Source organism: Ceratotherium simum, chromosome 25, assembly GCF_057802395.1.
Source record: "Ceratotherium simum simum isolate JZ-2026a chromosome 25, ASM5780239v1, whole genome shotgun sequence".
Lineage (NCBI taxonomy): Eukaryota > Metazoa > Chordata > Mammalia > Perissodactyla > Rhinocerotidae > Ceratotherium > Ceratotherium simum.
In genome coordinates this window covers 32,130,912-32,203,000 of record NC_141924.1, presented here as the reverse complement: position 1 = coordinate 32,203,000, position 72,089 = coordinate 32,130,912, and positions in this window count along the sequence as shown.

Below are 72,089 nucleotides of genomic sequence, written 5' to 3'. Positions count from 1 at the left end.
GGAGATATGAAAAATAGGCATAAATCTACAAGGAAAATGAGGACACAGAAGGAAACAACAGCATCAAAATTTTGGAATCTATAAAGCCAACAAATGGGGTGACTAACTTATTAAAAACGAGAAAAGTTAAACATACGCCAACAATGGAGTAAGACCAAGAATAAACGTATTTACATCAAAGAATCCTGGAAAGTTTCAAAATTGAAGACATTTATTACCTCTCACAGAGATGTAAAGATGTGGCCAAAACAGATACATATTTGAAAGTAACTTCTGAATCAGAAGCCAAAAGACCCACTCCCTGCCCAGATTCTCTTCTCCCAACCTGCTCAGCCAGAGAACTTTCTCTTCCCCACCCAACAAAAAACTACTCATTGGAGAGATTGAAGCAGAGGGATCTTATACTGTGAACAGCTGAAGTCAGAGGTGACATACTGAAAATAAAGCATTTACGTGACTATCGCTATATTGAATAGTGGGATCCCTTCCCTTTTCCTCACTTGGCTCCCAGAATGCAACAGTAGCCAAGATAGATCCCTGGGCAGGAAATCTTAGGATGACCAGACTATGAGAAAAGATCTACAGATACTGGTGGTTGTGGATCTCCCAGTAAAACATCCCAATCCAATCATGCTGGAATAAAGCCTGTCAGAGCTCCCAGATAGCCTTTTCATGCATCAAACTTAAGTATGAGTGGACACCCAGAAAACACAAGACATTTGAAGAAAATCTCGAACAAGAGGGATAGCAACCAAAACAAACAGTTAAAAAAAAAAACTGGGAGGGATGAGACAGGGTAGAGACAGAAAAACACTTCTTCAAATAAATTAATATTCCCAGAGAGATAAAAGAAGATATTGCAGCTATGGAACAAAAAGCAAGATACTATTTTTAACAGAACATTAAGAATACAAGAAAAAGCTTTTGAAATTAAAAGTCTGATTTCAGAAATTTAAAACTCAATAGCAGGATAAGAGGGTAAAGTGGGGACAGCAATCTAGAAAGTAAAACAAAAGACAAAGAGTTAGAAGCCAAGAAAAACAGGCCAGAATGTCCAATATTTAACCAACAGAAGTTCTACATAAAAAGAATAGAGAAAACAAAGGATAAGATTTTGTCAAAGAAATAATCCAAGAAAAGTTTCCAAGAACTGAGTTTGAAAGTGCCCACCAGATTCCCAATACAATGAATACACAAAAGTCCACATCAAGGTGTAAAAACATGAACTTTCAAAATACCAAGAGTGAAAAGATCTCAGATCTTTCCAGATCAGAAAGAAAAGCAGATCAGAAGCCAAGAATCAAAATGACATCATACTTGATTTTCCAGTGGCAATCCTGGTGGTGAAGCAATGCTTGGAAAATTCTAAGAGAAAATGACATTCAATATTGAAGTCTATACCCAGACAAATTATGCGTCAAGAGTGGGAATAGACTAAAAATATTTCACATATGAAAAGTCTCAAAAAATTGTACTTCCCATGCTCCTTTTCCCTGGAACTAGTGAAAAGGGTAAACTAGGAAAAAGGAACCAGGAGATGGGAACCAGGTAACAGAGTCTCCAACAGAGGAGAGAGGTCAAGGGAATCTCCATACCCTCCCTCATGAAGGGAGATCCGAAAGAAACACCAGTGCAGCTGGACTAGAGAGTATCAAATCCACCCATCCAGGAGGCATAACTCCAATGCTTTCAAATAAATTTAAGAGATTATTTGATATGCTTGAATGCACTGAGAGAAGATATATTATTCTGGCAAAAAGGTTGGAGTCGGACTGTGACAGGCACTCAGAAAACTAAACAAAAGAGAAAAAGCTAGACAATGATGACTCCAGGAAAAAGAAAATTTACGTAGAAAAGGAAAAGAAATTAGACTACATCTGTGAATAAAGTCTATATTATTACAAAAATATAAACACTGAATATTGATTTAATTAAAAGAATGACAAGAGTATATCTGGAAAGTGGGGAAGGAAAAGTGTTCCAGTGGAGAGGAGGGAGAGGCATGTATTACAACTTAAATCCTTGACTTCAGAGTAAGAAATTAATAGATGGTATCTAAAGTGGAAAAAAATGTCAGTGTAAGCACGTTATTTAGAAACGTGGAAGCAAATACTAGAAGAAATTAAAATAGAAGTGAAAATTTAGGATAGAGAGGAGTTGGGGAGATGACTTGTTTTTGCAAGTAAGTCTTATTAACTGCTTGCTTTTGAATCTATTTACATGCATAATTTGTACAGAATGAAGAAAACAAAGTCAAAAGAAGAAAACAATTGTAAAACAGGTAAAATAGAATGAAAAGTAAATCTAAGTGCTTTCCTAGATTCAGTTTTACAAAGGTTAAATATTCCAGATGACATTCAAATCGAAAATGAAACTAGCAAAAAAAAAAGAGAGGGAGGCTAAAATGATTTAAAAAAAAAAAAATGGGGCCGGCCCAGTGGCGCAAGCAGTTAAGTGCAGGCGCTCCACAGTGGTGGCCTGGACGCCAGTTCGGATCCTGGGCGTGCACCGACGCACTGCTTGTCACTGTGGTGGCGTCCCATATAAAAAGTAGAGGAAGATGGGCACGGATGTTACCTCAGGGCCAGTCTTCCTCAGAAAAAAAAAAAGGAGGATTGGCATCAGATGTTAGCTCAGGGCTGATCTTCCTCACAAAAAAAAAAGAAAAAAGCCTCATAAAGGGAATTTGCCAGGACTAAAAAACATGAATATTCCCATAAAAATGTTCTATTAAGTGCCTTGAACAATGACACATTGAACTTAGACACATCATTATAAAATTTTAGAACACAAAGGATACAGAAAAATCTTAAAAGTTTCTAGACAGAGAAAAACATAAGTGAGACTAAGGCTGGCATCATATTCCACATGAGCAACACTGACTATTTTTTTCATTCTGTTCTCCTTAGATTTGCTTTGATTTTCCTCCTAACATTGATATAAATGGTTATTTTTTATCTTTCTCTTCAAATAATGAAACCATTGCAAAGTTAGACATGTAAATATATTAAAAAGCCGACAGTTAATAAGATACTTTAAAAAACAGCAGTCACAATGCAAAAAAAATGGCTTTAATGTTAGGGAAAATAATTTTAAACCTATAGTTCTATATCTAACCAAAGTAGTAGTCAGACATAATGTAGAATAAAAGCATTTCAGATATATAAAGACTCAGAATGTTTACTTCCCATACATCCTCTCTTAGGAAATTACTTAAGGATGTTTTCCAGGAAAACAAGAGAGGAAACTAAGAAAGGAGAACTTCAAGCCAAGAAATGGGGGACCCATGCCAAAAAAAAAAAAAAAGGAATTATCAGTCCCTGGATGAAAACTGCAAAAAGTTCAAAAGAGCAATCAGCCCAGATGGAGCAGAGAGACACCCAGGAAAAATAAAGACTTCTTAAAGTTGGCACTTTCTTTAGTAAGTTGAAAGATCTTAAGGATTTAATAAAGGGAGACAATGAAAATTAGAAACTAAAAAAAGCTATTTAAGAATGGAAATTAGCATGCCACGTGATATGCTATGAATGATTTTTTAAAACCATAAAAATGTAAATAGCATTTATTTATTTACAAACTCTAGACACAGCCTATACATAGAAGTCACAAATCGGTGGCCCAATGGGCTTCATTAACTAACAGAAGTGTTTTATTTGACCTGCTGTGTGTATGTGTGTGTGTGCATTTTAATTGAATGAGCTTGCAGTACTTTTAAATCAGAATTATCAGACTTCTCTTAAAACACTAGCATATTTTGCATCACTGGGTCCATATTCACACAGGCAACATTCAGCATACACTCTCCACTTTACCGAATGGATGGGTCAATCCTTTTAACTCATGCTTGCCCGGTCTCCACAGCTTTTGAAATTTCAACACCTCCTATGTACAGAGCACTAAAGGTTCAATTATGGTTACAAAATAATAAAAAAATATTATCAATATTTCTTGACAATATAAAAATTACCAATGACTGAAGCTAGGAGTTGAAGGATGAGGTGAAATGAAGGCAAGAATAGAAATGCTAATTCCTTCATCTTTCAAATTTGAAAATCAAGAATTGATAGAATAAGGTATAAATGTGAAGATACATTATTTACAGTTATAAAAGTCACAAATAGAAGAATTAAAAATAATAGTATAACTATATTGGGATGGGGACAAGGGAAGTGAGAGACTGATTTAAGTGTCATAGCAGATTGTGCATAGACGCCTAAAATTGGTAAACCAAAAGCTAGTCATATAAACATTTTAATCATTGATATTCTACTAACCTCCCAAAAATTAAAAACAGAGTTGTTTAAGAGTTCATAACAATTCCCTCTAGGATTGATACTGTGTGTATATGGTGAGATGTGGCAGAGGATTGTTGCTTTTAGTTAGAAGCCATCTTTTCTCCTATCAACCGTTTGGAACCGGAAGTGAAAATGCCATAAAACTTAGATAATCAAATGATTAATATGTTTATTTAATTCTTTAAATATGTAAGTTTTTATTTAGGTTTTTCACATGTGCATATAATGCTTTGATAATGAATGAAACACGCTCATGCATTAAAGTACATGTGGAAGAATACACAGAACAGTTAGAAATTTTAGAAAAAAATATGGTTGCAACAGTTAAAAAAATGCAGTTGTGCCATATTGACACAAGAATCAACATACAAATCAATGAAACAAAAAACACCAGCATGTATATGAAACAGAATTTTAAAATGCAACTTTTTGTGTGATTCCAGTTTCAACTAAGCAGTACAATACAATTTAATTAGAACAATTCCAATGATCACCACAGCTACGCATGCTAAGGGATTTCCGAAGGTTGTGGTCCCAAACCAGTTCTTCCATCGTTACTATGTAGGAGGTGACTAAGGAATCAGCTGAGGAGATGAGAGAGGGAGAATTTTAGGGGGGACAAAGTTGTTCCTGTGCTATGGCATTAGGCCTGGTGAGCGTGAGTGTATGCATCTTTTTCCTGTTAGATTGTGATATTTATTTTGTTAAATAAGTGTTTTCTTATATATGAAACCTGCTTGTAGTAGGAACTGAAATGGAATTTTGAAGTCCAGTCCTGTGTTATATCAAAGATCTAAACTTTTATCCAAAATAAAAAGTTTGTTCCCTCTTCCCAGCTCCGGCCTGAATTAGGTTGTGAAACCTGTAGAGGAGACCTGGGACACGGTCAGATTCTTCTCTCTCCCTGACTCAGCCTCCCCCACTATTCTTTACCTGATATCTTTGACCTGCTCTAGGACCAAGCTTAGCGCAAAGATTTAAGAGAAAAATTCATAGTCTTAGATGGCTAGGACCCTCTCCTGGAAAAGTTAAAGAAATAAAAGATTAGCTAGAATGGCCTGCTTGGTGATAGGGCAAAGAGAGAAAGCTTTATTTTCAATGACAGGAGGGTCAAAATATGAGTTTCCCAGAGCATTGTGGCAGAGCACAAATGTGGACCCTGTGAGGGAAAACTGGCCATTTGTATCCTGAAATGGACACCACCCAAGAGGATGCCTGAGTGAGTGGAGGCACCCAGCAGAGCGGTGACCTGCAAGAAGCTGAGGTGCCGAGGAGAAGGCAAAAGCAGCCAATTGAAGGGCCTCGCCTAAATCAACAGAAATGGAGTTGAGTTGCCAGTAGTAAAATCTCTGAAGAAACCAATAAAAGTGACCTATAAGAAAACTATTTTATAGATAATATTTTTCTTACATTTTTTATGTGCCAAGCACTGTTCTGAACATATTACATAGATTCATTAATTTAATCTTCACAACAACCCAATATAGTAGAGTCTATTATTATCTCTGCATTACAGATTATAAAACTAAAGCACAGAGGAGTTAAATAATTTGGCCAAGGACCCACAGTTAGCAAGTAGTAAAGTTTTGTTTTGAATCCAGGGACTCTGGCTCCAGGGTCTTGGCTTTTAACGACTGCACTAAAGAATCTATGTGAAAAGTAGACAATTGTTTATCAACCACACAAAGGCCTCAATGCCAAATTACAACTATCCCAGCCACCAAAATTCTTACGAAGTTCCACTTACTTGCTACACATTTTCTATACAATGAAAACAGACCTAGCATAGCCTGCTAGAGAATGAAAGTGGCCCAGTTGCCCAATCACCCCCAGCTAACAAGCAGCCAGCTGCCACATGTGAGCAAGTTTAACACAGACCAGAATAACCAGTCATATTAAATCACTGGCCCACGAACTCATGAGTTAAATAAATGCTTATTGTTTCAAGCCACTGAGTTTTGGGATAATCCATAGCAATAGATAATTGATTCTATCTTAAGTCAAGATTTCCTTCTGCAGTCACCAAGGAAATAATCAAGGACTCAGCTAGTGAATGGGAGTGATGGTAGAGAGGAGCTGTTCAGAGAATGGCCTTCAGTGCTACCTAGAAGCCAGGGACCTGCCTACACGGTAGATACAGGATCCACAGGCTGGCCGAAAAGCCACACGTGCAGAGAGGGCCGCCCCAAGGAAGGAAGCCACATGCTCTATTGTGGATTTTATTTTATTTATTTATTTATTTTATTTTATTTTATTTTATTTTTTTGTGAGGAGATCAGCCCTGTGCTAACATCTGCCAATCCTCCTCTTTTTTTTGCTGAGGAAGACGGCCCTGGGCTAACACCTGTGCCCATCTTCCTCCACTTTATATGGGACGCTGCCACAGCATGGCTTGCCAAGCAGTGCGTCGGTGCGCGCCCGGGATCCGAACCAGCGAACCCCGGGCCGCCGCAGCGGAGCGCGCGCACTTAACCGCTTGCGCCACCGGGCCGGCCCCAATATTGTGGATTTTAGACTAGATCATCCATGAGGGTACTCAGCATATGCTTTTATCCAGACTTAGCAGATGGCCAGTTAAATAATCAGTCTCCAATTCAAGATTGGACTCCAAGGCAAGATTTGCCTTAGATGATGCTCATGGAGAGCTAGGTAAATTGGTACAGATAGCCTATCGGGAAACAATGTGGCAATATATCAAGAACCATAAACAAAATCATAGCCATTGACCTAGAAATCCCAATTCTGAGAATTTATTCTAAGAAAGAAAATTTAAAGTCATTTTAATTTTTTTTAACCATATACATGTTCAAAGTCTCAACTACACACTGCAGTATCTGGATGGCCATGCAAGTACAGTCCATTACCAGAAAAAGAATATTCTCATTCTCTTTGCTGATCATAAACATACCTGTAGTGAGAGTATCGGGCAACGTCTAATGTTAACTTATAATATTATACCATCTTTCAGTCAACAGTCAGCTTCAAATGAGTGAGTGGGAGCCCTATTTCCCACAATCTGCCTCCCTCTTTTTAAGTTTATCATTAAACCACCTGCCAAATCCTCCACATACATCCCACAGTCCCTACTCCACTCTAGTGGCATTCCAGGAGGTCAAGGTCATGAATCCTCTGCCTCAAGCTCCACCCTGGGAGAAAAAAAGTAGAAGTACACTTGTGGTAGCCCTCCAAAAGAACAGGCTTAGGACTTCAGAGAGAAATATCTACAAGAAAACTGAACTGATTCCATGCCAATGCAATCATTCCACATGGCAAAATGATGATGATTTACTAAAAGAAGTCTTTCCCACTATAGATAAGAACAAAGAGAGTGAGGAACATACATAATTGGATATGTTTTTTGCAATATTGTTGATATTAAAATTTTGTGAATAACTTAATTCCCCAGCCATAAGAGAATTTTAAATAAATTCTAAATAATTGTTCTTCCCTGCTAGGTTTCCACATGGCTAGCTACTTCTCAACATTCTTTAGACAGACCTTCAGAGATTATCACCTATCACTATTCTCCAACGGTTTCTCATTATCTCATTTCTATGTTTTATTTTTATCACAGCTCTAATCACCATTTAAATATGTCTTTTTAAGAATTTGTCTCTATGCTTATCATCTGTCTTCTCCCATCAGGATACAGCCTCCATGAGGTCAAAGACCTTATATGTCTTGATCTCTACAGTATTTCCCCTATGTGGACAGAACATGACACATAATAGGTGCTAAATAAATATTTGCTTAATGAATAAATTCCAGATATTAAAATTATAAAAATGTATAGTTTGATGGAAAAAATCTTGTTATAATTGCTTATACACAAACAACACAAACTGTGATTTTAACAGTGTTAAAATATTTTGCATATGAATGAAAGAAACAATTACAAGAGCTTAATTTACTGAGCAGAATAACTATGAATAGCATTTTTTCTTGCTTGTATTATTAGTTACTTCAATGTCATTAAAATAGTGTTTATGAATTTTTAATCATCCAGCCTAATCTTGCTCATATGTATTAAATAACATGAAAGGACATCTTGGCTTTTCTGGGGAAAAAAGCTAGTGGACTGTAATATAAACGTGAACTGGTGAAATGCTCAGACACTAACTTAGACATAAGGCTTAAACTGATGGCCTTAACAATTACATCATAAATCTTGGTTGAAATTAACATGTTTTCCTAAAATGTACATCTTATGGTCTGAATTAATCGGGGAAGAGTTTTTGAGCTCGTAAATAGAGGAAACATAAACATCATCTTGCTTATATGCCTTCAAGCTTTTCCCAAGGAAGTAACGACTATTTGCAAACTATTTCTGCATAGTTGGCCTCACCATGCCAATGAGGAAGATGATGCAACAGCATCATTCCTTAAAAACTCAAGCTCTAGGCTGCATGGTGTATGTACCTCCATTATAACAATTATCTTGTAGCTTTGTCATCACTTGTTTTATATGTCTGTCTCCCCCATCAGACTACAAACTCCTTGAGGGCAGGAGAATACATACTCATAAATTATCTGTTGAATTAAAAGAATTTAATAGTCTATGCTTGAGATTAAAGCACCTTAGATACTGAAAGTTTGCAGGAAATTGGATTTTCATATATAAAAATATATCATTTACTTAATTTGTGTATTTACTCTCAAACATGACCCACAAGAATTTGAGTCAGTTTACAATAAAGAAGCACAAAATACAATAATGGGTTATGATTCAGAATTTTTAAAGTCAGGGAAAATTTAATTTGAATGCATTGTCAAAGGAAGGACAATTCTAAGAAAGAAGGGAATCTTGCTTCTACAGAACATAAATAGCAACATAGTTGCTATAGTTGAAGCTCAGGGTTGGTGTTGATATTCCTGGTAGCAAAAACAAAAAAAGGAGATGGTGAGTTGTAGTCTTTATTGTCATAAAAATCAATTAAGCAAGGGAAGAAACAAATCATTACCTAGACTTTAGCTCTGGAAGAAATACTTAAGGTAGAATACTGATTAATCCTATAAGTAATATTCCTCTGTAGCATCCCCAGAGAAAATGTAATAAAGAATTTCGTACGGTTTTATCTCAACCTCTTCCCCCACGAGAGCTCAGAGCTTACCACCACAACGTAATTCTGCAAAGACAATTAATTAACAATTCATACCAAGACAACGTGATCCAAGGATATATTTCTCTATTCTTTAAGCCAGAGGTGAGCAAACTACAGATCCCAGGCCAAATCCAGCCCAATGCCTATTCTTGTATACAGTCATGTGTCACTTAACGACGGGGATGTGTTCCGAGAAACGCGTCATTAGGCGATTTCCACGTTGTGCAAACATCACAGAGTGTACTTACACAAACCTAAATGGTACAGCTTACCACACACCTGGGCTCTATGGTGCTGATCTTATGGGACCACTGTCATCTACGCAGTCTGTTGTTGACCAAAATGTCCTTGTGTGATGCATAAGTGACTGTATGAAGTTTTATTGGAACGCAACCACAGCCATTCATTTACTTAGAATCTATGGCTGCTTTCATGCCATAGCAATAGAGTTGAGTAGTTGCTACAGACTGTATGGCTCACAAAGCCTAAGATGTTTACTATCTAGCCCTTCCAGAAAAAGTCTGTTGACGTCTGCTTTAAACCAAACCTCCATTATTATCACTTTCATCTGTTGAGCTTTTGATGAGAGTTAGATAGCAAACAACTTGTTGATTTGAATTGGATTTATACAACTAAGCAGAACTATATGAAACAGCTAATTTTCTATGTTTTATTGTCTTATAAAACATCAATTTTACTGGTTCAATGTAACACTTTAGAAGAAAATAAGATTGAAATCTTGTTATGAAAATCAAAGAGCTAAACAAGTCTTTTATTTGGATGGGTAATAACACTTCCATATAGGAATGGGACATGAAATATTGTTAAGCAAAGCCAGGATACTTCTGAAGAAGGAATTTTAACCTCCCCACAACATAAAACCAGACCTAACAATGTTTCAGTTTTAGAATACTACCATTCCAAGGGAGAGAAGGAGAAAATACCAACCATCTCATTAAAAGCTCAATGTATTGACAAACTCAGCAATGATGTCTCATTAAAAGCTCAATGTATTGACAAACTCAGCAATGATGGCTACCCACTTTGACATGATGGTTTCTACTGAATAACTGCTTATATTTATAATATGTGAAATAGTCGCACAGAGGACTTACCTTTGTATTCATGGACTACAATGTTACCCCCAGCATTAGGGCCATAGTGGATATTCAATATATATCCCTTCAATTAATTAACAGTACATAAAATTGTTTTGTGAAGTTTTAAATAAAAATGTGGATAGATTCGTCTATGCACTGAAAATGGCATAGATGGAAGTTGGAAGTATCAACAGAACACATCACACCAAGTAAATTATCAATAATAGATGTTTATATGAGAAAAAGTTCATATATTTCTTAAATGCATAACCAATATGTTATTAATAGCCTACTATGTGCACAGTATGCTAGTGGCTATAGAAATACATATGGCTCGGTTCCTTTAGGCAAGGAACTTTCAATCTAGCTGGGGAAACACATATTAAAAAGATACAGTGGGAGAGCAGAAGTCATATCCTAATCAAGTGCTAAAGGAAAAAAATTGACAGTGAGTGAACCGTTCCCACATTGTGTTGAATTCATTCTCCATGAAAATCAAACAGGAGAGAAGACGCCAGGAGTCCAGTCCCTACTGTGACATTTCCTAACTGGAAAGTCAATTATTGTATTTAACAAGGTTAAGCTTCTTTATTTTGCTGGATTGCATGTGCTTCAGTTCTTGAGAAGCCAGAAAAATCTATCACACCACCACTAACAACTAGTAGTGTTCTCTTGAGCCTGAGGTTTCTGTGGAAGAGCTTCTGTGGAAAGGGTTCAATAGATATTGAACTCAATTTGCATTGTAAGGGTTTTGGAAACATTTTAAATATCATAATATTTAGCACACTCCAAGGAGTTATGTGCCAGATGTTAGCACATTGGAAACTACCAATGCATTAACTTGTGTTTCCAGTTTGACTCAATTTTTTTTTATTGAGGTCATAAGAGCTTATATAACATTGTGACATTTCAGTTGTATATTATTATTTGTCAGTTAGCATATATCCGTGCCTCTTTACCCCTTACACCCACCCCCCAACCACTTTCCCCTCTGGTAACAACTAATCTGTTCTCTTCGTCCATGTATTTGCTTATGAAATCATATCGTATTTGTCTTTCTCTGTCTGGCTTATTTTGCTTAGCATAATACCCTCAAGGTCCATCCATGTTGTTGCAAATGGGACGATTTTGTCTTCTTTTATGGCTGAGTAGTATTCCATTGTATATATATACCACATCTTCTTTTTTTTTTTTTTTTTTTAAAGATTTTATTTATTCATTTTTTTCCCCCCAAAGCCGCAGTAGATAGTTGTATGTCATAGGTTCACATCCTTCTAGTTGCTGTACGTGGGACTCGGCCTCGCGTTGGACGGAGAAGTGGTGCCTCGGGGCGCGCCCGGGATCCGAACCCGGGCCGCCAGCATCAGAGCGCGCGCACTTAACCGCCAAGCCACGGAGCCGGCCCTATACCACATCTTCTTTATCCATTCATAAGTTGATGGGAGCTTGGGTTGCTTCCACATCTTGGCTATTGTTAACAATGCTGCAGTGAACATAGGGGTGCATAAGTCTCTTTGAATTGTTGATTTCAAATTCTTTAGATAAATACCCAGTAGTAGAATAGCTGGGTCGTATGGTTTGACTCAATTTTTGAATGGGCCTCAGAATAAAGGCTTCTCCTCCAAGAGTATCCTGAGATTACAAGGTGATCTGCTAAAAACCTCCCAACTAGTTTTCAGTGTAAATAAGGATTTTTTTGATAGTGTGCAAACACACAAAAATACTAAAATAAATGAGATGCTAAGGATTACATGAAATCACACGTGTCACATGGCAGCTCTGATTCCAAGTTTTTGTATTAATCAAAACAACTACATTAGTTTCATTTATTCGCTTTACAAAGAGTAAATATGTTTGGTTTGAATTTATTTCTTTGCTAATAAAATATCATCTGTTTTTATATAGTAGAGTTCCATTTAAGATTTTGTTTGAAAGGAGTGATTTCTGCTAAGAAAAAAAATCCCTAGAAGAGACGATCTAGAAGTCTTTTCCAAATCAAATCGTGTATGATTCTCTGAGCAAAACTCTGTTTCACAACAGAAATATAAAACCCTTACCTTGTGTCCTGAGATTTTCTAATAACAAACACTATACGCATCATATATAAGGCAACTGCCAGCTGCTTACTAGTTATAAAATATTTGCTCTTCCCACTTGGTTTTGCACAACACCTGCAATTTGATCAGGATGTTTTTGGGTGTGCCCCCATTTCCCTGTCAACATTACAGTTTTGGGCAAATGCCAACCTGTAAGAGATTTTCATCTTGAGACTATTTCCCTTCTTGCAACATCAGTTGTCCTGTTGCCAAAAACATCAACCTACTGAGGGAACATCCCCTTTTATTCACTCCCATCCATTTCTGGACTCAAATAATAAACACTTAGTACCTACATCTGTATTAAGCTTTTTCTATCCTTTTCCTTAATAACGCACCTAAAACAAGGCTTACCAACCTCATGGGTCAATCTTTGTTCACATGTTCTTAACATCCTAAGCACTAAGCTACTCCCTATTCTTAATTTTTGCTTTTGTTTTTTTCTGTCAAAGAGGATTCTCATAAGATTTGGGACTGGCAAAATATCCACTCCATCATCCTGAAAGAACTCAGCTCTCTAATTCTGCGCAGGAGTAGAAAAGTCATTTCTGTTTCTACCGTCTGTGGTATTTTAGAATGTTGACTCCCTCAGTGCCAACAAAGAGCTTTGTCCTGTTGACATGGTGGACATTACTTATTAATTGTGATCAAACCCAGGAGCCAATTTCCTAGTCACATGGAATGCTACGGAGACAGGTCTGATTGCCAAACAATGACTCAATGTAACACGACAAACCCAAACTGAAACAATGCTGTTGAAGACAGGCACAGTTTTCTGAGGAGAAAGAGCTATATTTATGTAGATCTGGGTCTGCATTCTGTTAGAAAGACTTTTTTCCCCTTGCCATTGCATTTTTAATATCAGAACAAACTATGATTGCTCAAATTGCTCAAAGATGTTAAATATTTATACTTTCTCAGAGGTCTTAGGAGGGAAATGCACCTAATAGGAACAATCTGCTGGAGTGGTCAATAGGCCTGATTCGGACTGTGGTGGACGATATTATTCAAATCTGGTAAATTATTTAGACTTGGATGTTTTAAGGAGTAGAAATATTCGATAGCTAAATTCTGTCACACTCAATAATTATCTGTATAGTATTGAGGAAAAAATAGTATGCATTTTTTGGGAAAAACTATCCTACATCTGTTCTCAGGCTCGTTGCACAGACAGAAAACAAATTACAAACAAGTTCACCTTCGAATATCTAAAATATAATTATAGTGAATGAGACAAACAAATCTTAAGACTAAAGAATAAAATCAAAACTCTTTACTGTGGCCTCCAACGCACTTCCCCATATGGATGACCTTTTCTCCCTAGCTCACCCCATGCAAGCCACTCTGGACTTCTTCCCGCTCCTCAACATACCTGGCTTCGTGCCTGCTTAGAGACTTTCTACCTGCCGTTCCTTTTTCTGAAATGGTTTTCTCCAGTTCTTCATAGGACTTAACCACAACAGCAAGGACTTTTCCAAGCAGAAAGTTAGGAGTGTGAATCCCAGGACACAGTGAATTGATGTGTGTAAATGACTAGAATATAATTAAGTGCTCAATAATTACAGATCATTATTGTTTGGTCAATGATCATTATCATTATTGTCATTGTTAGCCTTCTGTTCTCAGCTCAAATATTACTTCCCCACATAGGCTTTCTCTGAACTTTGAATGTAGAGTTTCTCCTGCCTCCCTTCTCCAAACGCCGCTTTCCATCGCATCACCCTTTCATTTTCCTCCCTGCAAATGAGGATTGCCTGATGAGTAGCATTTTATAGAAAAGCCAAAGTCAGGATGGATGGCTTTATTTTTAATGGTCAGAAATGCTCTCTCTAGTTTCTGCAGATTAAAAAAATATGCTACACCTGTCACAGTGATAGGGACAAAATGTCAGCACTTGTTAAATGAGTGGAATGACTGTGTAAGTGGCATTACAGCACGGTGGTTTGTTGTTTATGGGAAAAGGGGCCAGCTTCAGGAAATCCAGGATTATATATAACATGCTCTCTTCCTCCTGAGCAAGTCGAGACAGTACTATCTCCTGGAGACAATGACTAGGGAGGAAATAGGAAGAGTCTTCACTCTTACTTTCAAATCTAAGATACTGAACATTGAGTAATTTATAATAGATCTTTGTGGGGAAGATGAGTAGAGAAGAGAAGAGTCTTGGGAGTGATATTTCAGCCTCCTCTCAGAGACCATTATTCTTCTCTGTCCCTTCTAGAAAATTAAAAAATTACGACTTTATGAAAATCATCACCCAAAACTATGATACTGGTTGAAAACATAAATCCATTCCAGAAGATGTTAGATAAACTCTTGCACAACAGATCTGGTGAATCATTAAATATAATGTTTATCCTTCAACTTTGGAAAATTGTCCTTCTTGGAGACATACCAGTAAGGCAATGGTCTTTGGTGTCCATAAGAGAAAAGTCCTGGGGAGGAATTGACAGTTGCTCTGATCACCCCATCCCCAAAGTGAACACCCTGACATTCTGATATTCATTCTTCCCATCCCTTTCTCAGATCATTCCTTTACTCCACCCATCTTCAGGCCAAACAAGAAAGAGAGAAAACATTGCCAGTATAAGGTGGATTTATGTCAGGATATTCTGGAAGAATCAGTTCTTTCCTCTTCATCCCGCATTTTCATCTCCAACCTAAAATCACTCTGTCAGAGATGTCAAGAGTCCAGATCTCTTGATCTCTCTGACAGTGGTCTTTCCCCCAATCACTTTCCCAGTGCCACACAGCACAACACAGCTCCAGTGATCAGAGGCAACCCAACATTCTCATTTCACAATGGTCTGTTTTACAAACAAGAAAGCTGAAGCCAAGAAACAGTGCACTTGTCGAGTTTATTTCAAATCAGTAAAGAAGATGATATCGTAACTCATGCTCATAAATTTCTTGACTCCTAGATGAAGTGAGAGACAAGTTGCCTCATTTCGTGCTTTGAAATAACCAGGTATTTATTCTCAAGTTTGCTCTTATAAATATATATTCTCAAGAGCAACCTGATTCTTGCATAATCATTTAGAGTAGGAGAAAGGGAAAGTCCTGTGAGGGCGGGTGGGAGGCAATTAGGAGGGAGAGGGAAGGGTGGAGTGGGTGGGAAGCTAAACGGTAGAAGAGAGCTGCACTGGCTGTGAAGAAACACTGGGTCCTTGGGCCAACTGGTCTGACTCAGCCCCAGGAAATAGATCATTATACTCAACCTTGTCTTTGCAAATGAAAGGTTGGAGCCACAAATGAATATGCAAGGCTTGTTAGACAAGTGGAATAGAGCTTTATGTTTATATATGTATATAATTTATTAAGCACTCACTATGTATAATACAAATGCTAGGAGCTTTGAATATATTGTCTCATTTAATTCTTACTACAACCCTAGAATGAAGGTATCACTATCTTCATTTTAGGACTGATGCAAATAAGGGCTTGGAGAAATTAAGTGTCTTGCCCAAGCTCACATAGCTAGAACATGGAGATGTCAAGTTGCCAATCCAGGTCTCCCTGATTCTAAAGCCTTAAACACTGATACCTAACTCTCCCATGGAAAAAAAATCTCTGTTTCCATAGTGTAAAGTTGTATGCCTGTGTACACACTTGAGTTTGCCACAGAAAGCCCCTTAAGATCATAGATGTTTTTGGTTTGTTTTCATATCTATGTCTTCAATAGCCTACTTCACATCCTGACATACATTAGGTGTTCAGTAAATATGTCTTTTGTTTCTATGTAGATACTCACATTAGCAAGGAGCTTTGAACTATTAATAATAGCAGCAGGAGCTGATAGATAAGTGGTAGCAGTGATCTCCTGTTCCCACCCTCACTTAAATGTCTCCAAAGCATCGTGGACAAAGGAAGCTATAAGAGGCCGTAGTCTGAGATGAAGGAGCAATTGGAGAAGGAAGCCATCAAAGAGCCACAAGGTCAGTATGCCCTATCCTGCTTTCACCACTAACCATGTGGCACGGAAGGTAATAGACGTGGATCCTGCCATTATGGGCATCTTTTTTTTTGTGAGGAAGATCAGCCCTGAGCTAACATCCAGGCTAATCCTCCTCTTTTTGCTGAGGAAGACCTGCTCTGAGCTAACATCTATTGCCAATCCTCCTCCTTTTTTTCCCCAAAGCCCCAGCAGATAGTTGTATGTCATAGTTGCACATCCTTCTAGTTGCTGTATGTGGGACGCGGCCTCAGCATGGCCGGAGAAGTGGTGCGTCGGTGCGTGCCCGGGATCCGAACCCGGGCCGCCAGTAGCGGAGCGCGCGCACTTAACGCTAAGCCACGGGGCCGGCCCTATGGGCATCATTTTAAAGAGCTTTTCTGGGCCTCTGAGGTCGCAATACCTTTCATATATTACACATAACCACATTTAGTATGATTTTATCAAGTCCTCTCTCAGCCCCTCCTCTCATCCCCACCATGGCCACGTTCTTCCAAATGCAACCAGCATCTCTAGTTCATGAGAGGAACAGTGAATTCAGAGACTTAAAATCAAATACACTGAATTCCCTCAATCTCTCTATTAAACTTATATACTACAATAAATTGTAGCCACCATAAATTATTCTAAAGTTCTTTATAGACTGTCCTCACAGAGACATTTCAGAAATTAGATTACACACATGATCTGTTTTTTTCCTCTATGAACAGAGTATGAGAGAAGAAATCACTAACAATAACATGTCCTTTTCAAACTTTCTCTCAAAATGATAATATTTCCAATTATTAAGTAGTCAAAAATCTTTATTGAGAACTTGCTATATACAAACTCTATGATTTCGGTAATTCAAATGAATATAAGAAAAGATCCCCTGCCACTGAGTATAAAATCTGGGTGTAGAGAGAAGAAGCATGACATGTCAAGATAAGCAAAATAAGGGACAGCATGTGCAAACTGCAGCCGAGTGACAAGTGCTACAGAAGATGAGAAGAGAGAGCCAACTGACTGGCCTCAGGTGGTCAGAGAAGTTTTCATGAAGACAAGACATGATCTAGAACTTGAAGGACTGCTTAACAGAAAAAAAGTAATTATTTGTTAACTGCTTTTAATAATTATGCTATGCTATGTTTCTTCCCTGACTCAAATCTCTACTTCCTCTCAGTTGCCCCCTAAAATCTAGAAGTCATCCATGACACCTCCCTGTCCCTCACCTCCCCACATCTAATCGGTCAAGGAGTCTGGTTGATTTCCTTCACAAATGAATCTCAAATGCAACCACTTTTCTCCATTTCCACTGCTAACACCCCGGCCTGCAAGACCACTGCATTAGCCCCCTACCTGTTCTCAAGAGGCTGCCCTTGACTCTCTCCAAACATGTCTCCTTACAGTAGCCAATGTAATATTTTATTCAACCTAAATAGAATTATCTCTTGGCTAAGATCATTCAATGGCTCCTCAAAGACCTTAGAATAACATAGAATGTCCATAATATGCTTCTCAAGGCTGTGCATGTTTCCGGTCTTCATTGGCTTCTGCAGACTCATACTCTACCATCCCCTCCTATAACAAACACCACCCCAACAGGACTTTATAGCTGTTGAATTCACCGGGTATTTCCTGCCCAAAGTGTTCTAGAATGTTCTTCCTCTCAATGTTCACATGGATGACTTTTATTCAACCATTATACCTTAGCTTAAATATCCTTTCATAACAAAAGTCTTCTCTTATCTCAATCTAAATTACCAATCCCCTTCCTCCCAATTCCTGAAAATATCTCTCAAATGCCCTACACTTTACAATTACATGTTTAGAATTTTACTTAAAGACTGTTTCCCCATAAGTCTCTAGGCTTAATGACAGCAGGAACCACGTGTATTTGCCACCATATTCCCAGTTTCCAGTCCCCCACCAAAAAAATTAAATGAATAAATTACCTAATTTCAACACAAGTTAGTTTCCATTCTTTTCCATCAGTACTGTTCCACAGTTTACTGTAAGAATCAAAGCAAATATCATGCTTAGAAATTTCAACAAGTTTTCAACGTCCAGGGATTACATATATTTTCTTATTAGTCAGCGCCACAAGCTCTGCCCCTCCTTCCCTCTCACATCTGAAGGGTTAAAAAAAATAAAATTCCCATGCTTCATGTAGCTTGAAAAGCACTTTATTCCACACCTTAACTCACCCAATGCCTTTTTTATTATTATTGTTATTCTTTCTGATTTTATTTCTCAATTTTTTTCCAAACAGGCAAAGCTGAATCACAAACCAGGAAATATCTGCCATTATAAGACTAATCTCCAGAAGAAAGAAAAGTGAAACCTCCCAGAATGCTCAGATGGGAAGAGAGAGAAAGGAGAGCTCATCTCCCTAGAGATATGGGGAGAGCGGAGCATGAGGAGCTCACACTGGGGGCCAGATCAACCTCCAGGCGAGTCTCCTCTTTCCAGGGCTTCAAATAGAGGCTCTTCCCTCCCCTGGCCTAACTCTTAATATTTTATCAAAAACATTCATAGGTTATAACAATTCCATGGAACAAAAAAGCAAGAAAATCCTCACGCCTTCTCTAAAAATGTACCCCAAAATTATTCTTTAAATTAAAGTAATAATAGCAAACTGAGTGCTTATAATGAGCCAGCCACTTTGCTAAGTGCTTTACATATATTAAAGCACTCAAGTCCCCCCCCATCCCGCCCCATAAACCCTACATAGTAGGCATTGTTACTATCACGATTCTGAGAAAACAAGGCCCAAAGAGGGTAAATAACTTGCTTAGCCTCACAGAGCTTTTAAGCAGTAAAGCCATTTTTCTGTGATAAAATTTTACTTCTCCACTCTTGTATCCTTGTACATGTTGCCCTTGTAACCCACACCAGATATTTGCAAGAAAACTATTTGGGTAAATTCTGCAGATATCCATTCATTCAACTCTGTGGTGGGCTTTGGAGATATTCAAGGATGAGTAAATCATTGTCCTTGCCCCCCTAGAGCTTATAGGCCAATGAAAAGAGAAGCAATGGATAACACAGGAGCCTCACCACGAGTGGTGTCAGAGCTCCAAGGATGGATTGCCTCTCTCAGTCTGGGGATGTCTCCTCAACGAAAGTCGCATCTGAATGACAAGTAATGTAATGACTAGTAAACGACATCACAGGTAAATATGAAGCATTGAACATACATACTTACCTCTGAGTAACCCTGTTCGTATTATATAAAGTAAATATTTAACCCCCAAATTTAAAACCCACAGAAGAGAATTGGTGAGAAAGTGAGAGATCAAAATAAGCTGCAGTGGTGACGAGAGGCCAAGCAGACGGAAGAAGATTGAAATCTATTGCCTACGTGGGGGCATGGCAGTGTGAGCTGAGTGGATTGGCTCCATACAACCCCAAAAGGGGGGTTCCAGGCTCAGACACTGGAACCACTAGGCACCTCTAAGAGCCAATGTCCAGATAGCAGCTGAGAACAGGACTGGTTAAAAACCTATACAGAGCTTTTAGTCACCTCCCATCCCTTCTACCAGTCTGTACAGTCAAGTGAAGTATCCCTTCTCAACTCCAGGCAGAAGACAAGAGGTTTACTCCCAGAAAAAGCTGAACCTGAGAGGCTCTTGACTCAAACCCCAAGCACACGTAAGGTCAGAGACAAGGTGTCATACAGAAAATGAGAGATTAAGTGAAAATCTACGTACTGCATGGTGAGGCTCCGTGAGCCCCTTTCCCAAGTCTAGAATTACCCACCTCTTGGCAGGAAACTGCAAGATTCCTCTCTGGGAAAACAGAATAGTCCAAAGAAGAGACCTATAGATATTGACATTTGGAGGTCTACAAGAAGAGAGTTGGGTTCCAGCTCTATTGAAGGCTGGCAGCCAGCCAGCGCTGCCCTGGCACACAAAGCTTCTAATGAGCTTTTTAGGGCCCCACTCTTAACTACGCATAAACAAGCAAGGATCTCCAAATATTTGAGGAAGCCCTCTAACAGGAAAGACAGACCAAAGCAAACAGAAAAAAGGAAGAGAGTAGATTGGATTTAGAAGATATAGAGATCAATGCAGTGAGCAAGAAAAAGCTTTGGGAGAAAAAAACTTTTAATATAAATAACTTCAGAAAAACAACAACAAACAAACACATAGAGACAGAGATTAGATTGGTGGTTACCAGAGCGGAAGCAGGGAGGGAGGAGGGTGAAATGGGTGACTGATCACATGTGACAGAAGATAATTAGTCTTTGGGTGGTGAATATGATGTAGTCTACACAGAAATCGAAATATAATGATGTGCACCTGAAATTCATATAATGTTATAAACCAATGTTGCCTCAAGTAAAAAAAAAAGACCTCACCACTCTGAAAAAAAAAATAGGTAAATAAATAAATAACTTTGGGAAGATGGGATGAGACTTTATTTATAAAACAAAACTGAGAAACTAAAAAACGTTATATTTTAAGCACAACGATTTTGTTGTATTGTCCTTCATACCATTTCGTATATCTTAAATATCCTTCAATAATTTTTTGAAAAAACAAAAGAAAAGCTAACTAGATCAGAATTGAAAGGCTTTATCACTAGTAAACAATACATATTAATTTTCATATACTTCAACAGAACTTATGATAAATGAAGAACAAAGACAAACAGAGCTCACAATTCATATGAAAAATGAACAATCAGAAAATAAAGAAGAGCTCTTGAAATCAAAATGATATCAGAAAAAAAAGTCAACAGATGAGTTTCAAGAGAAAATCGACAACTCTCCCAGCAAGTAGAACGAGACAAAGAATCAGAAAATGGGGAAAAAAAGAAAAGAAGAGAACAAATCCAGAATATTCAACATCAGAGTAATATGAGTTGCCAAAATACAGAATAGAGCTCCAGCTACCATCTCATTTCTCTTCTTCCCTTTTTGGCAAAACTTCTTAAAAGAGTTGTTTATACTCACTGTTTCCAATTCTTCCCTCCCTCTCTCTTAACCCACTCCAATCTGATTTTCACCCCTACCACTCCACTAATACTATTCTTAGCAAGATCACCAGAAAGAAGGTCATTTCTCAGTCTTGCTCTTACTTTGGCTTATCATCAGCCACTGATGGAGCAGATCATTCCCTCCTCGGAAAACTTTCTTTCCTTGGCTCATGGAACTCCACACACCCCTGTTTTTCTCCTACCTTTCTGGCTACTTCCTCTCAGTCTCTCCTGCTGTTTCTTACTCAACTCCCTGATCCCTAAATACGGGCAGTGCCTCCAAACTCAGCCCTTAGATGTCTTCTCTTTATAATCTATGCTCACCCCCTAGATGACCTATATGTTGATGGCTTCCACACCTCTGTCTCCAGCCCACATACCTCTCCTCAACATGCAGACCTAAATGTCAATCAGCCAGTTTACTTACATCTTGATTTGAATGTGTAACAGGCATCTCACACTTTAAAGCCCAATTCCAGACTTTTCACTTACACTTTCCTTCCCTCTTAAAAAAAATAAAGATAAAAACAACCTTCTCCTCCTGTACTTTTTCCCCTTTCAGTTTTTGGCAACATCTTTTTTTAGGCTCATGCCAAAACCCTGAGTCATCTTCCTTCCCTTTTATCTCACACCTCAGATATGGTCTGTCAGCAAATTTTGACACCTCTGCCTTTAAAACATATAAAGAATTCAAGCACATCTCACAACCCTCACTGCCATTACCCTGGGACAAGCTACTATTACTTCTCTCCTGATTTGTTGCAACAGCGTCCTAAATGGTACCCTTGCTTCTACCTTTACTCTCCTTCAGACTATCTCAGTATACCAGCTAAAGTGATCCCATTAAGACATACATCAGCTCATGTTACTCCTCTGCTCAAAACCCTCCAATGGCTCCCTTCCTATCCACAAGGCCTTGACATAATTCAAGCCCCAAGTGCCTTTAACCTCATCCCCTCCCACTCTCTCATTTGCTTCCTTCATCATAGTCACCCTGGCTTCCTTATTGTTTCTTAAATGCATCTGTACTTTGAACTTGATATTTCTTCCACCTGGAATGTTTTTCCCCCAGAGTTCTACCTAACTAACTTTCTTACTTCCTGTAGTATTTACTCAAATCTCACTCTCTCAGTGAAGCCTTTTCTGATCACTGTATCTGAAAGTTTAAAACAGACACACCCCAAATCATAACTCCCTTCCTGGCCTTATATTATTTTCCTTAGCATTTATCACTACCTAACATACGTTCTATTTTACTTATTTAACTTATCTATCTCCATCATTAGAATGTACACTCCACGAGGACAGGATTTTTAGTCTTTGTGTTCACTGCTATATCCCAAGAACTTCACAGAATTTACAAACATAACAAAGATGTTTACTGATAAATGAAATAATCAAGAAAATAGGAAGCATAAAACTATCAAAGAAATAATTCAAGAAAATTCCTTAGAACTTAAGAACCCCAATTTACAAACTGACGTCTGGTACCTTGTTAATAAATAAAATAAGACCCACACCAAGACACAACTTTATAAAATCCAAAATGTTAGGGATTTAGAAAAAGATACTAAAACTTCCTATGAGAAAATAACTAGGGCCGCCCCGTGGCTTAGCGGTTGAGTGTGCGAGCTCCGCTACTGGCGGCGCGGGTGGGATCTCGGGTGCGCACTGACGCACCGCTTGTCAGGCCATCCGGGGGCAGCGTGCCACATACAGCAACTAGCAGGATGTGCAACTATAACATACAACTATCTACTGGGGTTATGGAGAGTAAAAGGGAAAAAAAGGAGGAGGATTAGCAATAGATATTAGCTTAGGGCCTGTCTTCCTCAGCAAAAAGATGAGGATAGGCATGGATGTTAGCTCAGGGCTGATCTTCCTCAAAAAGAAAAACAAAAAGAAAAAGAAAATAACTGGTTGTATACAAAGAGCTGGGAATGAGATTGGCATTAAACTTCTTGGTAGTAATTCAATATACAAAAAAGTGGGATGTTTTTAAAATTCTGATAAAATTTTATTTCCGATCAAAAATTCCACATCCAATAAGTTATCATTTAAACATGATGGCTAAATAAAGACTCTCTCAGGCATTTAAGGTTTAAAAATGAATTACCTCCCGTGTACCTTTCTCAAGAAGCTACTGGAGGATGTGCTTTACCAACATGAGGTTGTAAACCAAGAAAAATGAAGGCATTGGATCCGGAAAATAGAGAATATAAACAGGAAGCACAAAGAGAATTCAGAGAATAGTGTCAAACATCAGGTCTAAGGGACAACCAGTTCAAATTGGAACAAGAGAATACAAGGCTACAGTAGAAATCTCAAAGACAAAAGGAGAACTCTTAGATTACCTAACACGTTTGATCATATTAAGAGAACTTTTATCCTTTGAGAAGATTTCTATATTAGCACAGGAAATTAAGTGAGCAAAAAAAATCCTTGCAATCTTAAACTCCAGGAAAAACAAAAAGCTTTAGGGGAAAAAAAGCATAATCATGCCTGCTGGTTCTGCTGGGATATGTAGCATTTATAGAATCATAACAGTTTAAATTCTGATTATTGAGTTAACCAAAAATTGTCACACACACACACACACACAAAGGAGGGAAAGTTGCCTTAGCCTTGGGTGCTATACAAAAATAGAGTCTGATAAAAGGATTAAACTACTGAGGCCTTATTAGGGAGGTGCAAATCCAGGTCAAGGAGAGATAGGAATAAATAAAGGAAAAAGGATGAGAAGCAATAAAGGCCACGTTACATGCTGTTCTCTCATTGGTCAAAATTCACCCACAGGTATAATTCTCCCTCATTTCTGAATTGGGTCATCTTGCCCCTCTCACAGCCATTACGGATGCTGAATCTCACATTCTGAGGATTGGAGCTCCATCTGAGTCCAGATGTGGTAGCAAGAGCCAGAAATTTTGGACATTAGATTATTTGGCTCAGCAGTGCTGCTGGCAGCCAAGAGGAAGCACCCAACATTCCCAGAGTAAATGACTGGCTATCTCCTGGGAGCAGTAGCACAGTCTGGGAGGTGGACAGAACCAGGGAAACTGAGGAGGCACATAAGACTTATAGAGGATAAACCAACATGGCAGAAAGAGAGGTCAAGGGAGCTAAATTCTAACTTGCCAGAGTAGTATTTTGATATAATTTTTAAATTTTAAAAATCAGAAAAAGTGATGATAGATAGATAGATAGATAGATAGATAGATAGATAGATAGATAGATAAAGAGAAGCATCAGAAATACTAATTGTTGAGTTGTTGCCCCTGGAAAGTATCACAGTTTTCCAGGAGGGGCAAAGCAGGGACAAATTTGTAGTATGGCTTGTGCAATTAATCTTTGTTCCTGTATTTAAAATTACAATTAAGTTTAAAGTAGAATGAGTGAAAATCTTATATGCAAAGAAAAAGAGCACTGGCCTCTTAGCAGAGACGGAAGCTTCCGGAACAGCCCAGCATGTAGAGATTGAGCATGTGGATGGGAATGATTGGTGTTAAGTCTGGGGAAGTGGGTTGAGGGTGATTGTGAGCCATGCTAAAGACTCTGAACTTGATCCTGCAGGACTTAAGGAGTCAGTGAAGAGTTTAAAGCAGGAAAGAGATAAGATCATATTTGTATCTTAGAAAGAGCATTCTGGCTATACTGCAGAGGAGACGTTAAATGGAGAAAGGCCTGGAGGCAGAAATGGAATAAAAAGCTTTAAAAAGCTGATGGAATAGCCAAGTAGCAAGATCAAAGTTCTGAATTAAGTATAGTGGAAACAGGGAGAAGATGGACCCATCAGTTGTTTAGGATCTATAGACCAACTGGCACCAATCTCCCCACGAACCTTAAGGGAGAGGTTAAGGATGAGAGGAGCAGAAAGAAGCCAGTTGTCCCACATAGGAATCAAGCATATGGTGTTACTCTTGGGAACATCATCCTAACTCGCCTTTCTGTGTAATCTAATGTGAAACTCTCCAAAAGAGGCTTCCATTCCATCAATAAGTCCATCAGGCAGTCTACCAACTGCAGGCGCAGCTATTTCCCGAATATTTTAAGTGAACCTTTATGACGATTGCCATCACTCATTTCTAAATTACCAAGTGGGAGTAAGTTCCTGTGAAAAGTGACCTCTTAAAGGAAGAAATATTTTTAAGTGCTAACTCCTCTTCATGTGACATTTCTTCCCTATAAAAAAAGTCTTGCTCTTACCCATACTGAGAGTGTTGTTTACGGCCTACTCATCTCATTCTCGACATCAGTATTTCCCCCTCTTCCACATTCGGCAGTAACAGTTTCTTTTCCTTTCCTTCCGTCATGCACACTGCCAACAAGTTTCTCTTCTAAAATCCCATTTTAATCATGTTATTTATTAATCAAAAATCTTCAGACTTTTTTTCTTCCATGTAAAATAAATATATGCAAGCTGCATAGTGCTCTTTCTGCATCATTATCACTGTTAATCATCTCAACAATCTAGAAAGTATGATCATTGCCCTTATTCTATAGATACAAAGATCAAAGGAGAAAAAGCAATTTCTGAATCAAAACTGAATTATCTTTCTACTTTTTCCCCTTACTTCTGTTTAGTCTTTTATCTGAGGCCCTTCAAAACCTACACATTCCAAAGCTCTCTTCCCGGTAATCTCTCTTGAAATGTGGTTCTTAAGTGGAGTGATTTACAAACCCCACTGGGACCCCTTCTGCTGTCCATGTGTAGGCTACATGTACATAAACCCTAAAAATGTGTATAAAATTTTGCATTTATTTTTATATGGTCATTTTTTGGAGGGGAATTCAAAATATTTATCAAATTCTTAAAAGTATCCATAACCTTAGAAAGTGAAGAACACTATTCTGCAGGAAAATTCCGCTCTAAGAGACCCGACTACTCTCTCCCCACCCTGACCCTTCTCTGTTTCTTCCCTTCCACCTGGGATGACTTTTCCACTAACACAAAGTCAACCTTCTCTCCAATACCAGACTCACGGCTCTCTTCCTCTGCGTAGTGTTTGCCAATCATGCAGGCCTCAATGGCCAATTTCTCCTCCGAACTGTTAGCACTCATGTCCTATACAACAAACCTAGTAATTCATGACAGACCCCCTTGTGGCATTGCATGTATTTTTTATTCGTGGTTATTAGATCGCTCCATTATATTGTTATCTGCCTCATAATTTACATTTTAAGAATCTGGCATCTTAGACCTCCTCATTATCTCTGTAGCTTCTTGCCCAGAGCTCCACACAGCATGGATGTTCAATAAACATATGTTGATTTGGTTCAAGACTAACATCTTACTTTTCACAAAAGTATAAGCATTATTCAGGTGTATATTAAATACCAATAATGTGCCAGGATCTATCATGGGGGTGGGCAGATGGAAGTGCTCCCACCCAAGGTGGTGAGAGAACCACATAGGCAGGGCCCTATACCCCCAATAGGCCTCACAATGAACTAAGGGCAGAGGTCATGTGAGAAAGGTCATACTCCATGAGGTATTTAAGCAGTATAAAAGACACAACTTAGTGACCCATTGGTTGAGGACAGTGAGGGAAGAGGAGTTGAGGATACCAGGAACAGAGAGAAGCTGATTGCCCCTTAAAAGGGTCAATCACGTGGAAGACGTGAGACCAATCAGTCTTCCCTGTATGACATAGAGACAAATCTCCAAATCTGTGCACTGCATTGGCTTGTGATCACTCAACAAATGTCTGTACGAGGTTTATTGTGAGACGTACAGACACACTGAGAGGACTGAAATTTTAAAACATATCACAAATTTAACATGCTGGTAAACTAAACAAATGAACTTCTGAGGGCTCCTTTTCAATCTCCATGAGGCTGTATCAACTTGCTAGTAGCTGTGGGGAAAAATACAGCACACGCCTTACCTTCAAGATATTTTAAATCTAGTTGGTGAAACAAAGTTATATACGTAAACATGGACCAACAAGATAGCAGATAGAATGCAGACAAAAAATACACAAAGATGTTAGTTATCTGAGTGCATTTGCTATTTCTTAAATATTAAAATTCTGGGTTTTTAAGGATACTATGAAAATTTTATTGTAAAAACAAACTCCAAAATATTTATTTGGTAATACTATGATATGTTACTTTCTAGATTATATCAGAGAAGAAAATCATCAGAAACATTTTTGACTATTGATTAGCACCCCTTTTTGCATCACAAATGCTCTAAGACAAAAAACAATGTCAAATCAGCAGAGGACACATTAATTCTGGCGAATACATAACACAGGCTATTATTGAAGTTCACAGAGAATGGTAATATTCGATGAGCTAATTTAATTATATTTCAGGTTACATGAAGTTTTAGAAAATCTCCGGTAGCAATATTTTCATTGTCTTAGAGCCAGGAAGATATTATTAGATAGACTAATTTCACTAGAAATAAGTCTTTCAAATGGCCTTTTATAAATGTTTTTACTTTATTCTTTATCAAAGTTACTTTTTCAGAAAAAGCTTTAATATTCCAAGTAAATTGTTATCAATAGCTTTCCTTTGGATAAAAATATCTTTTTATTCTTCTTGTAAAAAAGATTTTTAAAAGTAATAAATTAGGTCATTGGTTTTATAAATCCTTTACGTCATGCAAAAAATCCTTTAGAGCTTGTTATATAAGTATTTTAAACCATTATAGTATTATTTAGAGAATTAGGATGCACTAGTAGTGCATTATTTTCCCCATTTAAAACAACAAAATATAGGCTCTATTTACCAAAAACTTGCACAACACATCAAAAATGCATTTCATTACCATATGATCCAGCAACCATGCTCCTTGTATTTACTCAAAGGAGTTGAAAACTTTTGTCCACACCAAAACCTGCACATGGATGTTTATAGCAGCTTTATTTATAATTGCCAAAATTTGGAAGCTACCAAGACGTCCTTCAGTAAGTAATGGATAAATAAACTGTGATATAGCCAGACAACGGAATATTATTCAGCACTAAAAAGAAATGAGCTATAAAGCCCTGAAAATACATAAAGAAACTTAAATACATATTACTGAGTAAAAGAAGCCGATCTGAAAATGCTATATACTATATATGTTTCCAACTATATGACATTCTGAAAAAGGCAAAACTGTGGAGACAGTAAAAAAGATCAGTGGTTGTCAGGGGATGGAGAGGGAGGGATGAATAGGTAGAGCACAATGGATTTTTAGGGCAGTGAAAATACTCTGTATGATACCATAATGATGGATACATGTCATTATACATTTGTCCAAACCTATAGCAGGTTCAACACCAAGAGTGAACCCTAATGTAAACTATGGACTTTGGATGATGATAATGTGTCAATGTAGGTTCATGAACTGTAAATGTACCACTCTGGTGGGGGATGTTGATAATGGGGGTGGTTATCCATGTATGGGGGCAGGGGATATATGAGAAATTTATGTACCTTCTCCTCAATTTTGCTGTGAATCTAAAACTATTCTAAAAAAGTAAAATCTTAATAAAAAACTTTTTAAATATAAAAAAAAGCATGTGATTTGGATAACGAAGGGTGCCCATGTATATGTATGCATGACTCACACATATGTATGTATACAAATATATATACACATGTGTATGTGTGTATATTTAAATATATATACACTTGTGTATGTGTATATAAATATATGTATTTGTTTGTGCATATGTATATAAATATGTCTTTTCAGCATTCTGGGGTGGAAAGAATCAGAGCCTTGGAGGCAGACAGATTTAGCACTGAACTCCAGCTCCCCCACTCACTGACTTACCCTCAAGTTCTTAAGTGATAAAATGGCTATTCAATGTAATATCTACCTCATAACTTTTCCATAGGGATTAAAAGTAATAAAGTATGTAAATGCCCTAGCAAAAGGTCTAGCAGATAGTTCTGTGGTCAATAAGTTTTAGCTTCCACCTTGTATATGCTTATGACTCTCACTAAACTGTGAATTCCTTGAATCCAGGATCAGGGCACATTCATCTTTTGGTTCTCGGCACCTACCACATACCAAGCATTCAGCAGATGCCTTTTGAATACAATGGAATTATGATGAGAGCTATTACAAATGAAAGTACTAGTCACTAAAGGATTTTGAAGAGTTTTCTGATTTTCTTCTCATTACATCTAAAGTCAGTGTAGGAACTTTATTTTAAGGCTGTCTGGAATCTTTTCAAGAAGACACCACAAAGAAAATTTTCCTTTTCTTGAGCTTTTCAAATTTATTTTCTATCTGACACTCTTCTAAGTAAAAGCTATTAATCTTTGTGAAAGTTTTGTTTTGAAATGGCAATTTCTACCATATCTCTTGAGAGAGAATTATCTGTCTTGTATTTCTATAGGAATAGAATAAAATCAAATTTAAACTCAGACTAAATCTTGGAACTAAATAAAATTTTTCTGACTCATCTTTTATCTTTCCAATTTACCTATAGAAAAAAAACTTTTTCTTATTTATCCCGCAAAAGTTTGTGTTATCAACTTGCATCATCATTATCCGTTTTTAACAAATTAAAACCTTTCATTCTTTTCCTATTCACTACTCTTTGGCGCATCTGGCTTCTCACTTGTTAAGAAAATGAGCAGAAGACGTTATTAACTAATGTATGTTTCCCAAACGTAGGCCTTAATTTCAATTACACTCATGCAGGACAAAATATAACCCTAGTAAATGTGAAACATCTGATCATTAGAGCTTTCAGATTGGCCAGATTGCAATCAACTGGAACTTCCTTCTACCTACTTTTAATTCCACTTGAGAATTACCCATGATAATTTGACCCAGGTCTCTTCACAAAGTAACGTTATCTTAGAGTTTACAATTTTGTTAACCTCTTGTGATTAGAAAAGGGAGTAATTTCAAAACTCCCACTTGATTACTCTGAGCTGTGACGGTTTCCTTTGCATGAGTTCAGCTTGTCTTACTTGAGCTTAACGTGGCAAATTCAGTGTGACCAATGCACCCTGATGCAATACCTTCACAGAAAAAATACCATGAAGGAGTCTTATTGAAATCATACCCTGCAGCAGACCGGCAGAATGGTGATTTTTTTAGATCAAAACTGTTAAGTAACTGAGAGACTATTTTGAACAAATTCAAATCAAAAGATGAATTAATTAAGAATCATTTAAAAACCTACATGATACTGACTTACCTGATTGAATAAACCTTAATAGCATACTCTCTTATAATCAGAGAATGAAAAATATTAAAACTTGAGTCTGGTAATAACTTTTTTAAAATCTGAGCTAGAGCTCAGAGTAATGAGGTAGGAAGTTTGAAATATCTTTTCTAGTCACAAGAGGTTAACAAAATTGCAAAGCCGAAGATAATGTTGCTTTGTGAAGAGACCTACATCAAATTATCATGTAATTAAATATGGAATTAAAATTAGGTAGAAGCTTGAGTAACATTTTGGCAAGTCATTATGTATTGTAGTATACCTAAAAGTTATCATATGTGATTTTAAATGTGATTTCATTTGATCATTAGGGTGAGAAGAAATATTTAAGACATGAAGTCCAATCACTGGGGCAATGTTTAGAACTCTTAAAGAAAAGAAATTATATTCTAACTTAAAAGAAGTTAGAATATAATTTTCTAATTCTACCTCAAATATTTTTTGAAAATAATAATGGAAAAGAAATAAAATAATTTTTTAAAGTCTTTAGAATATAATGTTTAGAGATTCTGAAAACTTCAAATAAAGTTCATATGTAAGTATTATCAAAAAACATCTTTCACCTTTTCACAATTAGGAATATCTCCTCAGTGCAATTCTTCTAACGCTAAGACCATAAGCTCCAAGAGGGCAGGGCCATGTCTGTCTTCTTTCTGGCCCTATCCCTAACAACTAGTGTAATGCTGGCTCTTATTATGTGCTTAGCTGATATTTGTTGGATGGATGAATAGTCATGTACATGAACTAATACTAAGAGCTCCCATTAATCCCCTTATAATGATTCCCATTTGTTCAGTCATTCAAAACTAACTGAACAAACATTTGTTGAGGGCTTCTACCCACCAGGCTTAGTTCTAGGCACTAGGGATACAGCTATGAACAAAGCCTACAAAATAAAATCCTTGTCCCATTGGCTTACTTTCTAGCAGAGGGAGACAACCGATCAATGCTATAAACAGATAAAATAGAGAGAGGGGTTAGTTAGTGATGTGTTTAACAGAAAACTAAACAGGGAAGTCAGATAAAGAGCATCAGGTCAGGGGAGAACTTTCTGGAATGTTTAAAGCACAGCAAGGGTAGGCCAATGTGGCTGCAGCAGATAGACTCGAGGGGAGAAGAGAAGGAGGTGAGATTGAACACATGCCGGTCATTATGAGGATCTTACTCTGATTGAAATGGGGAGCCATTGGAGGGTTTTGAGCACAGAAGTGACACCATCCAACTTACATTGTAACAGGATCATTCTGGCTGCTGTGTTGAGAATAGAATGAGGCAGAGCTGGAGCAGAAGCAAGGGGACCAGGAAAGAGGCTATTTCAACCATCCGGGCAAGCGATGATGATGCTTAAATTTATCGTTCACATGTGCCAGGCAGTGTGAGAACTGCTTTACACATTTAATATTGACATATTCTATTGCCTAATCCCCACAAACTTCTGAGATAAATATTATATTACCATTTTCTAGATCAGGAAACTGAGGCTAACAGTGTTTAACTTGCCCAAAGTCACTCGGCTAGCAGATGGTAGATGTAGGACTCGAACACACGTCTGACTAACTGTTAACTTCCCCACTGCACCCTAAGTTTTCACGCATATTTTTCAAATGTTTTGTAATAATTAGCATCGGTATATCCAGAGATTGTGATAGTACCCACTTTAGGGGTGATGTGGCATTAACAATGAGACATCGACCCATCCTTCCAGCTCTGTCCTCAACTTCTCTAGGCCCTGAACCCTCTACACTAGCCAAACCAGCTGACGTGTGATCTCCTAAATATTCCTTGAACTTTCCCGACAATCTTACAATTTTAGAACTTAAAGAAAACTTAGCCAAACTGAGAGTTGAAACAGGAGCCCTGTCTATAGCAAGCCAAATATTAGGTCATTTGGTCTCTGAATATTTCCCAGTGGCAGACAAGGTGTTCATTGCTGGCTGCACCTGTTCGTGTGCTCATGTGAGACACCACCTGGGGAATCCCAGAGATTCTTGCAATAGATCTTGCGAAGAGTTGGCCACATTAAAAGTCTGGCTGTAGGGAAATAGTATTTACATTACAGAACATTTCCCATCCGCCAGGCCTCTCATTATAAAGAAATGTGTTCATGAAAACTGGGACTTAGAGAAAAAAACAAAATCCTGCTTCTGTTGATATTAGAATGCTAAGATTTCTTAGCTGGAGGTCCCAAATTTAATATTTTTTAAATTGCAGTTAATTTTCACTTTCGTCTATAAGTCATAAAGGAAGTCACTGTTTGAGGGATAGAAAATAGAACCATGAGTTATAATATTAGAATCTCAGTCCTGCGTTTACTACCACCCAGATGTGGGTTTCAGGAAATGACTGACAACCAGATCATATTACCACTGCGGACAATTTGTCTATTCTATGGCCTGACACTAAATTCAATCCCAGGCAAGGGACTGAGATGGAGAAGAGAAGAGAAAATCGCAATAGATGGGACACTGGAAGCTCTGCCTATTGACCTGGCACTGTGGGACTCTGCGGAGTCCCTGGATGGAGAAACAAACCCTCCCCTATCAAAACTATGATCCCAGAGTTTGGTAAATATACAACACGAACGGCAAGAGACACAAGATATGAGGAGACTGTTTTTGGCTCTTCCACATTTTACAGTGCTTCAAACAGTGACAATGGAATCCTGGTTTAAAAGCCCCCTCATTTCTTTAAAGTTCCACCTTGCTCCATTCCCTTGTTCCAATGCCTGGACGCCAAAAGCTTAGGAAGAACAGGATTAGAGCATAATTAACAGGTGAAGTTTAACACAAAACTTGGAACAATTGTCTCCATCTGAGCCATACAAGTGACTTTAGGGAACACAAGTCAACTACCTGTTGACTTTCACATATAAGATTAAAATTAAAAGCATATCTGTTTAATTAACTTGATCTTTTAAACATCGTTTTTGCACTTCTCCTGCATATTAGCATGACAAGTCTCAGGCATACTGAACAGAACTGAGGGTCCTGACTAGAAGTCTAAGTTACTAAAATAAAGAGCTTTGTAGGGTGGCTTCTCACGTTATTACAACAATGTTGTGAAACAACTCTCTCCTTAAAACTTCATCCCAGGCTCCTGCCTGAGTCATAAGTAAAAACATGGGTATGGTCTTGGGGCCGGCTCTGAGGCAACTTCTTTAGAACAGGATGTGCTTCTTCCTTGAGGTGACAGGTTACATACTGTGAGTTTTTTTCATCCCTATTGAAAAAACATCTCATTTGCTGCCAAACTATATGTAAGAGAAAGAAGCACGGTCTGCCCTCAAAGGCTCCTTGGAGACTGAAACCAGAGAATAGCCGGACATACACGCGGTATGAAAAGTCTAAATTAAACAATGGCTTTACAAGAGCACCTTCCCATGTGACTTTGAATCAGAGTAAAGGGAAGTTCACAAAAATCAAAGCAGTAAAGGGATCTTTATTTGGAAAGTACTCGTTAACTCAGCTAAGCCACGCTTTAAGAATTAGATCTGTGAGGAAAATCCTGGCAATGAAGCCAGGGCTTTGATATCTACTGGCTCATAAAATTAATAATAATATCCACTTACAGTTCTACGTTACCTTTCAGTTTGCAAAGCGTTTTCCCATACATTATTTCATTTTTTCTTCACAACATTCTAGTGAGGTATTGAGGCATGATTATTCCCTTTCATGGGTTAGGAAATTGAGGCTGAGGGAGCAGACAGGATTTCCTCAAGGTCACATAGTTATTAAGAAGCAGAGCCCAAACTGAAATTTTGGTCTCCAGACTCCCACTTAGGAGCTCTTTTTTGTGTTGCATCTCTAAAGTTAGTAAGCCATAATTCCAGATTATCATATCTAGTTATATGTTAATTGGGGAAATTCTAAAAAGCCCCTGGTTACCCAAGAGTTTGAAAAAAGATAGGCCAGACTTGGAAGAAAGCAGACTTTCCAGCTGTTTTATATATGTTCCCTGTGACAATCGCAAGAATCCAAGGTACATTTTGAGAACAAACAAAATTAAAATGAACTTTTTTTTTGAATTCCACAATAGTCATATCAAAGGCTAAAATTACTGCAGGTATTAGAAGCTCAGCCAATGAAAAAAGAACTAAAGAAAAAGAAAAATTACCTGACTAATTTATAAACTTGAAATAAACTTTCTAAGGTTCTTTCTCAACTGAATTAAGCACTATGATTTGACATGTTGAAAATACTTGAAACTCACTTTTAGTACCTAGAGTTGAGTTTTCTTTTTTCTTTCTTTTTCTTACAAATGTGAGATAGCATTTCACAGAGAACTGTGAGGTAGAGAACTGTGGGGGAAGGACAATGGTTTGGCGGCCAAGGAGGCTGAGCGTTGAGTCGTGGCTCCAGCTCTGTGACCTGAGCAGTCTGTTTAACTACTCAACGCTGTGTCTATAAAATGGAAGCAAAACCACCATTGCTAGGTGGCTTAGTCAGCTTGGCTATGCTATGACAAAACACCACAGACTGGATGGCCTAAACAACAGCTATCTGTTTTCTCACGGTTCTGAAGACTGGGAAGTCCAAGATCAAGGTGCCAGCAGGATTGGTTCTTAGCAAGGACCTTCTTCCTGGCTTGTAGGGTCACTTTCTCAGTGTGCTCACATGTCCTTTCCTGGGTGCATGTGCACAGAAAGAGGAAGGAAATTAACTCTCTAGTGTCCCTTCTTGTACGGGCCCCCTTATCATGGGGACTCCACCCTCATGGCATCATCTTAACCTAATTACCTTCCAGGAAGGCCCCACCTCCTGATACCATCACATTGGGAGTTAGCGCTTCAACATACGAATTTGGGGGGAACAATCATTCAGTCCATAGCACTTGGTTCCCACCCTAGTATTGAAGCAGACTGGAAAAACAAGGCATTTAGAAAGAAAGAAGCAGCATTCTTAAGAAATAGTGAAGACCACTGAAACTCAGTAGTCCTGAGTCACTAACGTTGGTCACAGCGTCAGGTCTGTCACGTAGCTTTTTCGAAACCATCGAGAACATTGACTAGGGTGTTACGTGAGAACGCTGTACGTGAGATACTCATCACTGCCTGCTGCCCACAACCTATTTTCAAAGAATCCATCCTGTTTGTACCAAATGACACCCACCACCTAAACTGATGTGTAAACAGCTCCACTGAGGAGAAACCAGCCATAATTCAGCTCAGCAAATCAGATCCTCCGACATGTGAACGTAGCATTAGGCTTAGCAACGGAGACAGTGAGATGACAGTTGGTGGGGTGGGGGTGAAGAGACATATTGACAGGTATAGAACCCAAGTCAGGGCCAGACCCCTTGAAGCAAAAGCTACATCCAAGCAGCAGTTAAGGGGGAGCAGAGCAGCCATGAGGAAGATGGCAAATACGAAAAGCAGAATTGAGCAGATGGACAGAGAAAAGCAAAATCAGGTGGCCAGTCACTTAGTGGGAGAAAGAAATAGACTCAGGTACTGATTTTGCAATCCCTGGGCCTCCTGTGGCTTGGTTGTGCTTTTTTTCCTGCCACCAAATGTTTCTGAGATGCCCTAGTATCCTTTCAAAAAACTCTCTTTTTACTACACATAGTCTAAATGGCTTTCTGTCTTTTGCAACCAGAAAGCCTTGAACATAATGAATACTCCCAAAATAAATAAACAAACGAAGCAGGCAGGAGATTAATTAGATTAATACAAATCTGCATGGAAATGCCAAAGAACAATCTAAAAGCAACATGGTTGAGGGCTGGGAGAAACACAGAGTGAACATGCAATCAGAGTTGAGTGAGGTTAACCAGACAACCTTCTCGAAAGACATGAACTGAATCAAGTTAGGAAAGAAGGGCGATATGGTGCTTGCAGTGAGGAAGGCGCTGATCTAGAAAAACATCTGCAAAGAGAAAGCAAACCACTGACAGTGAGCTCAAAAGCAAGCTAACAAAATAGCCTGATCTTTCAAGAAAATAATAGCTTCTGAAATTAATTTCATTTTGAATGCAGTATCACCTAATGAAGATTTTTAAATTATTAGATTGCTTTAAAACTCACATTTTTTTCAATTCGATGAAAGTAATTTTTTATGAGTTTTGCTGTTTTTAAGTCCAAAATCAAGTGTGTCCTTAGTTTCTGGTCAGCTGCTATCAATTTTCAATGAGTCAAGTCTTTACATGTTCAAGGTCTGCTCATGGAACTTTCACAGATTTCTTAGTTCATGGCTTAAAGATGAAAGGGAAGAACTTTTCCTAGGATAAACAATCTACCAGTTTTAATGCCATGACTTAACAATTTAACTTGATATTAGTCATCGATTCTAACATTTGTAAGTGTTAAAACACCTTGACATAAAAAAGTATATATATATTTATAATATACATGTTATTTGCTTTAAACTCCAGTGTTTGCTTTAGCCTCAAAAAAAATCATATTAAGAGTATGTCACAATGGATTATCTGAAAGACATATGAGAGTTTTAGAGCCCCAACCATGTTTGACACAAATGTTATGTGTCACAGCATGACCAGAGAGTTGTCAAATCAATCAATAATGACTAGCAAAGTAAGAACAGGTGACTCTAGTGGGAATGACAGAAAATGGATAGGAACAGCTGTTGTATGGCAGACTCTTTCCCTTAAGGGACACCACAAAAAAATCATAAAAGTGTAGTAAAGGCCAGCTACAACTGCTAATATCTTGCCATCATATTTTTGGGAAAAAAGTTCAAACTTATTAACTTAGTACTTGAAGTCATTCATTTGTTCCACAAATACTTATTGTGCTCTTATTATATGCCAAGCTCTTGGGTGTACATTGTCGAAGAAAAGAACCCCTCTTTGTGCCACTTATGATCTAGGGAGATATGGGACATCTTGCATACAATTGCTTCAGTGTGTCATCCTCTTTCATGCTTCTGTGCCTTCTAATATGCTTTTGTTCCTCCATGGAGGATGTTCCCACACACACAAACCACATATACACATGCATGAGGGCACACATCCATTCTTTATGTAGTTATTTCTTATTCCTCAAACTTCAATCCACATGTTACCTCCACTGGAAAGTTTGTTCCTAATTCCTTTTCTTCTGATTTAAGTGTCCCCATGCTCTCAAATACCCTGTTCATGCTTCCATCAAAGAATTTATCATAATGTATAATCTGCTATCATTGCTGATTGATTTTGGGGATCCCCTATGAAGACAGGGGCCTAGATCTAGCACAATGCTTGACACACAATAGGTGCCTTATAAATGTTTCTTAAATGAATAAATAAATGAACTACTAAGAAGCAGTGGTGGCAGACAGGCTAAAAAAGGAAACAATCTTGGACATTGAAAACAGGGGATTTAGTCAAATTCAAAAAGATTTTTATATGTGAACAGGAAGAAAGAACTATTCATCTTACGTTGTCTTAAGAGCTTGGGAACACTTTCTGTTTAATACTCGAGTCTCTTAGGAATCCTAGAGCCGGCCCTTCAGCAACTCAGCCCTAAGTTTGGTTAACTCAGTGATTTAACCAAAGTCTGGGACCATAGTCAGTATTCTTTGCTACTGATTGATCTAACACACATGGCAAGGACACATACACACACGAACACACCGATACAGAGTACAAATCTTCTCCTTAGGTGAATTCATTGGACGCATCAGCCCACTGTTTGGGGCACAACACACATAAGGTGTCACCTAGCAGATGTTCTACTGGGGAATTAATTTGGGGGGGAAAAACTCATTTTAATAGTTCCACAAGTGTGAAATTTTAGCAGATGGTGCTAAATAACTTACCACATCCCTGGGACCTGACTTATGCCACATCATGCTGGGCTGCAGCTGAACAGCCTGGCCTCCTGATTTAAATGCAACCCCGAGATATATTTGGCATTTCAATGACATTGAGTGAGAGGTTTTAATTCATGCTCAAGTTGCTATCACACAACCTGAACTACAAGTGAGCTAGAGGAGACTCGTAACATTCTGTCACTGTTATTAGAAAGAAGTCCCAGTGGAGCAACTGGGAGAAGAAATCCTTGCTTCCCCATTTTAATACATCCTTTGCAGACTCCAAGTATTTTGGGTTTGGACTGTGGGCCACTACTATGAAAGGAGCAGAGGAGAATGGGAAAATGTCTCTGTGCAATTGAAAGTGAGCAGGCAAAAGTCCAGAGAGACTGGGAGGTGAGGGGAAATGATGGGCTCTTTAAACCTGGGCATTTTAGGAACAGGACAGGACTAGAGCACAGCTCATGTCACACAGCACCCACCACCTGAGTCCAACAACATCCAACCAAACTGATCTATACTCAGCAGACAAGTCCACTGATCACACACTTGGAAGTCAGGGCGATATCAGATTGCTATAAAAGTTTCTGAATGCTTGCTCTCAATTTCTGTACCTGTTTTATTGCAGAGGGATAACAAATAGTCCAGGGCCGGCCCCGTGGCTTAGCAGTTAAGTGCGCGCGCTCCGCTGCTGGCAGCCCGGTTCGGATCCCGGGCACGCACCGATGCACTGCTTCTCCGGCCATGCTGAGGCTGCATCCCACATACAGCAACTAGAAGGATGTGCAACTATGACATACAACTATCTACTGGGGCTTTGCGGGGGGAAAAAAAACAGGAGGATTGGCAATAGGTGTTAGCTCAGAGCCAGTCTTCCTTAGCAAAAAGAAGAGGATTAGCATGGATGTTAGCTCAGGGCTGATCTTCCTCACAAAAAATAAATAAACAAATAGTCCAGTACTAATCTGAAGGCCACACTTGGAGTAGCACTGGTCTGAAACCCTTAGAGTTTTTCTCTCTGTTTTTTAGGTTCACTACAAAGACCGGGCAAGGTGAGTGAAGGTGATGGATGACGATTTGTTGATAGTTTGCTGGCAATGGTCAGCTTATGGTATTTAGTCTAATGGATGCTGGGACTGACTTTAGAAATGAACTGCTTAGAACCCCTGAATGAACAGGGAAGCAGACCTGCCTGTTTGTAGCAGCTCTGGCCCTTCTTTTTTAAGGATCTTATCTAGGGAGATATTAAGGAGGACAAAACAAAAAAATACAAGTCCAGTTGAGAAAGCATCCTTACCAGAACGTGTGAAGGCTGCAGGGATCGTGTCAGAGGCAACAGGATGTTTACCTCTTTCCATTGTTTATCCTCCTTCTTTGACCCTTCAGGTTCCTGAATTCAAATGCTGCAGATAATAATGACTAATTCACAGGACTTGAAGGAATATTTATGGAGCAAGTAGATTTAAAATGGGTTGTTCAGCCTATCCTAACTCCCCACTAAAATACCTGGATGACACAGAAAATGACCAAAGACAAAAGCTATTGTATCTCTAAAAACTAAAACTGGTAGCCTATCCAAGAATCTATTGGGGATTTCTATTAAGTCTAACAATGGAGCTGGATTTCACGAAATTCAAAAGCCTACCCGTGCTTCATCTGTTGAAAAGGAATATCTCAGCCCCCATGAAAATGTCAAGAAAAAAATATCAGGAGTACCTAGCAGTCCTCTTTGTTCTTCCTCCAATCTCTTCACTCTGACTTAGGAATCCACAGACTACAGTCCCACCATTGTATGGCATTTTGGGGCAGCTAAAAATCCATTAGCTCTTCATCTGGCATCATCCGACAACCATTTGGAGACTAATTCAAAGAGAAAAATAGGTGAACACTCTAAAAATGAATGGGTACAAAAAACATTCTTGCCATTTTTTCTTGCTATTGTAGGTTTCCAAGTACTCTGTTCTGCTACAAAGGAGTTCCTGAAATAAGGCTCACAAAAGAATAGCACCATGAAATGGCTTTCCAGAAGGTTTTGTGAACAAAGAATTTGAGGAAAGCATGCATAAACTCTTCTTGGATATTCACAGTGTACGTAACAATTTTGAGATATTCTGCAGGAAATAATCATGTTTAAATTTTTATCGATCATTGCCTAGATCATTTTGCCTAGACAAAATTTTTCTCACATAACTCTTAATAACCTACATAACAAGTACTTTGCAGAAAACACATTGAGGAAAGCTTGTTCAGAGAACAGGAGAAGCAGAAAGTAGAGGTAAGACCACATCTCTTTTCTGTAAATGGAGTTGCCCTAGATCAATGTCTGGCTGATCGTGATAGGTGGGCAATGAGACCTGCCCATCAATTACCTAATATAATCAAATTATTCTCCAATTTTGATCTGAGGAGAGAATTCATCTAGCATCAAAAGCATCAGTGAAAAAAGCCAAAGACAATCCACAAACCATGTCTGATCACAAACACTGAGTTAAAAGAGACACTTCTCTCTATTCTAGGATGAATAAAGAAAAAACAATTTTAAGTCTATAAATCAGTACAGAAATAGGGAAAAGCAACATCATCTGGAAGACTCCAACGGAGATCATTTTCTAGAAATAATTCTATGTGCCATTCAATGTTTTAAATTTAAAAATATCAGTGAAATACACAATTTCAATCTAGTGGTAATGTAAATCTTACAAACAACCTAAAAAGACTTAATAGACCTGAAACAAATTATAATATTTATCAAAAAAATAGTCCTAAAAAACAATCTCCAGAGTTAACGGATTGTAAGGTTGGATTCTTTTAAGAGATAGATACTTGCCACACTCTATAAACAACTCCAGGATATATAAACAGACACAAATTCTCCTCATTTACTTTACAAAGCTGGAATAATCCTGACTCTAAAACCACACAAACCACATACACACACGCACAAACTACTACTGCTACTGACACAGCTACTGATAAATATCAGTAATAAGCATGAATGCAAAATTCCTAAATAAAATTCAAATACATATTAAAAGTATAATCCACCATGAAAAAGTAGGAATTACTTCTCAGAGAGAGAGAAGTGTCCTTGAGGGCAGAGGTGGAAGGAGGACATTGATTGCTTTACATTGGAAAGAGGCAGATGTCAACAGGTCAGAGGCAGTGGGGACAAGTGGACCCCTCATTGTGGTTCCCCAGGGAGACAGCCAGATTTCAGGGTTGGAGGGAACACATAGGGAGGCTGGGCCCTGAGCAAGGGGCTGTAAACACCCAGGACTCCTGTGCATGAAAAGAGCAGCAGAGTCATGAAGAAACCATGCCAGCTGGGACACTCAGAAGTTCTAGGGTGGATTGATGACAAAAGAGACTGCCCTCCAACGTACCATCACTGCATGAAGACTTATTGCAATCCTTCCCCCAGGGCTATAGTGGGGAAGCAAGATCCACGAGAGACATGTTCATTCCATGAAGAGTCAAATTCATTCATTTACTTACAAATATTTATTATATACCAGGTGCTAGAGATACAGCAGGGATAAACAGGTGAATATCAAGCCTTTAGGAGCTTACATTCTAGATTGAGGAGTTAGTAATAAACAACACAACAAGAAAGTAAATTATTTAGTATGTTAGAAGTTGAAAAATGCTATGGAATAAAGAAGATATGTTAGAGGCTATTGTAACCTAGTCAAGAAAATATGGTGGTAGCAGTAGGGGTGATAAGAAATAGTCAGATTCTAGATACACTCTGAAGGTTAGGCCAATGTTATTTCCCGACAGACTGGATGTGGGGTGTGAGGCAAAAAGAGTAATCAAGAATGACTCCAGATTTTTCCACTGGAGCAATTGGAAGGAGGGAATTGCCATCAGCTGATCTGGGAAAGACCGAGGGTAGAGCAGACTGGGAGGAAGAGTTGGGGAGATCCAGATCTCCTTTTTTTTTAACATACTGATTTCACTTTTCTGTTAAACATCCAAGTGGAGGTGTTGGGTAGGCATTGGATATAAAAGCCAGGAATGTGTGGTTTAAGCTAACTTTAAAAAGGAAGGAAGGAAGGGAGGGAGGGAGGGAGGAAAAAGAGAGAGAGGGAGGAGGGAGGAAAGGAGAGGGGGGAGGGAGGAATAAATGTGTTTTTTACACAATAAGTTTTTGAACCAAAATTCAATTCCACTACATTACTAACAACAACATGTAGTGTGATATTCTATGATTTGTACAGAATTTAGCCCAAGGGAATGTTGGGAGCCATCAGGGAGATTTCACAGAGAAGGTAAAAATTCAACAGGGCTTAGAGGGATGTGTATGAGCTCACCAGGTTGACAAGGGAGACAAAGCTAAGAAGAAGAGCAGGAATGTAAACATGAAACTTCAAAGTGTAATGGTAGGTCACCCAGGATGACTAGAACCTTCTGTGGATGGAGAGGAGTGACTGCAGATGAAGCTGGAAGAGTGAGCTGGGTTAGCTTATGAAGGCTTGTATAGTGTGCTAGGGAGTTCAACTTAATTTGCATACATTTGTGTAGTAGCAACTGAGAACAGAATACACCAAGCCGTGGCACTGGAAATGTAGTTTTTGGTTTTTTGTTAGGAAATAGAATAGAATCATGGTGAAATAGAATAATGCTGTGCTTCAAAGCCTAAGTAATTGCAGACAGACTAAGGAGCTACTGCAAAGTATTGCATATGTGCGGTAAAATTGAGCAGTCCAAATCTGTATCATCAAAGGGAAAGTATACCCAGGACAGAAAAGAGACATTATTTTAGGCAAACCTGACTAATGATTTAACTCCTGTCCTAGGGAGGAGCAATGGCGAGATGACCCCAGGATCACGCTTCAGGCCTATCTACAACTCTTTGTATTTACCTATGTGTCTCTTCTTAAGTTAACTGATAATATTCATTCTCTTAGCGCACATTTAGTTCTTCTCAATTAATTCTTTTTTCATCAATAGTTTTGCACTAGAAACTCTTTGGGATTATTAAAGGTGCTTGAACCAGAAAAAACTCAACTGGTGCCTGCATGCAAAGTAAAATGTACAACGGACCAATTAAACAAGCTCCTAGTAAAGAGACAACTCACACCTAAGATAGGCACGAATTTTAGGGATATTTCCTCTGTAAATCCCCAGGTTCCATAACTCTAAGGGCACTTCCCAGCTTGCCAACTATTCACTTTATCTTAAACTCAAGAAGGCTCAGGCAACCAGATCCATTTTCCCTTATGTTATAAGAATGGAATTAGGATTAACTTTTCCTTCCATGTCAACCACATGCTTCTCAATAGCACATCTCATGTGGAGCCGTCGTAAGGACCACAAAGGCATGATGCAAGGTCCAGGGACATCCAGGCTACCTCCTATGAGAAGCGTGAGCACACATCACCTAGATTCTGCAGTGCTCTCTGTGGCTGCAGCTTGACTAGTGCATTTCACACATTGGCATGGTCTGCATTCCACTTTTTTTTTTTTTTTTTTTTTGCTGAGGAAGATTTGCCCTGAGCTAACGTCTGCTGCCAATCTTCCTCTTTTTGTATGTGAGCCACCACCACATCATGGCTACTGACAGACAAATGGTGTTAAGTCCGTGCCCAGGAACCAAACCCAGGCCACCGAAGCGGAGCATGCTGAACGTAACCACTAGGCCACTGGGGCTGGCCCTGCATTCCACTTTTTATCCAATCCCTGAAATCTTTCCCAAATGGTCACAAGATTACTCTTACTCCTGAACCTTGGATTTTCAATAGCCAATTCAATACTTCAAATAATCTTCCTCTGTCCTTTGACCCAGCCTTCTATTCCCACTTAAAAATCTGGACTTGACAACACCATTTTTCCTTGGTGGAGCTTATTAGGGAATATTTTTAGGCAAAACATATCCACTAAAACCCATAAAGATTGTATAGGTGACAAATAGTAAACATATAGAGAAAATGAAACGAAAGGTTATGTTGCCCATTTGTAGGTATAGTTTTAGGATCCCACAAAGTGATTAAATTTGTTAAAGTTTTATAAAAGTCCTGAGTGATTGACACCTCCAGGAGTAAAGCTATCTTCAAAGAATCCAGAACCAAGAAGCTTAGAGATTCTCCTTTTCTGGGCATTGGATAACTTTGGATTTAACCCAAAGCTTGCACTGAGTCATCAGAGATCTGCACTTTCTTTTAAAAGAAATCAGCCAAATTATTTTTACTTTGGGACTCTGGTGTGGGGCATGAATGGCAGGGAGACAAGTCTTTCCCTTTTGTTTTTCATCTCATCCTGAAATGAGCAGTCAGTGCTATCTAGTCCATCCCACAATGAAGGCTAAAAGTTTAACCAGGGAGAGCTAGTCATAAATTTATGCCATCAACTCTAGGTTAATCAATGTTTATGTAAGTTTGTGGATTTTCCAGACTCAGGCTCAACTAAAATTTCTCCTTTTCTCTCATATAATCTATTTTGTGTCCTATAACAGGATATAGTCTTTTATCTTCCCAGTATGTTTCCCTTTTTTGGCAAGCCCCACCGTCACCCCAATTTCCCTCTTCTTTTAGGAAATATTCCTCCCTCAATTACACCACATGGTCCAGGTAAGAGCTGCCAATCACAATAACCACCCACTGGTCAGAGAGGCTGTGTGTGACCTAAACTGGACTCTCCCTAACCTTCTACAAATCGAGACTTAAGGAAAAGGGACAATCCCTCTCTGGTGTCAAGGCTTAGGATCTGAGTCTGAGAGCATGGTGACCTTGTAGAGGAGGCTTGTAGGAGAATATGTTGAAAGGCATAGAAACGAAAGCTAGAAGAAAGAGAGACTTAAAGATATCTGAGTCCCTGTTTCCAGTGATCCCAGAGACCGAGTTATACCCTTTACCCTTCCCTTTTGCCTAAGTTAGTTCAGGCTGCATTTCTTTTACTTGTATGAAAAGGATCCTAATTAATACAGACCCTCTCATAATCCCTCCATTAACGGTGGAATAAAGAGATGACATCTCAACCCAGTCCATTTTTCATTTGATTAGCAAATCTTGCAAAAAGTTTAGTTCTAGGAGAATCTGAACCATTGGCCAACTGAAATTGGGAAGGTGGAAGGGGAAATTGTCTATACACTTCTATCACATTAGACAGATCAGGAAGTCTTGGTGCCACCCCAAAGGCGGCATGGCATCCAGTGTCCAGGACTGTGGGCACCCACAGGTAGATCTTCACATGCTAAAGCTCTTCTGGCTCCTGAATCCAGATGAGTTCACCAGTGTGATCTCACTTTGAAGAGCATGTAGATGAAAGGAAGTGTGGTATAGGTGAGTCAAGGGCAGAGGGGAGACTCTCTTCTCTCAAGTCAAGTTTCCAGGCAGAGAAAGGCAAAGAGGGAAAAGATTCCAAAATAAGCTCACTCTTTAGGCTGGCAACCAATGACTTTGCTCCCTGTGGAAGATTAGCCTTGAGGTCCTGAAGCCAACTCCACAAACAGCTCAGCCACTCCCCACAGTGCTCATATTTTCATGCTGCAATAACAGCCACTCCTTTCTCTGGTTCGGGTCCAAAAAACAATCCCTCCCTTCTCCTCTAATACCAGCCTCTCTGTAGTGAGCTCATGTCCTCCCTCTCTCTTCCTCTCCCTCTGACTCACGGTGCTCAAAGCTTTAAGAAATAAAAACCTGTTGGATTAGCCAGACTAGAATCATCAACTTCGAATGGGCCAGCCCTTCCGTGAAAGGGAATGTCACTTTCATTGTTAGCACCCAGGCTCTGAGTTACTTGACTTCGTCGTGAAAAGCCTGCAACCCAACTCATTCTTTCACCAGCAAAAACAATAGTGTTATATGTCTTTAAAAGGAAAAGAAAATATGCTTTTAGTAAAACAAAATAACTCTGCCATTTCAACATCTCAAAAGAAACACCATCCTGGACAATGAGATGATCCCTTCACCTTGATCTCTGTTTTTGAACATAATTTTTTGCCTAAGATGCAAAATGTTTTAAGGAAGCCAAATTTAGAGAAGATTCATCAATAGAGGACTTGAATGTTACTTGATCGCATTCATCTTGATACATGAAGCAACAAGCATGGTGCCTGAATATTTTAATTTTTCAATAAATATTTACAGAATTTATCATAAAGTGGTTTGCCAGCGGAGAAATAAGAATCAGAAATAAAGATTAGTCACCAAATATTTTGGGAGTAATGCAGTCACTATTGTCCAAATCAGAAAACAATTTGCTAAATCTGAAATTTCTCAGAATTTCCCATGAAAACCTGGATTTTTTAATCACCTTTGCAGGAAAAAAAAAAGATTTTGTCTTAGGTATTAGGACAAATTGAAAATACTTTATGGGGGACCTGTCTCCCCCATCTGCGAGCAGTGTCCTTAAAATCAAATTGGTGTTTTATTACCTGCTTCTCCCAGACCACGGCTGACAGGATCAAGCAATTCTTGACAAAGACCAAGGTTAAGCTCATTTTGCTTCCGACCCAATGATATTCTTTTGAAGCCTTGGTACATACCACTTGTGATAAATGTTCTTAGATTTGTGCAAGGGAAGAGAAGAAAAGAATTTGTTGGGGAAAAAATAAATCCTGGCCCTGAATTTGAACCTGCACTAATCATCAGGCAGTCTATAAAACAAGGTATAATCAAATAAATTAAGCATAGCAATATTTTTCAGCATTATTGCCCTAACTAGCCAGTAAGATTTGTGGATTGTTTTAAGTGGTTTGGCTGGTTTTTTCTGGAGAGTAGTTATCCATGAAAAGATGATTAGCTTTCAATTACATGTAATGAATACTCACTTGGGTTTCTTTGCCCCCACCTCTTTCTCTCTTTGTGGAAAAACATACTCAACCTCTCAGACAATTAACTCGCTATGAACTACCCCAGCACTCCAGCAAAAGAATAATGACCAGGAAACACAATCAGATGGCTAGCTTTTTTAGTATTTTTCTGAGTTCTTGGGAAAATCATTCCCACTAAGTATGACAGACCTCTTTAGTGAAAATGCCTTGGCAGCCGCCAGCCAAAGAAAGATTCAGAGAAAGTTCATGGGTCACAACATACCTTGAGCCCCTAAATACAGATGTAGAAACACGCTGCATCAGCCAGTTCAGAGGGTTGACCTTTTTTGGTACTATGAAATGAGAGGTTCTTGAATCATCTTTAACTCTTACTTTAAAATTCACTGGCATCGTCTTTCTGAGATTGTTCACTTGTGACAACGATGCTTGTAAAGAAAAAACAAACAAAATCAAAATTGAGAACCAGAGATGTTAATGTGCTTAACTAAGATTGCACAGCTAGTCAATGACAGAGACAGGATTTTAAATCTAAGTCTCTCTGATCTCAAAACCCACAGGTTATTTTGCTATTTTGCCTCTCGTGAGATAATGTGGATAAAATGCATCTACAAGATTTCCAAATGGTTTCAGCCCCTCTGATAAATATTTTTTTTAATCACTGAGCATTTCTATAGCCTGCGCTCAGTGTTTGAGTCAAAAACACAGTGCAACCCTTTAGGAGACCCCAAGCAAACTAGTTTCCAACTTGTCTTGGATCATTCAGCTCTCAATTCTCCATATCAAGCTAACATGGCCAAAGTCTGACAATTCTTTCTATTTGCTTCTGGAATGTGTTTTTGTATTTTGAGAACGAGGGCTTCTCTCTCATGTTGCAGTAATTTACACCAACTCAGATGTTTTAAATGAAGCCAGGCTGTGAAGGAACTCAAGAGGAAGTAAAAAAACTGCCGGTGATTGCTTCCCACTCATCCCCACTCACTCCATCCCACAAACAGCTGGAAGGAACATACAGCACCGTCCCAAATTTAGTACAAGATTCATTTTGAAGAGTCTTTCATGTCTTATCATAATCTTGATGTATAACAATATGGGCTTTTAATTTCCTTTTCTAAAGTTTTACACTATCCAAAAATTAAATCAAAATGTTTCTTCAGAATCTTCTGGTGTCTTTTTTTTTATTTGATGAATCTAGCAGCTTGAATCCACTTACCAAAGTGGTGAAAACAAGACAGGAAATGAATCTAACCACTATTTATATATAGCACCACAACATGAGTCGTGTTTTCTAAGTCAGCTAAAAGGGGTACAATCTTGGTGAGCACTAAAAATGCCAGCTGCTTTCAGATTTCCTAATAAAAATTTTCTGTGTGATTGTCTGTCTTTTGAAGAGAAAGAGAAAGATAACACTTCAATCTCAAGAAAGTGTTAACTTAAAATAATTTCATATAACATTCTAAGAGGTTATAAAAGTTAACACAGGAAACGTATACAACAATAAAAAGGAACAAGCTATTGGTAAGCCAATAATATGGAAGAATTTCACAGACATTTTGCTAAGTGAAAGAAGTCAGAGACAAAAGAGTATGTTCTATATGATTCCATTAAATGAACTCATGCATAGAACTCAAACAGTGGTTTTTATGGTGTGGGGGCTAGGAGGAGTATTGACTGGGAGGGGACAGAAGGAAGCTTCTGGGTGCCAGAAGTGTTCTGTATTCGCTCTGGTGGTGGTACGTGGGTGTGTATATATATATGTATATACATATGCACATATATATACACATATATACATATATACTAAATATACATATATATATGAAAAGTCATTGAGTTGTGTGCTTAAGATCAGTGTTCTTTAAGTTCTTACTCAATGTATGTTATATTTATACTTCAATCAAAAAGTTTAAGAAAAGTTTAACACAACTGTATATCTGAAAGAAAGGTTATATAATTCATGCCTTGAACATTACTGACAACTGTTTTCTGTGGCACACAGACATTTTTTAAAGATACTTAAGAGTCCACAATTCCTTATCCAAAAAGCTATGAAAACTAAATTTTCCAGCTGACCTGAACTGATGTGAAGATTTCTAACAGCTTTATTTACTCCATATTCTATCTAGTGCAAATATTCATATGCCTTGCTGTGGAAATGTTGTTTGATTATAGGATGTTACCCATACCCCCACAGTGGTGTTACGTAAGGTTTAGTACATGTACCTTATCACCTTTGTAAAATCCAAAAGTGTTCTAAATTTCTAGATGCTTCTGGACCCAATGGTTTCAGATAGGATATTGCTCAGCTTTATTTATTTGAAGGTGCATTTGAAAGGTTTCATTAGCACACCAGGCCTGTGATTTCACAGATATTATTGCTTAAGAAGAGGCTGAATTTATTTAAGTACACTGTGGGCTGAATTATTAAATAGATAAATAAATATGTAATAAGGTAGTCCACAGCCAACGTTGGAAAAGTGGCATGGGAATGACTGAAGTTTAGGAAAAACCTTGCCAGCATGTTCAAAACGATTTCAACATGTCCATACAGAAAGCCAATGGCCTACACAGGACAAAGGGTGAGGGCAGGGGCCTCCTTTGCATCCTCCCCAGCACCAAGCAGGAACTTGCATGTTACAGCACTCAACAAAGGCTTGCTGGGTTGAACTGAATCTCCAACAGCCCTCATCCTTCGATTTCTGTTACACACCATCCCTGAAAAGGAAAAAAATGAAGATTTTTTTAAAATAAAGTTTTAGACCTTTGGGAAATAGCTTTTTGGTTCCTTTTAGTTGATTTTAAGACAAGATAGAACCACATCTTTGTTTTTACCTTGTAACTTTAGGGCATGTCTCTACTTGAAGCCCTCAAAGACTCAGATAAATCCCTAAATCCCTACTCTTTACTCTGTTCATTTGAGGACAGAAATCTCACAAACAAACCACATGAAATTTGCCACTGACTCCAGGAAAAGATTCGCTTTTTTTGTGCTGCCTCTACTTTGCACCATAACTTCTGAACTGCTGCTTTCATATTTCTTCCCTTTATTCCTTTATATTTTCCCCAAGGTAAAGAACTCATTGTCTGCATTCTGCCCAAATATACTCCAGAAACACTGTAAGCGTTTGCCTCATGCTTCTGTATCAGTTTCGGGACCGTCATAAATCAACTGTCTGTGGAGCGAAGTGCTCAGACCGAAATCACGCTTTGAAAAATGCAGAGCCTCACTTTCCATGAGCAGCTGCACCCTTTTATTAATGGCTCAAGAGTCTTTCACACCTCCTTTTAAATCCAGTGCATTTGAAGTAATAAAACAGGGAACAGTTTATAGGCAGGAAATATTAAAATATTTAATTGCCTTTTTTTTTCTTGGCACAAGGCAGAGAGCCTCAAGCTTTCTATAACACATGAAACAAGGGCACCTGCCGATGCTTGAATGGACGTGAAACAGGGATTGCTAAATTGGATACATCTGTGACCAAACCCCCTCTAAACCCACAGCAAGCCCATTTTTTTTTAAATAGTTCTAACCATTTCCCTGCAAATACTTTTCATTTCTTTCTTCCTTCTCCTTGTCTAATTACAACAAAACACAGAAGAGAGTAAATTGATATCATGTCCAAGACGATTCCCTAATCAAATAGAAACAGTCCACAAATTGAACCTGAAAAATTTTCCCATTGTCCAGTCCTATAGTTTATAATCTGGCCTGTCAAACCCTTCTAGGAGAAAATGGGATCTAAGTATTGTTAACACCAATGGTATTGCTAAACCTTTTGACGAGTCTATCTATCTGGTGGAATAAGGCAGCCTGAGATCAAGTTCCAGCTCTGTCAAGTGCTAGTTGAGTGACTTTGGAGAGGTTACTTAGCTTCTCCGAGCTTCAGTTCCTTCATCTGTAAAATGGGGATCATCAGTAGTGCCTCTCACATGAGGCAGTTGTGGGCATTAAATGAGATATCAATTATCAAGTGTTCAATATGGGGTTTGGCACTCTGTGAGGCCCTGGTGTTAGCTATCCTTTTATTACAATTCAGTCTGAAAAGAATTGTTCCTAAAACAAAAGAAGATATGGCTAAAACTCTTCCATGAACAACTGATGGTAGTACGAGTACCTTGCTGAAATTTCTATTGGTTTTCTATTGCTACATAAGAAATTTCCACAAACTTAACTGCTTAAAACAACACCTGTATATTAGCTCACAGTTATGCAGTCAGAAGTCCAGCAGGCATGATTAAGTTCTGTTCTCCAGGTATTACAAGGCTGAAATCAAGGGGGGCCAGGCTGAGTTCATGTCTATAGACTGTAAGGAATAATCCGCTTCCAGGCTCATGTGGTTGTTGGCTGAATTCGTTTCCTTGTGGTTGTAGTACTGAGACCCCGTTTCTTTGCTGGCTCTCAGCAAGGGGCCTCTCTTGGCATTCAGAGGTCACTCTCAGTTCCTTCCCTCGAACGTCCCTCCATCTTCAAAGTCAACAACAGAGAATGAATCCCTTCATTCTCACATTGAATCCCTCTAGTGATTCGATTCTCACTGACTCCTGCAACCAGCCAGAGAAAACTCTGCTTTTACAGAGGCATGTGATCAGGTTAGTCCAACCCAGATAATTCCCCTATTTTGAAGGTTAACTGATAAATAACCTTAATTTCATCTGCAAAAATCCCTTTTGCCACGTAACGTAATGTAATCACAAAGCAACACCACGGAGCAGAGATCATGGGGGCCATCTTAGAATTCTGACTACCATAAAATTTTAATGTTAAGAGTTGGGATGAAAAAACGTACATCATATTTTAAAGCAGAGCCAGGAAGGAAGGTAGCAGCCTCCTAACCACTCTTTCCGGTCTCCATTCTTGCTGCCCTCAAACTCAATCCTCATAGAGCTGTCTGCATTAAATATCTAAAAGCAAACCTTGTAAGCTTCCCATTGCCTATAAGATCAAATTTAAAGCACTTAACCTGACCCATGAACCCTCCATGATTAAGCTGGTCTCTTAAAACTACCTCTCAAGCCTCTTGCTAATTCCATATTCATGCTTTATGACCCAGAAACACCAAATTGCTTATAGTTTCCTTCATGCACCATGCTTCTCACCTCTGTGTCTTTATTCAAGCTGTGCTCTCAGCCTGGAACACCCTCTACAATTTCACTAGCCTTTTGTCTAGGTAACTCCTAGTCATCCTTTAATTTTGCTCAGGTTACTTCATTTACTTATTCATTCATCCAATAAATAACTATAGAACATCCACTCTATGACAAAGACTGAGCCACAGTGATCAAATAGACTCACACAGTCCCTGCTTTCATAGAGCATACACTGTTGGCAGGGTAGGGACAATTCAACAAATTATTAAACCCAGTGATAAGTACACTGACTAGAGAAAGGCTGATGGACCTACAAGAGGCTTTTAACCAAAGTCAGAAGTTTTCTGAAGAAAGTGACATCCAAGTCAAGACTAGAAGTATAAGTAGGAGTTAGCCAGGCTAATAGGAATGTGGGAGGGGAGAAGGTTCCAGACAAAGGGAATAGCATGATAACATACAAACACACATGTGTTAGAAAAACACGGTTCCTCTGAGGGACTGAAAATAGCTCAGTCTGACTGGAGTATGGAGTCCTGGGGGGCAGTATAGGATCTTTCCCAGGGGTAATGAGGAGACAGTGAAGTTTAAGATTAGATTTCTATTTAGAGACATCTCCCCAGCTGGCCTGCAGATAATAGCTTGGAGGAGGGACTGAGAAGAGGAGAAGAAACCAGCAGGGAATCCAGGGCAGTAATCCAGATCAGAGATGACAGTGACGGGTTTTATGTTGAGGCGACAGAAACCGAGGGAGATGGACAGATTTGAGAGAAGATGCCACCTACAGGAACTTGGTGATGAATCAGCTATTGGGGATGAGGGAGGGTGATGTCCGTCTTTCTGGCTTGGGCAACAGGGTGGATGCCAGTGCCTGTCACTGTCAGTGAGAACATGGGCGGAGGAGTGGTTTTGTGGGGGAAGATAATTGTTGCCAAATGGCTTCTGAGATAGCCAGTAATTTACTGAGACTATTTCAATTCTTCCTAGCCCACCTGTGTGATTCAGCTACATTAAGCAAGAAAAGAAGCCCATTTGTTGAGTATAAGGGTGAGAAGGGAAAATATAAAAATGGCACCAGTCACTTGTTCCCCCAATTACCCACCTCTGGTCCCAGGGTAGAAGATTCTCATCATCTGGGATTTCTTACCCAATCCAGGCGAGGATGATGGAGAATGATGGTAATGACCATTTCCTCTTGCTCTTTCCTCTGACAATTGAGCTCCTCCCCCAGGTACCTGCATGGCTCATTCCTGCCCTCTCTTCATTCAGGTCTCTATTTAAATGTCATCTGATTAGAGGGGACTTGTTAAGCACCCTTAACAAAGAGCAAATCTTCCACCCATGCTCCAGCACTCCCTAGTCTGCCTTCTTTTTCATTTATTTATCTTTTTGTGAGGAAGATCAGCCCTGAGCTAACATCCATGCCAATCCTCCTCTTTTTTTTTTTTTTTTTTTGGTGAGGAAGACTGGCCCTGGGCTAACATCCGTGCCCATCTTCCTCTACTTTATATGGGACGCTGCCACAGCATGGCCTGACAAGTGGTGCATCGCTGTGCGCCCGGGATCTGAACCTCGGCCACCAGCAGCGGAGCACGCGCACTTAACTGCTATGCCACAGGGCCGGCCCCCTGCTTTACTTTTCTCCATGGCACTTTTTGATACAGTGTGTGTGTGTGTGTGTGCGCGCGTGTGTGTGTGTGTGTGATTGTCTTTATAGTAGAATATAAGTAGCACAAAGGCAAAGACTTTGTTTGTTCACTGCTGAATCTCTTTCTCTCTAAAACAGTGTTTGGCATGTAATAGGCACTGGTAAATATTTGTTGAGTAGATGAATGTATACAGGAATGAAGAGTTATTGCTCAGAAGATTGATTTTGGCTTGAGAAAATTATGTGGGAACCATCAGGATAAAAATAGTATTAGAATCATAAGATTAGATACATTTTCTCAGGCAGAGAATACAGAGTTAGAAAAAGGTCCCTGAGGAATTCCAACATTTACCAACCTTTAAATGATGATCTGTAGAAGAGTCTGCAACAGAGTGAGAAGGGGCAATCAGGGAAGCAGAAGGAAAACCAGGAGAGTGGAGGAGTCAGAGAAGCCAAGGAAGGAGGGTGACCATGAAGGAGGTGTCAACAGTGGCAAATGCAACCAAGAAGACAAACGAGAAAAGTTCTAGAAAGTCTCTACTGGATTTAGAGGCTATTTTTGGCCCTTATTGAGAGCAATTTGGGGGAGAGGTGAAGATGAGGGCCAGATTTCAGTAGCCTTGGAAGTGAAAGGCAAGAGAGAAGGGATAAGAAATAAGTGGTCAAGGGAAGTTACTAGAGGGATGCTGGGCCGAGAAGAGTTGTTTTTTTTAAGATGGTGCTTGAACAAATTTAAAGGTTGGTGGGAAAGACACAGTAGAGAGGAAGAGGTTTAAGATAAGAGAGCAAAAAAAATAATCAATACCAGGAGATCTCTGAAGTACAGGAAGGGAGGCTTCCTTCTTCCGGAAGCCTCCTCTGACCTCTTCCCATCCCTCCCCCTCTCCATCCTCCCCACTACAGCCTGTGTCAAGTGTGCATAGGACTATTATTGAGCTTATCCAGTGGAATTGTAACTCTGTTTATGTCACTGTTGTGCCACTAGATTATGAGCTTCATTAGGGAGGTGACAACTTCTGATTTCATCTTTTTATCTGCAAGAGCTAGCACAGAATGTGGTACATAATGAATACTCAACAGATTTCTGATGAGAGAATGAATGAATGAATTGATGGAGAAGTAGACTTATGGACTGATGAACTCAGCAAATATATTGAATGCCTACTCTGTGCCAGGTTCTGCTCTGGGCTCTGGTAATTGAGTGGGGAACAAAACAAAGCCCATGAACAAGAGAATTGAGAAAAGAACATGAAAATGTGGAGGAAAAAATAAAAGCAGACTTCAGGCAAATGAAGCATCATGAACCAACACTTCATAAATTCAAGAGTGTTGATGCTTTAAAAGGGACATCACGCCTCTTCACGCCAATTTTTTTCACAAGAAAGGCCAATTTTTTTCACACAGTTTTTTACTTGCCATTTATAAGGACTGATTATAGTCTTGCTTCCTCGTTTCTCTTTTTCATATTTGTAATCTATGAATCACTTGCTTGACTTTGCCTCTCTCCATAAGCTCTCAAAAGTGGATTGCACTGGTTTTCCAGCTCTTCACCAAAAAAAAGACATAGACCCAACCTCCCAGGGTACAGCGAGGTTAAAGCCTTGATTGTAGCTTATTCCAAAGTACCTTTCCACCAGGACCCCCAGTCATCATTATGTTCTCCTACAGGGATTAAATGGAAAAGATGGGAACGGAGGCGGGGAAACACCCATATGGACATTCCCTTGCAGGCCAACTACCACTAAAAGCAGAGCTTTAGGAGATGTTGCTCAAAGTTTCCCAAACAGGAATGTCTATGTTTGAGTCATTAGTGCACGTCTAGGAACACCCCGAGCCTCATAGATAGGAGGGACTGAGGCATCAACACACAACAACACTACTGTGATGCCAAGAAGCCATTCTAGGTCACTTATGCAAGAGACACAAAAGTCATCCAAACAAACATACAAGGGAACATGGCAATCACTGGAACATTTAAGAATCCGCATCCTAAAGGCTCTGGGATATCAGGTGTTAATCAAACACTCGTTTTCTCCTTCCTTATTTCCCTTACTGTGGTCATATATTCAAATATAAGAATTGAATCCTTTGTTGGCTCTTTTTACTCTGAAACATAATTTCTAATCTTGGTTAGGCCCTTCACTTTTTGTCCAATTATCCCTTCCCCCAGTGATATTATCCAATTGAACAATCACTTCTACATGGATTCCTCCCAATTCTTTGGACAAGAGCTCAGACCTGCACTGTAATCTTCCAGCCAGATATCTGGATGTTCCTCCAATACCACAAAGCAAACATGTTCAAAACCAAACTCATCCTCTTCCTCTACAAAACCAGTTCTTCCACCCAAATTCCCAGCTTCTATTAATGGTGCCACTGTTTGGCTAGGTGAAAACCTCAATCATCATTGACTCTTTCCTCTCTTTTGTTTTTCCCTCCCATCCACTCTTAAATTCCATTGAGAGGTTCTCTAAGACCCATTTCCAGCATGTCATTCCCATCCATCCTCCTTAACATTCAACTCCTTCTTTTATTCTCACCGCCTCCACTCTAGTTCAAGCTCTTGTTTCTTCTCACCTGAACTACTCAAACACCATTACTGGGGAAAGAAAATTTCACAACCCAATAGATTTATATTCAAATCTCAGTTTCATCTCTTTCTAGTTGTGTGATCTTGGGCAATTTTCCTTAACCCTCTAATCCTCAATTTGCTCCTTAAAATGATAGTTCATTTCAGGAATATATAAAATAATGTAAGTTAAAGTGCCTAGCACACAATTGCTCAAAGGATCAATGACTCTTTCCCCCAAAAAAGTATTCTGATCGTGTCTTTTCCATACTCATAAACCTTGAATGACTTCCCTTTTTCTACGAAAACAGACCCAGCTACTTATTTGCTCTCCATAATATCACCCAAGCTACTTTCCTAGCTTTCATCTCCCAAACTGGCCCTCTCAATCTTCACCAGACACACCCACGTTTTTACCATGCTTATCTTTCCACCTGATATGACTTTCCCATTAATCTCCACCAGTCAAAATTCTACCTATCCTTTAAGAAACACTCAAATGCCACCCCCTCCATGAGGTTTAATTCTAATATCCAAATATATGTTCTGCTTTTGAATCCTCACTTCACTGTCTTAATATTTATACTATGGAGTTTATCATATTCTGCTTCATACTACACTCATAAACATCCTTGTCTTATTCTCAGAATAGGACTGCAAACTGTCTGACCTCTTGTTCATCTCTAAAGCCTAGTGCTTCTCACTTATTTGATACTCAGGAAATGAGCTGAATTGATTTTAAGGACATGTCCCTAGAAGAGTAGCATTTATCTGTTAGAATACAAATTCGTTGAGGGCAATCATTTTTGCATATTTTAATCAATGCTATATCCTGACTACCTAGAACAGTGCTTAAAATACAGTGAATGCCCAAAACCTATCTATTGAACATCTTTATAATCCAGGAGTATCCTTTGAGACAAGAAAAAAATCCCATGTACTCCAATTTTTAAAAGTTATGCCAATTAGTCACACCTAAGCTCTGCGCAGTCTCATCACCTCCTATCAGGGACATCACATCGTGTCTGACGACAGGAAGTGAGCACCAGGTGTCCACCCAAGGAGAGCAGGCAACGAAAGAGATCCCAGTCCACATGCCCTCAGTGCCCTTGACCAAACCGGCTCCTCTACATCTGCCTGATACTCCAATTGCCCAACATGCATCTTTCTATCTGGCTTAAACACTGGCCTGCAGTTTGGCAGGGGCATAAATTAAAACCCGAGAGAACAATCACCGGAACGCCGGCCTCTGAAGTCAAGGCCAGCCAGCAGTATGATTCAGGCACTGAGTGTCGCCTCCCTCTGCTTCAGTCAGAGTTCTGAGAGGAATCACTCGCCAGCCCAGACAGAGTCAGAAAAACACTGCTGAGTTGCTGGCCAGGATCCCCAACCAGACCGCAGGCACCATTTTGCTAACCCTGACAAAGCCTCTTCACTCCCTGCTGTGGTGGGCTGGGAGGAAAGAGGGAGAGGGGAGAACAAAACCCCTCAAGTCAGACAGACTGGGTTCTGCGTGCTGGCTCTACCACCAACCAGCAGTGCAGCTGTGGGCACATTATCAGCCTCCTGCGCTTCAGATTTCTTATCTCTGAAACAATTCCTCCCTTACGGCATTGTTATAAGAACGAATGGTAAGGTATGTAAAGCATCAGGTTCCCAGCTATTGCTGTTGGTGTCATGACTACTATTAGATTAGAGAATCAAAGAAAAATTAACCACAGAGATTAAGCCAGCATTCCTAACACAATCCTAAGAATTTGTCTTTATGAATTCTCTAAAATATGGCTCCCTTTGTCCCTTTGAAAAATAATGACAGATTTCTAAGAAAAATAATCAAGTGTCAATACTAAGCATTCTAAAACCCAACTGACAATAAAAACTTTCAAATAAATTTTGGGAATCTACCCCAGGCAGAACGTTCACAGGTTTGCCCTCATGTTCCCTCATCCGCTGAACCTAAGACTTAACAAACAGTGCCCTTGATGTCCAAAGGATCGAAAGGTCTCTAAGTCACTGTTGCCTACAAGGATTCCTCCTCTTCTCAGCTGTTTGCCTCTTCTCCTCCATATCCGTTCATCACCCTTCCCTACAAACACACACACACTCTAGACTCCCTCAGTCATTCAGACCCGTCCTCAGCACTTACTCAGACTCACTCTTACCCTCATTCTCGTGACCACCAGGCCCCGGAGACAGGAAGGGCAGAAGAAGGGACTTTTTTTGTTCACAGCAGCCACAATCTGACAAAATGCCAACAAACTTGGCAATCACAGCAACTACACACTTACTCAACTATCACCCATTGTTCTCACTCATTAGATAAGTAAAGCCCCTGGTCTGATTGCATCTGAAATACATATTTTCTAAAGTTTATCTTGTATCCTGTATCTTATAAGATCCTAAGTACACACATCACACAGATTACTAAATGCTATACTTCCTCCCTTGTGGGCCATCCTGGAACATGTAGTCATTTGCTGAATTGCCTGATTTTCCTCTGAGCTTCTTATCTGATTCTATGATACCAACACTGACACTAATTCTGGAACATTCTCCCCAATGGCTCTGGAAAGCAACATCTTAGCTTTTCAACTCTGTGACTTGAAGTCTGGTGGAGCTGGCCTCTAGAGTCTAAAACTGAAATGGAGAAGTTGTTTGACAATTATCTAATCTACCATGTCCTATAGCGTCCACTTCGTTTGTTCATTCTCAGTTTTCATGGAAATTCCTCAGAATTGCCTAGTTTCGTTCACTCATCTTTTCTCCTAGCCATGGCCCACCAAAGCCCACATTATTTTTCATCTATCTATTGCAATCACCTCTTAACTCTTGTGTCTGCCTCCAGGCTAGCCCCACTTCAGCCCCATTCTCCTCCAATATGCCCTTCTTAGCAGAGTGATTATTCTGGGCAGCAGCTCTTCCTAAATTGCTACATTACTCACAAGCACTTAATGGCTCCCATTGCCACATACTATCCAAACTCCATGAGTCGTGCATGAAGCTCTCTATGATCTCGTCCTCACCATCCTCATCTCTTGCCATAAGCTCACTGTGTCCTATGCTAACTATTGAACACACCATGCTGTTTCACATCTTCCTACCTCTTATCACGCAGTTCTCTCTGTCTGGAAAAAGAATATCCTTCCTCACCTACTTTCCAAACCTGGAAACTCTGAGTTCTCTTTCAAGAATCTGCTCAAGATTGACTTCACCAGCTAGAGACGCCACCTTCCTCCTTTCCGCCCCCATTCTTCCTCATTCTCTTATTCGTGTTATTGTATGGATCACACTGACTAGGCCTTTATTTGTTTGTTTCTGCCTCAACCACTAGCCTATGAGCTCTTTGATAGTGGGAACCACATCTCATTTACCTTTGGCTCCCTAGCGCCACGCAAAATGCCTGGCACACAGTAAGCTCTCTATGACCATTTGTTACATTGACCTTTCCCAATTCCTGTAGGGAATTTCTTGACAAGAATTTGTCCTAAAACAGCATCAGCTTAAAAAGACCAATATTGAAAGACTTCTTCCTACCTTAATTGGTGGGAGTATCATTTCATATTCCAGGAACCCCTGAAATATTTTTTTAATATTTTTTCTTAGAAAGCCACCTCATTTCGCCAGTTTGAACAGGCCTGGAAACTTTGTTATTTGTTTTGAAACTGAAAAGTGCCTTAAGAGGCACTCTGTATACTTGGACAGGGTTGAGAAGAGACCCACAGAGATGATTAAAGGCTGGAAAACAGACTAAGAGGACTGGAAGGGAAAGCTAAAGGCAATTTAGCAATCGACGTCAAGCATGTGAAAAGCTGTTATTACCAAGGAGGGTTATGAGCCCATGATGTCTGCATCCTCCAAGGAGAGAGCAACAGGAAGTGAGGTGAACTGCAGCATAAACGACTGGATTAGAAAGAGAGGAACTTTCCTGGCAGAAAACATCGCTAAACATTGAAGGATCCAACAGGAATGATACCTTAGTCTTTCCTTCTCGGGAGGTATAGAAACATAGGAAAGGTTCCCAATTGTCTGGAATGCTCCACGGGCAATACTACTTAAATGTAGAAACGGAATTATATAGTCTCTAGATAGCACATACATTTTTGGCACCCAGGGCACACATGGCCTGACAGACTCCTTCAAATTCTACAATTTTGGAGAAAGCATCTCAAACGAACCGAATTCAACTGTCACATTTTTTCACAAAACAGTTACTAAGCCCCTTCTCTAGGCCAGCCTCTGTGTTAGTTGCCATCACAATGACTAAGTCCTGGTTTATTCTAGTAGAAGAGCTGATTTTCATACATCCCTGACAGGACTGTCAGACCTCAGCTCTCAGCATTCGGTCTGTCTCACACACACATGTGCACACATCCATACAACACAGCAGCCCCCCAAGCGACTTGCATTTCCTCTCAGCGGCACCGCCCCTAGTTGCTCTGACCTCCAAGCCTTTGCAGATACCATTTCCTCTACCTGTAAAGCCTTTCCCACTTCCTTACTTAGGGAACTCCCTCTTGTCCTTAAAGACATAGCTCAGGTGTTACCTCCTCAAGCTGCTGTTTTGTCACAGCTGCTATTCCTCTCACCTCGATTCTAGATTATGACACTGTTTATGATTTCTGACTGCAAGTATTAGAAAATGATTCAAAGTAACTCTAATAAAAGAGAACTTACTGGAAGTATACTAGGGGCTCAACAGTAGCTAGAAGGAAAGGCTTGGAAATGCCCAAGATCCAAGGGAGTTAAAGGCAAGAAGCAGAGGGCACAATTGCCTCATATCCAAAAGAATTAGAGAAATGTTCCCTCCATCCTAGCATCAAAGTCCTAGAAGAGAGTCTGACTGGCTAATTCTGGGTCCCACGGCCAGTCTGACCAGCCTGTGGCTGCAGTGGGGTGTGAGAAAGAGGAGCATTCCCTTCCAGTTTCCCTAGTGGGAACTGGTCATGAGAAATTATCCTCCCAATAACACTCACACAATGCGGGAAGGGTAATTCCCTCAGAAAGAAATTGGAATACAATAGAAGAGGAAATGCATGCTAGACAGCTCTCTCACTCACATCCTGCTGTGGTGCAATCCTTAGTTTTCCTATCTGTGTTCTTAACCAAGTCTTTATGCTCTCTGAGGGTAGGAATTGCATCTTTTATCCTTACCCAGTCATCAGTTTCTTAACCTAAGGAGCATGTTGTTGGTTTTCTTAATAAATTGAGATGGCTATAGTAAATCTTGGTTATCACTGGAAAAAAAAGTCTCAAAATAGTCACTGAATTGAAGCCAACAGTGTGCAAATGCAGTTTTTAAGCATCCATTTATCTTCGAGTCAAACTAGGGCATCCATCAAACTTCTCAGACAATGCTACCTACAGACTTTGATTTTTCCCTAGTTAATGGTGACTACAGGAAAATAAAATAATAAGAAAAATAATACCATAAGGTTGGAACTCAGTTCTAATCATAATAAATAACTGTAATAAAATGGTGCATGAGTGTTTCCATGGTCACCATTAGGCAGGTAAGCATGACTGACTTGGTAAATCCATTTCAATACCACCAGTGTTCATTGACAGTGTCAATGGCCATTCAAGCCTGTGACTTTGCATGGTTTGTTTAATCCAATTTCAATTTCATTCTGAATCATACTTGGCCCTATACTGAGTATTGCTTTCATTGAGATGAATAAATGCACACCTTGTTCAAAGGAAAAAAGAGTCTTTGGGAATTCATTGGCAGGATTTCACAAGTTCAGGATTTAGATCTTATACATGACTAAGAGGTAAGTTGATTTTTCCTTAGAGACACATTGTTATGGATATTGAGAATAATAGTCAGGTGCTTGGCAATAAATTAACAAAACATTTTGGCCTTATGTGGTATCTATTGCCTTAGGTTTTAAGTCATCAAGGTTATATTAAAGAAAGAAATTAGCTTTGGACTCTAAACATATATTTATATAGAATTGGCTCAGGAATCAGATTCTGGGTCCTTCCTCAATAAATATTTCACATGAAGCTTCAATATTTTCTATATCACTAAAAAAGACAAGTCATATAATAAGAATTCTGCATATTCAGTTGGTTCGATTACATTTCAAGTGCTTGGGGAAATAATGTTTGCTAATACTGAATAGTAAGATATCAGCAAGAGTGTTACATAGATTCCTATTTTGCAGGGCTTGTCCATTCAGATACATTTTAAATTCAGATTTAAGATCAAGTTAGTATATGGTAGTAATTTGTGCATGTTTATACCATGATTACCCCCTTTCTAGCCTATAGAATTCCACTGGCCGGCCCTGTGGTGTAGCAGTTAAGTGTGTGCTCTCTCCTGCTGGAGGCCCGGGTTAGGATCCCGGGCGCGCACCGACACACCACTTGTCAAGCTATGCTCTGGTGGCGTCCCATGTAAAGTGGAGGAAGGTGAGCACAGATGTTAGCCCAGGGGGAATCTTCCTCAGCAAAAAGAGGAGGATTGTCATGGATGTTAGCTCAGGGTTGATCTTCCTCAAAAAAAAAAAAGAAAGAAAGAAAAAAAGAAAGATTTTCCCCCTATAGAATTCCACTTAAAAATCATTAAAAAGGCAAGAGAGTTAGGACTCATTGGTCCAAATCTGGATTTACAGGTTAGCTGCCCTCTGGATATGAAGGACTTGAAAGAAAATACCAACTACCCTGAAAGTATTTAAAGCTGCTTTCGCTGATGGGAATCTGTGATAGTGGACCAGTTTGGCAACCCTGAATTGTTTTTATTGCAGCTGTGGATTACCTGTGGTTTCAATGGACTACTGTGTATGCTTTGTTTATTTTATCCCTTCTTCCTGTTGGAAAAACAGCTGGAGAACAGACATCCTGCTGTTCAGAGCCTCGGGCCTTGGGATATTAACAGGAAGCCACAATAAGCATCTTCATTACTTCACCTGTGGCATAAATGGCAGAGAGAATGAAGCCCATCAGGAGGAACTGATTTAAAACAGAATGAAGCAGTGTGTGGACCATATGTCTGAACATCCAAGTAACTGCCACTGGCCTAATAAATTGGCTTCCTTCATGTAGAGTTCAACTAGGGGAGAGAGAAAAAGTCAGTTTCCTATAGAAAGAGATAAAGGCAGGCCTCGATAGCCTGTGGCAATAAATGAAACCAAATATTTGGTGCATTAGACCAAGAAGTTGCATCACATAATATATATCAGGTGCTTTTAGCTTTTAACAAAAGGTGTGGGAGTGGATGGTACGGGTATGTGGATAGGAGGGGAGGAAGCTAATAGCCTCACAAGATATTTTCATGTGTTTTCCATCATGTATAATTATTCATCCTAAGGAAAGAGGGATATTGCATAAGCATCATTCCAAATATCTTCCCAGTTTGTTTTTTGGGGGGATGTGGGGGAGAGAGGAAGAAAAGTGAGCATCAATGTCCCTGTTCTCCAAATGAAGACACAGAGAAGAGAGGTTATATGATCTATCTAATACTCTTTATGTAATGTCTACTTCAGAATGGGTCAGAAATATTCCTGGAAGTGGACTTCCCTGGTGCAGATTCATCTTCCCCTCTGTAGATTGAGGCTATGAAAAAAAAATTATTCTGGAAAAAACATTTCCCCTTTAAACATAAAAATGAGCTATTGAACATAAGGACAAAAGAAGGAATAATCATCTTAACATTTATCATTGAGCACACATGGGAACACTCATTCTACTATACCTAGTAAACACATATATACTTACAGAGTATTTAATTTCTTGGAGCTTTGCATACATTAAGTCTACCAACTTTGCTAAAATACACTTAAAAAGAGAATGCAACAGCACAAGTACAGACAACAGTCCTCAGAACCAGGATTCTAAAAATCCATCATACCACGTAATCACTGAGAGTCCGTGAATCAGACAGATCTAGGCACAAATCCCAGCTACCTCACTTTTAGTTACACAAACGTGCATAAGTTACTGTATGGTCCTGAATATAAGGAATTCCTCCATTTTCCCAAGGAGAAGGTTGAAAACTTTTCCCACCTACTGGAATCATATAAACTTTTAGGAATGTAGATGAAATAATCAAATGCCTACTTATATTATTTCATTTATTAATTTAGTCATATAAATACTTATAATCATGGAAACACGAATTTGGAAATATTTTTTTCACTCTCACATTTCACAAAACAGTTTTCCTCGGATTCTTAATACGCAGCATTGGCATCAGTGTCTTCACAGTACATCATCTTCATTTCCGGACGGGTTGTTCGATGCTGTCATCAGAAATTTTGTCCCAAAGCATAATTACCCATTCACATAACATTAAGGCAATTGCTTTGTTCATTCATCCCGTAGGTGAATATTTGTGCTGTTGTGTTCACTTAATGTAATATAATAACTGATGTGTTGCTTTTGAAAAGGGTCTTTCTAAAGGCTGTTTATGATGACATCCTACCCTTGTAATTGTGAAGTCACCACTCCACTCTCACCCTCGCAAGAATAATGAATAAATCTCTGTTGAATTTCTTTGCCTCCTTTTTTAGGGGTTCTGCAGGTGACTTCTATAAGCTTTTGAGACCAGAATTTTCTGAGGTCATCTCAGGCTTATGTGGCTTTAGAAGTTGAAGAAGTGCCATATAATTCGAGAGACTTTATATTGAACTAAAAGTGATCCTCTCCTTTCTGAGCGGGAGATTTGGAAACTATCTCGTCTTATATTTTAGCACATACAGTACTTAATCTCTCCGAGCATCTGCTTCCTCCATTGTAGAACAGAGCTAATAATAGTACTTTGCTCACAGAATGGTGATGAGGATTAAATAAGATGACGCACTACAATGACACTTAGTACAGAGCTGTGCACCTCGAAAGCAAGGACATTATCCATTGCTACTGCCCCAGTTGGGGTTTCCACACGTAAAAAATGCAAAACTTGAAGACTCATGCCCAAAAAAACTCACAAAGATCTAAGATGAAGCAAATGAGGATAGGTTAAAGGAACTTGGATTATTATTCCAAAGGGGGAAAAAATGAGTCATGTGACAAACTCATTTCTGAAACAGAAAGGACTCAAACAAAGAATAATAAGCATTTCTGCTCTTCTTCCTTACTCAGTACTAATGGTCGTAGTATGCATCCAAATTACAGCACAGACAACTTATGTCATGTAGAAGGAAGAATTTCTATTCAGTGAAGGTTGTGGAAAAATCGAATCATTTTCTGCTAGAGGCTGTGAAGGACTTTAAAAACAAGGGATCATTTTGGTATAGTTCTGTCTAAAGACACTGTTATTGAAGGAATGATGGCCCAAGGTCCCAATTAACCTTATGTGTCTGCACATCAAGATGAGCTACCACACGAAAGTAAGGCTTGGGAACGTAACACCAGTGGTGGAGCACATAAGCTAGGGCAGGGGTGGAGACAAAAGAGATGGCATTTTTGCTGAGTCCCTTGGGTATCAAGAAAATTTATTTTTTAGTGTCTCTCATCAGGGGATCTCTTTCTTTCCATAGACTGCCACTACAATTAGAAAAAGCATCAGCCTTGGAACTCCAAAGACCTGAGTTCAAGTCTCAGGTTTTCTTCTTACTATGTAATTTTGAACAAGCTTCTTAAACCCTCTGATAGTATGATTCATCATCCGCAAACAGTGCACAAAAACATCAACATTACAGGGCTTCCGTGGGGATTCAATGAAATGTGTGTGAGATGTCTAAGTTCAGTGTCTGGCACACCATGGAGACTTGAGATGCTGCTTTTCTTCTCCCCCAAATTGTGCTTCTGAACATACTCAAGTTTTCAGAAGCTGAAGTCATCACAGTGTTGTCAGCTGAGACCCTTACAACTGGAGGAGACTCACCCCTCAATACATAACAAAGCCACATCATGGCCTGGTTTACTTTTAGGTAATAAATTCCTCAAAGACAGACCTGGACAGAGGTGAACAAACTTCTACTGAGTGTGTGGAGTTTATATAAAGTTTCCCATTCAGTGGTTGTGCTCAGAAGGGTTCTGCTGTCCAGATATACTCTTGAAGGGAACCTCATTCTTGCTCACAGGACTTCCTTATACTCACTATAAATGTCTCCACAGCCTCCTCTTCATCCAGGTATGAATGGGTTGGAACGGTTTTAAACATTCTAGCAAGGTCTATTAATTAGGAGAAGATGTATCTGAACTAACAAAAATATGCAATACACAGTGACTTAAATAAGACAGAAATTATTTCTTTCTAAAGTAATAGTTCAAAGGGAAATGTACAGTTCTGATAGGGCAGCTTTGCCATCCTTAAGACAAGGCTTTCCTCTCTGGGTTCTAGGCAACTCCCATGCAGTGAGGAGGGCAGATCAGGGAGACACCATACACCTTTCTAGGTGCACGACCCATAAGTCACACATACTTCAGATCACAACCCATTGGCCAAAATTTAGTCACATGGCCATACCAGCTATGGGAGACTGGGGAAGTGCAGGCTCATTCCGGGAAGCCACGTGCCCAGTAAAGGCTCAGGAAGAGAGGGATAATGAATACGGGAGCAGGACCCCTAGCAATGTGTGCTTCATAAAATTGAAGAGGGAAACTTGTCTGGATGGTTTAACTCTTAGTTAAAAAACCATCTAAATTTTGGAAAGTACAGACAATATGTCTTTTAACCTGAAACTTTGCATGGTAGTTATGGATAAAATGCAATGAATAAAGACCCTAGCAACAGAAATTGAGGCAATAAGTACAAACTTTCTTGTTTATATAACAGAGACTTGAGTCATCGAGTCTTACTGAGGCCAAGCTACATCTGGGAAAATCTGAATATGCTGACCCAGAAAAGAGTTGGAGAAAAGAGCTATGTTGGAACAAGGACAACACTTAGCCTCAATCTTTTAAAAATATTCAAAAGTTATAGGGAGGGCCCCCTGAACAAGCCTGGGCTAGCCTGGAGAGCTCCAAAAGAAGAAAAAGCCCCACTCTAACGCAGAGTTTGTGGTTTACGAAACACCAGGTCAGATGAAGTGACAACACCCCCCCATTTGACTGTGAGAAAATATCTCTTGGGCCAAAGAATAGTAACTCCTACTTGTAGTCAGGAATGGGTTTACCAGATACCATTTTGCAAAGTCTTATGGAAATCTTTTCCAACCTACTTAATATGCTACTTTATTTCATTGTCTGATCTTCACATTTATTTTAGTCCTGCAGGAAATCCGGAATATTTTATCATTAAGTGCTTGTTCATTAACTTAAAAGAGTTTGTCCTAATTTCATAAAATGTTTTCATCAACAATCGGTTCTCTTTTCTGACTATTTATTTGGGAAGAACCTCCACACTTTGGAAAGCAGAGTTTTCCCCATTTTTTCCAACAAGACCAAGAGAACACACAGGAATTTTTAGATCTTTCAAGAATAAAAAGAAAACCACCAAAACACAAGCAAATCAAAGATCAGTCCCAATCACTTGTTTAAAATGGATATAATTAAGAGGAAGTGGATCCACTGAACTGCTCAACAAAGGAACTGGGGAAATTTGCTGTGAAGCTGAAATAAACAATCACTACCAGTTTTGAAAATTCTTAGGTAAAAAAAAATTAATTTTCTGATGGAGAAAATCGTGGACTAAGAAGCCAGAAAATTCAATTTGGGTCTCAGATCAGCCAGTGGCTGACAGTGGACTTGGGCAAATCCCATAATGTTTTTGGGCTTCAAATTTCTCATTTGTAAAATCAGGAAGTTGAAAGATATTTCCAATATCTTTTCTCATTTTAATAGTCCATGAGTTTATGAAACTGTTAGTTACTGAATTTTTTAAAAATTCCAACATCACAAATGTCACAGAATCATATTAATTTTTTTTTCTATTTCACACACAAATTTACTGAATGACAAACTCCCCCCAGCAATTAGGGGGAAATCCAGATTCTGAAGACATCTTGCAAAGTTAAAATTTCTAAAGGAAGAACTAAGCTATCTTCTAAAGAGCTTTCTAGTCTTAAGAGATGCATGTGTCACTTTATTGATTCTTGGTGCCTAAAGGGTTTTTGGATAAGGTAGTTGTTCCCTCCAAACTTGGATTATTTGATTCATATCCTGCTGCCAGTAAAATGTTTATAGCAGGTGATCTCCCTACTAATGTTCGTTTCAAAGAATTAAGCTAATTATGGCATTGGTCTTGATAACATTTATGCTAACTTAAATTTGCCCCAGAATGACATTACAGTGAACCTGATTCCGGTCTCGTCTCCTCCAGCATCAGCCTCTTCCTAAAGCACAGTGACGGCACTTTGGCAACTCCACAAGCTCCATTGCATGCTATACAAGCCATGCCATGATATTTCACTCCTCCATGGCTTTGCAAGCGCTGCATCCAATACCTAGAGTGTCAGTCCCAGAGCCTCTTCTTGGCTATCAGGAAACATTAGCATTAATTCTTAATAGACTTCCCCTCTAGGCAGATGCAGTCCCAGAGGCCAGATTCAGAAAGTGGAAGGAAATTTTGTGCAAAGAAAAAGCTGCCACCTTCTCTGCGGGGAAGCAGATCTGCCTTAGAGTATGTGCTGGATTTCAGGGCAAAAACTACATAGTTGTACCAAGTCGCCAGGACTTTTCCCTCTCCTTCCTCCCTCCCCCTCCCCTTATTGCCTGCCTTGCAAATCCTGATCATCTTTAAGAATTGGCAAAAATCTCACCTTCTCTGGGAAGTTCTCACTGTCTTCTCCACCTCCTCCACAGTGACAGAAGTTTTCTCCTCTGCGAGCCCACAGTACCCCGTCCCTCTCTCTACTGTATCCCATTCTGTTGTCACTGAGTCTCCATGGTATCCCTTAATCCCCTCCTATTAGAACTTTTGGGTTTCTGGCTGTTTCTCCCCAGTAAACCATAATCTCCTTACGGGTAAAAACATCATAGCCATCTCTACCTGGATTGCCTAGGACCAAGTCTGTTCACTTTAAGTACTTAGTAAATGCCTGTTTAAAGTAAAGTTTGTCTTGTTGGTGTTAAAGCAGTTACAGCACTTAAAATCCATACACCAAATAGCCTAAGAGTAATATTAAATGTTGGCTCACATTCTAAATGTATCTATTATACACAGCCATTTTCCTTCTCAAAGAAAGATAGTGGATTATGTCATTTATTTTTGAATTGGGATGAAAGTTTCATTTTCTATTAAAAATTTCAGAAGTACAAAGTATAAAATAATTTTCAAATGTTGTTTTGTATTTTCTTTCTGTAAATTTCCCTGCTCCCACACCTTCAAGAAACTCAGTCTTTTCCCCTGAAATGTAAATCAGCTAAATTCTAAAATGAAGAACTGATCCCTACTGACTAAGAAAAATGTAGTCCTTTACACAGGAATGGAAGTTCTCTATTTCCAGAGATTAGCAATCTAAATGGACACAAATCACCTGCCATCATTTAATGAAGACCAAGGCATCCACCAAACATGTTAGGTAGTGAGGCTTAATTCAGAGATTCTCAATCATGACACCTTGGGCCAGATAATTCTTTATTTGCGGGGGGGAGGTCGTCTTGTGCACTGTGGGCTGTTTAGCGGCATCCCCGGCCTCTACCCATGTGATGTCAGTGGCAGCCTCTCAGTTGTAACAACCAAAAATGTCTATAGACATTGCCAGATGCCCCTTGGGTGGCAAAATCGCCTCCAGTTGAGAACCATTGCCCTTAATATACTCAGATGATAGATATATCCGGCTTTAGAGCCAGTCACACAAGTAGCAAATACCAGCTCCACCACTTAGGAACCATGTAACCTTGAACAAGTTACTTAATCCCTCCAAGTTTTGGTTTCTTCACGTGTAAAATGGTGCCAGTGAGACCTATTTTCAGAGTCCTTGAGAAGACTAAATGGGAAAATGTACATGAAATGCTTAGCACAGTTCCTGGTATATTGCAAGCTCTTAATAGTTAATATTTACTATCGTCAGTTATTACCACATGTTAAGTATCAATTTTGCTGGAATTAAAATACTACAAAATATACCCTAATATAGCCCTGAATACAACTGATTTTTAAAGAGTTCAGAACTAATTCAGGCTCTTACTGTTCCTTGGTGGCTTTCCGGTGAACATCAATAGCTATTGCTATATAGTTGAGGAAAGCACACAAAAGTGGCAGGCAGTAGAATTAAAGAGGAAGCCAAGTTTTCTAGTTGTAAGAGATACTCTAGATGTCCTCCAATATCTAGTCTCCCTTCTTCCCCAAAGAGAAGAATTTCAAAAATTTAGCAACCTCAAATATAGTCATATTTCCCAGACTCCTTCCCAGGTAGGAGGCGCCAGGTGACAAAGTTCTGGTCAAGGGAATATAAGCTGAACCTGTAGGTACAACTTCTGAGATGTATCTTTACAGGAAGAGGGTCTGCTCCTTCTTCCCCTTTATCTATCTTGCGGCTTGGAATATGCATGCAATGGCTGGAGCACCAGTTAGGAAGTGAAGTGAAAAGTTGGAAGCAGTCTAGGTCCCAGATATCTGTAGTATGGCCCTGCTACATCAACTCTGAACTGCCTACGTCTTGGCTTTAAAGTGAGAGAGAGTGAACACTTCTACCTTTTCTAAGCCACTATTATTTTGAATCTCTGTTAGTCATAGCCAAGCAGATTTAATGTTTAGCACTGGCTTAAAAGTGTGATACCAGGTGGCAAGCATATAGACAGTGGAGGCTAGCAAGTTGGGGCCCCATGTTATGATATGGCTCAACATTTGATAAAACTGTCTCTTATACCCAACCAAACTAACCTGTAGCCCTAGGCCACATGGTTGAAAATTCAACCCTTTAGTAAAGAATTAAAGATAACCAGTTGTAGAAATGCAAGTGAGTACAGTTCTGCCTATGGTTTGCAATCCAAGTTGTTGGAAAAGCCTATTAAATTTGGAACCTTTTAAGAACGAGAAAGCTAACTGCTTTTGCACCCAAACTGAATCCTTTTAAAAGGGAATTGTAGACTTAGCAGGAGATAAATCCTGTTTTCAGTCTCCATCAGATGAGAGTTTTCTGCCAGACAATGGGAGCTAGTCTAGAAGCAAAGATCATATTCAAGGTGTTGCCTTCCCATCCAAGCCCATTTTCTAGAAAAGCAGGAGAAGTAGTGTTATAGGCTGAATCATGTTCCCCAAAATTCACATATTCAAGTCCTAATGCCCAGTACATCAGAATGTGACTGAATTTGGAGATAGGGTATTTAAAGAGGTAATTAAGTTAAAAGAAAGTCATTAGGGTGGACCCTAATCCAGTATGACTGGTGTCCTTATGGAAGAGGAGATTAGGATACAGACACACCCAGAGGGAAGACCATGTGAAGACATAGGGAGAAGATAGCCATCTACAAGCCAAGTGAGGCCTCGGAAGAAATTAACCCCGCAGACACCTTGACTTTGGACTTCCAACCTCCAGAATTGTGAGGAAATAAATTTCTGTTGTTTAAGCCACCCCATCTGTGGTATTTTGCTATGGTAGCCCTAGCAAACTAATACAGGTAGATAGTAGTAAGCATAACAGCAGTCAATAAGTACAAGACAGAGTCTTTAGTTTTAAAAACCACGTGTAAATAAGTCCTTCAGCTTTGCTTACTCAGAGTGGTACTCACCAGAAACAAATAGCCCAGA